Genomic DNA, 72,089 nt, shown 5'->3' with positions numbered 1-72,089 from the left:
ACGGCGTCACGCTTGAATGCGAAGTGTTGGCTCATGAGAACGGAGGCCTCAAGTTGTTTTCCATTGGGGAAAACAATAGAATTCATGGCATTTTTGTATACTTCAAGAGAAATATTACGAGCTCCATTACTGCATACACGTGCCATCATCTGAAAATTTTTGAGAAAAAAACATCAACGAAACGGACTTTCTAAAGCAAATCTTATAATTTGGTCCAGTATGGTGTTTTGCTGCTTGGGCCTAGATATAAGTGAAACATTGCAGAATATAAGGAATAATAATCAGGAATATAAATAGAAAGGATGATTTGCACTGATCTCTGACGACAAACAATAATGAATAAGAGTAAAATCGGGCTCTTAGTGGTATGGTATCAACCTTTCTGAAACTCATTATCTTAATTCATACTTTAAAAGACATTACGTCCCAAAAGCAAAAAAATGAAACCGAGAGACGGTAAAATCGTGTACATCTCAAGATATTCAGATTGAAGTGCACGAATGTACATTAGCAATCTTTTTATAACTTTTCCTATCTCAAAACCTCAGCCAGACTGGTGGGTTCCACCAGCTTTCCCTCCCTGAAGACCGCCATGTAGGTCTTGATGAAGTCCACCAGCTCTTCCCCGGTGGCGGGCTGTCCCCGCCGCGCCGCTGAACGCTTCACCACGAGGCGCTCAGGCGCCAGCAGGCGAGGCACCAGCAGCTTTATGTGCTCCACGAATTGTGGGCTCAGTTCTGTTCATAAATTATCAAAAATTTTATAAAAACTTCTTACATATCACTTAAGTGAGATGTCAGCTTTAACGCTCATACGGGTGGTTGCGTGTTAAAATTTTTTAAATGTCAAATTTTGTTAGCGGTTGCCACATAAAATTAAGATTAAATTGATCTTAACTTTATGTAATTTATTTAATAATTTCCGAATAATTGATTTTAAGTGCAGGAAGACCCGTTCGCACCAACGCTTAACATGGAACTCACATTCAATTTCAGTTCTATGCATGAGATACGTTATTTGTAAAAACACTTGAAGTGTGCAAGGCTCATGACTGTAACTCAAGCTTCTCGAATGTTCCACAATATCCAAGTGACAGATCCATGATATCTGATAGCAACATTAGGTCCTGCAGAGGGCGCTTACGATTTGGTCGACCATCAAAATTGGAGTCTTCGGCCGCGCCGAGGCCGATGTGCGGCATGAGGTAGCACTCCAGCTTCTCAAAACTCTGACGGAGGCCTTGTCTCATCAACCTCTGGTGGGTTGACGCATTCATCAGCTTCTCCGCCTTTTCCTTTGCGGGAAATTTGAAGGACATCAACCATAACAGCAGTCTGCTATATTATATTTTCATTCCGGGCATATTAGGGGGAGCACCATCAAAATATAAATTGAAAAATCAAATTCATAAATAATTATCGAGAGAGCCGAGGATTCTAATGTTATAGTGTTAGAGGAAAAAATACGCCAATACTTATATTTTATCACGAATGTACAACTGCTGTAACTGATTTGAAGACCCATTGGAGGCAGCACATTTCACCAGTTTTTTATGAATGTTTAAACAGGGAGGCTATTTCAGATGTTCACAAGTTCGATATCGGAGAAACGGATGATTTCGCATGTACACATGATAGAAGATGCCTTTCAATCATACTAAACATACTAGAACTTCACGCTTATATCTTGACTATAATGTTCTCTCACCCTGCCAATAATGAAGATTTTTCAACAGCCTAAACTGACTTCCTCATCCTTTTGTCAACGGATAGGATAAGGTAACCGACGTCAATGTCAATCGCATCAAAAATCCTGGAAACGCGAGTTACCTTTTGTAGATATAGGGCTGAATTTCGACATACCATTAATTATTCGCATCTAAATATGTAAATCCATTATACATATATTTATTCTACGTGGAAATCTGTAATTGCAACATATATTCTGAACAACTTACCCCTAGTTGGCCTAGCACTTTCTCCAGTACAACTTGACCGCCCTCGTGGCCGCATGGATGCTGCTGAGGAAAACTCCAGTCACGCACCAGGAGTAATAGGTTCTGAAAGGTTCAAAAGTTTTAAACAATGTCTGTAAGTAAATTCGAGAACGCGTTCTAACTACCTTCAAGAGAAGGTTTCTAATAACTTCAAAAGACGCGATTATTAATCTATAATTTGAAACGAGAGGATCTCACTGTACTCACTGCAGAGGAGACGGGAGAGGTATGTCATCCATTACACATGGAAGATAATAACCGGAATGGCGCCAAACTTCGAGAGCGAGACCTTCGGGATTGAGACATATCACAACGAGAGAAGGGGGAGACTGTGCAAGGTCCCCCCCCCTACGTAACAGATCCGCAGTCAGATTTCAATCCCTGCGGGAAGGATCACTTTCCGTGGCGGGGCCGAGGCTGTTTAACGCCCTACCAAGGGATCTAAGAGATGGGGAATTCACCCTGCAGACCTTCAAGAGACGACTGGACGTGTTCCTGAGCACAATCCCAGATCGACCTCCCCTACAAACCTACCAGCGGCGAGAAGCAAGCAACAGCATCGTGCATCAGGTGGCCCAAATGAGGGCGGATGAGCGATAATCAGAGGCGGCGATCCATCGTGACCTGGGACTGCTACGTCCCAAACAAATACTAAGGATACCAAGGATCCAATTGTTCAATGAGTTTATTTCTTCAGAATAATCTATAATATCTAAATTTGTAATTTGCAATCCGACGTTGGAATCAAACTCCACTGAATGAGTTTCAGTCAGAATTTACCTAATGCGCAGCGAGAAATTAGTTATGAAAGAGAGAATTCAGCAGTAAAACAAATGATGGAGTCAGAAATTAATCGAATTAAATTGGAATCGTTCATTGTATTTCTGCTCAGAAATAGATCTATTGGCCCGTTAACGGTAAGGATCTTAGCAGATGCTGTGTATTATTGGTAATATATTATATATTCTGTTGGCCGAAGTGCTGCATTTTCGTGGACGACATCAACAGGGCCCGGGGAAGCTCGAAGGCATGGAGGTTGTCTATACCTATATAACCACATGATTACTTGCCATCCGACCAGTTCAAATGACAGGTCATGCATACAGAACTTCTTGAAAATTTTATGCTTCTATTTTTGCTAATATTTACTGTAATACTTGAAATGAACATATCTGTACCTGGAATGCGCGCGACTCTTTGATCTCCTTCTGTGCCGAGGCTCCGTAGGTGCTGAACGTCTGCAGGTTAGTGAGGTCGTCCTCGCGGATGTTGTTCATGAGGTTGTACACCGTCACGGAGGAGGTCAACAGCGTCAGGGCGAAGATATACGTCGAATCCTGGAGAAAAATAAATTTTAGAAGAGACCATAGCCATTACAATAAGAAAAGACAGTGTATAAGCGATCTTTAGCTGTGCTTGCGAATAAGTTAGTCCAATGAAGGCTCATGATACTTCTTTTCACGAAAAAAATCTTGAAATCAACTCCGTTCGTTTACGAAAGAGCGGTAGACAATAGAAGAAAGAACTTGCAATGAGTGAGAAAATGGTCAGATGAACTTTCCAATAAACTCTTCAAAAAAATTATACAAGGGTTCTATTGCAAAAAAAATCTTATCTGTGTTGTATAAAATTTACGTTTGATATGATTTGGCTTCTGGTGCCTGGATGACACATTTCCCTGTAAAAATTAATAGCTTTTGTTGGAATGAGCTCGTCGAAGAAAGTCTTGTTTAAAGAAACTTGGTAACGATCAGTAAAGCGTTTAATTGAAACATTTGCTTCAGAAAGAAATGACCCTATCGAAATTCGAAGACCTGTCAGCCGCTGGCACACGGACGCCGCAAGTTCTTATCTTAGGGTAAATTAGAAGCTCTATGTCCGCTTTAGGTTCCGGTTGCCGTAGCGAAATAAGCGCCGAAATGGAATCTTGTGAAATTACTCGTTGAGCTTGGGGCGATCGTGGGGCGCGCGTATTTGGTACCTGATACGTTCGGGACAGACACGGCCGAATATGAAAAATGCTTAAAAAAATTCCCCCTCCCTTCTCCCCCTTATGGGGGGGGGAAGGGAGGGGGTATTTCAATCTCTGTACGTTATATATATATGCAGTCTATTTTGCACTACTCGCTCAGTTTTAAGATCAGAGCAGTCTATCAGAGGCTCAATTTCATGCAAAGACGTTTACAGCTAGTAACTTTTATGACATGGCGTGGTTAGAAATGAGGGCAATAATCGCAAATAAAAAATTCAATCGATACATCAAAAGGTATCCCTGATTCGAGGTAATGCAAGTCAAGCCAATTTCTCCTATTAAATCCATGTATCCTACTGAATGAACAACGTTGTTTTTAAAATAATCGTTGAATTATTTGCCGTTTCATTTCATGTAACTTTCGTCACATTAAATTTCTATAGAGCAAACAGTTCTGCAAGGGCCTCGAATTTCTGCGTTTATTTACGAAAGATCACACAATAGAACGGAGTAGCACATGTTAATCTTAAATTTTCCAGTCAAATACGTCATAATTTAAGGAAATTGTTTAAAGCTCTCTGAAAGCATCAAATTGTTTAAAGCTCTCTGAATGAGACAAAACTATAATAGGCTAGTACCTTTTCGATAAGCAATGAGCACTCTTCACTACGTACTGATCGATTGAAGGTTTGATTCAAACTGGCGCCTTCCTATTCAATTGCTGCAACGGTATGCTCTGTCCGGATGGGGGGTGCGGGAGGTAGACCCCCACATACCGGCATACCCCCGTATGGCGGGAACTTCGATTGTTCGTGCGTTTACCTTGTTCAGCATCTGACCAGCCCCATCGTGCGATAGCGTCATCAGCGTTTGACCAGGGGCATCATGACGAAGCTTGACCAGCTGCTCTTTTTAATCTTATTACGCAGATTTGGCCTACCGGGCAATTGACTTCCAAAAGAGGCTGGTAAATAGAAGCAAAACACCCTACGTGGCCGACTTGCTCCTGATTCACCCCTAAGCCGAATATAGTTCCTCTAAAACGACCTTAATCGGCACGAAAATTTTGACAGGGGAGGCCTCAACCTAGCTGATAAAGAGGCCTTTTAAATCGATTTATGGGTGGATGGTGAAGGTAGAACAGACCAATTCCAGCCGTTCGTGTCACTTGCCCGATCAACAGAGGCAAAAAAAGACGACGCTATAGAACTGATTTGCTGTATTGTATATTTAAATTATTTTGAATTAAATCAAATGATCGCTTTTTATTCAGAAATACCTCTAAATATAAGTGCAGTTTTCTATCACGAATTGAAAAGAGAGCACTTTGAAAAGATCTCCATCGTTCTTCATATTAGGGACACTCAATTTACTCGTGATCTCAAAGACCATAATGTTGCGGACTAAAAATTAACCCTCTCGAGGACAAAAAGTTCATGTCCGCAGTGTTTTTTCATCGCCGTGGGAAATAGAGTTTATCAATGGTAAATTGTTGTTGATATGTTAAATACAGTTGTTTCTCCAAATAAATCTTCTTAGATAATTCATAAAAAATAGTTCAAACTAACGAAAAAAGATAGTTATATATAAGGAAGACAGAAAATCACTGTTGATTGTAGATACGAGCCCACTGGACATACCCGCGGCGAAGTCTGGGTGTCGAACGTGCCCTGAGTATCCATGAGAATAACTGCCACCTGCAAACAACAGATAATTAGATATCTCTTCACCTTCTCCATTTAGAGTACATATACTAACGAAGAAAAATTAATTAATGTGAACAGTTTTCAACGAGTCAATTGGACAAAGACAGACTACGAGAATTTCGTAAAACACACTCGCTGCCCAATGATATTGGAGTGCGTCAAAACATTTCACGTTAAAGGCATACCGTATTCAGCTTTCGAATAGATGCTGATTGCTCGTTGATAGTAAGTCCGTTATTTAGATTTGTGGAACAAGTCTGAGGACAAAATGTAGTTGTTTCTAGGATAACACGGGAAAAAGTTTTAAAAGTTTACCGTGTGTAACTGATAGAATCAGAAGCCGATGGTAATTCTTAAGAGTACACATTCCATCCTATAAGATTGAACTCACTTCTTTGCCGCTTGGTTTAGCGTAGATAGTAAAAGGTTCGCTCCAAATGTAAATGCCGGCGGTCTGCCCCTCCATGCCTGTGCTCCAGACGAAACCTTCCAGCGGCTGCGACGGATCACCCAGCCAGTTCGGTAAGCCCTGAGCAACGTAGGATCAGCGTAAGTCAAGCTGAATGAAACTTAATTTAAAGGAAATTTATTGGAGAATGTTTTGCGGCTGCAATTCGCTGACACGGGGTTTCACATAACTTAAAACCTTTGCTTCAACGTCTGTCCTACATATTGCCCAATAATTAGACGAATTCAATTATTGACCGGGGGTAACTGAATATTTCATCACACAAGTTTTGGAATGTTTCATCTGAAGGGGGTCTTATCACTTTGGTCTTACAGTGGGTGCACCTGACCTAAGCATCTGACAAAATGGAAAAACTTTATTTAATTAAAACTTATTATCTAAAATAACATGAACCAACACTAATCTAATTTAAATTTACATGGGAAATACAAATATCATATCAACACAACAATATCATTAAATGTTGACTTGATAATTGCAATTTTGTGAAAACCAAGGTTCAAAAAAGTATCCAACACATCGTAATAAAATAATTTGATTTGCCAATAATTTCTCATTCATTATTTTTGGAGGACTATTCTAGAGTCATAAAACGTTGGAATATTCTAGAATGCAGCAAAAAAGTCATAGACATCTTTCTAACTGCAGTCATTCATTACCTGGCATCGTCATTAGAAGGTGGCCTAAATTTTAAGCTCTTCAACAATGCCTAAAACTGCGTAATTGTCCGAATAAACTAGAAAATCAATCATTCAGCCTCTCAGAGATGATTTGGGATATAGAAAAATTTAATCTGTGCTAAGTATCCCAATTTCGACAGTTGGTGATACTGTTCTGAGATGTAAATCATTCCATGTGTCGACTAGTCTGTCACGTTCAGGGCGTCCTACAAAAATTTTCACGTTTCAGGGCGTCCCAGATAAAAGTTTTTTGTAGCTGTAAAAAACTGTTGTCGATTACTCTATATGAAGCTTTTGAAAGTACTGTGAATTATATTTTGAAAGTATTATATATGGGGATAATTTTGACTTCAAGTTTAGACTATTAGTTTTTAAACTAAAATGCTGACACTATATAAATTGAAATGATACCTAGTGGGACAACGGGCCCATGCGTGTCGCGGGCAAAGCGCCCATGGTAGGCTCAATATCACTCTGTGAAGTCTTGTGTTATACATCATTAGATTTGTCTCAATGAGCTCTTCAAAACTATGGCGAGCTTTTTGAATTACAAATTACACTTCATATTGTATGCTTTTTTTATTTGCTGCCTCAGGGCAGCAAGTTCTATATAGTTTCTAACTGTGCGTATTTATGACCCCTTATCTCTGCTTCACCCTTACAACAATATACGCAACTATAAAAGGAAGACCATACAGCCAACTATTCTCAGACTAAACTTGAGAATGTTTTGGAGGAAATTAGGAATGACAAATTACAAAAAGTTCAAATTGCCAAGTAAACGTTGCGTCGGCAAAGAGACAGCGAGATGACGCAAACTGGAATTCTTTGTTTAGGAAAATACGATATGTAACTGCATCCTTGTCTGAAATCAGGAGCAAGTACGAATTTCCTACACATAATATCTGGATTATGGACAAAACTGGAACGAAGTTTTTCTTTCGGTCATGTATACATATTTTTTCTAGTCAAGGATACATTTTTTATGTCAAGGATGAATTTTCATGGCATGGATATATTTTTCAAGTCAAGGATATATATTTTTCAAGTCGTGGATATATATTTTTATGTCAAGGAAATATTTTTTCACGTCAGTGATGATTTTTTAAGCCAAGAATATATTTTTTTAAGTCAAGGATATGATTTTTTAAGTTGTTAATAAATGAATGAATGTAATATTTTTTATTACATTTTTCGTCTTTTAAACTGTAAAGTGTTGTTTCATAATCTTTAAAACAAAAAAAAAAAATATTCAATTAGGGTAGAGGGACCAGAGGTGGGTGCCTTGCCCCAATTGCCCATGGGACATTGCCCCAGGGGTGGGGCAATGGGCCCATTTCAATCAATGGGCCCATGGGTGGGGCAATGGGCCCATTGATGTAGTGTTTCACTAAAAATTGAATAACTCTATTGGCTTCTAATTCACATTATACATTCCTCATTACTTGTAAGTTTAAACAAAGCAAAGAACTACCTAGTAGCAATTAAAACTTCATAAAAAATTTAGTTTAAAAAAGGGGTGGGTTGGCCCCATGTTACCCTACAATAAAAGACAGTTCTTCGAGGCAGGGGATCGGTCACCAAGTGAAACCGCTCTCTTGAAGGCAACTCACGTAAAGAACCGCCGAAACTTTGCGCAAGAACACGTGAGTAAGCATTCAAGCTTTTGGGATAAAATTTTATGGTCAGATGAGACTAAAATTGAGTTGTTTAGTCGGAATTATGTCAGTCGTGTTTGGAGACAGAAAAATTCTAAGTTTCACCCGAAGAATACCGTCCCAACAGTGAAGTTTGGAGGTGGCGGCATAATGCTTTGGGGTTGTACTCGTATCTCTTCTGCAGGCTCTGGGGAATTGGAAATCATTGAAGGAAGGATGAATTCCGAAATGCATAGGGGCATTCATGATAGATGTCTCGTGAAGTCAGCCGAAAAATTTAACCTACCTCGAGGTTGGATATTACAACAAGACAATGACCCGAAGCACACGGCTAGGCAACTTTTGCAAGGTTTCAGGAGAGGGACATTGAGTTATTGGAATGGCCAAGCCAGTCACCTGACCTCAATCCGATTGAAAATCTGTGGCGGGAATTGAAATTGAGGGTGCAGAAGAGAGAAATCATCCAAGATATCTCATCCAATTGAAATAAATTTGCAAGGAAGATTGGGCTCCTATTAGCACGTGTGTTATTGATGTGAACAAGTATTCTAATCGCTTAGAAGCAGTTCTGGCTGCTTAAGGTCACATACGAAGTATTGAGTAAATTTGTTTACTATGTGTAGGATACTTTTTAAATCTGACTTTTACAAAATTGAAATTATCGTGTCAACATTTAATGATATCATTGTTTTGATATGATATTTGTATTTCAAGTGTAAATTTACACTTGAATAGTGTTTGTTTTGGTTATTTTTTATTAAGCCTTAATTAAATAAAGTTCTTCTTTTGTGTCGGATCATTTTTTTGCCCAATGTAAGTCTCGCAAGTCTCATGAATAAAATGAAAGACTTGAGGTTTTCACAAGTCTCACTTCATTGACGCAGTACTTCACTAAGAAGTTCAGAAGGAAGCTCTTGCCGGTCCTGAACGCCCCCGCCACCGCCACCACACAGACGGGTTTGTCGCCGACTTCAGGACTCAGCAGGACACCCCGTAGGGCTTCCTCGTCCAGCTCGAACTCTTGAGTCTCTTTGTTCAGAACAACGATAAGTACAGGATGGCCGGACATGATTACGCCAGTAATAATGAATTTAATGAATAAAGAGTTTCTTAACTCCAGGAATGTTTAGCAAAATTAATGACATGTAGAGACCGCGCCGCAGCTGATAAGCACACCTGCCACAGTCTCCAAAGAGTTTGCCTGCAACACTGAAGGCGAAGGCTGCTCTATCTTTGCGTCAAGTTGACTGTTATCTAGACTATCTTGTGGGTCTAGATATCTATCGCCCTAAATATTACATGTTTCATTCATGCTAATTGTCAGTGAAATTAATGGACATCACGTTGATGAAGGCCAGTGGTCCATTATGCTCATAAAATGGAACCATTAAAAAAAGGGAGTCGTCAACCCCTGTGCCCTAAAAAATATCAGAAGGTATAAGCTCGTCAGAAGGTTTCGCATTTCTTCCTCATGTCTAGCGGAACCTGATAAGATAAGGAAAATCTGAACCATGCTGAAACGTAACGCCGACTTGAGTGTTAAACTTCATAAATGGGCAGTGTGTCGATACGTGAAGCATCCTCCGCGTATCCTGTCGATATTTAAGTATCCTTCTCATAAGGGGACAAGACTTATTAGCGCATATCTGATGCAGATAACAATTTGTTTTAGTGATCAAACTCATAGGCCTAAATCTCATAGAAGTTTCAATAAATACAAAACTCATTACTTGAATGCATTACTCAAAAACATAAAACTCGTATATGTCCGAGGTTGCGCTCATGACTTTGAACTCATTATATTAAGCTCTACCTGAGGATCGGGTTACGTTGACTAAGGTAGTGAGGGATAAGTAAGACCCATCAGTCCAGATAACACATCTTGTATACGGGGTGGTTATACAGAGTTGCGATACAGAGGTACATTATCGTCAGTATTAAATATGCAACGATTTAACCCTCTACCGCCTGACAAGAGTAACCGGAGCAATATTGTATAAGCTACGGCTCGACCGTAAGGTCGGAGAACTCTACCGCAGCGCTACATATCGCGGAGTGCTCATCAGCTACTGGGGGTTTTGCTTAAGGTTGCTAGCCCTTTTATTACCTTCGCTTCCGCCCACTACTGCGGTCTTGATCGCGTGATCTATCACGTGTCTATCAGATGTTGACTCGTCCTCAATCTCTATCAGGTCAAGTGAATTGATACCGGACACCTCCCATCCTCCGGAAAGATCGTCCCGATCGTATGGACACAAAATAAAAAAAACGTCTTGTTCAAAACCTCCGGTCCGATCGTATCTCATAGCTTAAGTATACAAGAATGAAGGTTATAACAGTAATATAAGAATACAGTTCCTTCACTTAAAAGTAGGAAAAACCGGAGTATGGTACTTTTAAAAGAAAAGAACAAGTCCATCTCCAACACACTTGTGGAAGAAATCTCCAATGGGAATACACCTCGTGGTTTTCATAACACCTCGTGGTATTCAATGCCACGTTCGTCCGTTCATTGGGTTCATGTCCTTGTGACACATAAGGTGATTTCTGCCGACTCAGAGTCTAAGGCAAGCTCTCGGTGACACTGTGGACTCATAGCTAGCTAGGTCTGCTTTTATAAACAAAACAATGAGGTTGGAGGTTAGTTATGATTTTAGATTCTTCTCTCTGACCTATATTGATCATTCATTCCCTCTCATTTTTGGAGAAAATTGTTCCTACAATTTCCATTGTAAAAATTAAACACTGAATACCTCAGGTTACAGGAATTCTTATAGAATCTATATCTTCGAATAGAATAGAAAATCCTGAATGCATCATAAATCTCAAATTAAGATTATAACACAAAATAATAAGGATCAAAGTGTTCACAGAGTATCGGAAGAGATATAAATAATCGAATCTTTGCTTTCAGAGAAACATCTTAAATTGACAATGAATATAATTTGAACCACATACTTCAATTGATTCATCCGCTAACACCGAGTTACATTAATTAGATACATTAACTTTGAATGTAACATTTTTAAAACACATTTTGTAACGGCGAGCTGTCATTAAATCACAGAGAAAATTGTTCGTACAAAATTCTACGTTTCTCGAAATCATAAATGTATGATGAATGAACGCATCATAAAAATCAATATAAACATCGGTCTGTTTCAATAATTTTATTATATTGCTAATGCAAATGCTAGCAAAGTGACAGACATTTAAACTTGAAAATCAGTTGGCGATTGCCAATCTAATCGGTATGCTTGTTGATTATAAGTTAATATCGATTAATAATCATTTTAGATTGAGATGCAACTCAAATTTCGCAGTGCAATAACATCAATCTTTGCTTAGCGCGTAACTGTCGCAAAATTCGCTATGAAAACAATTACAGACAATTGCAGTAAAATGAAACTGTTCAAAATAACTGTCATTCGCAGTGCTTAATTCAAACACAATGTAATATTTGAACAATAAAATCTCATTAACATTAAACATCGTTCGAATAAAGGGCAAAATGAAGATACATACATGAGCAATATTAACAGTAAAGTTATTAACTTTTAACTTCGGTTCGTCCATTAGAATGATCTCAGTGACATGGGATTGAAAATAATCTCATCATTATTGATTATATCACGATATCTCTTGCATTTGGCAAGTCTCTTCAAGAATGAACTATAAGAACCATGTTATTGCTATGTGTTTTAATTAGATCGCTTGTCTTATTAAAGATCTCATTAATTGCCATCGCTGAGCGTGAAGCCATCTCGCTCTTGACGCATCATCGTGAAGACGCAGCGATTTCGAACAGACGTTTTCGCAAGGTCAGCAGATGCTGCTTGCATCGTCATTGAATTCTTTGCTTTTATAGCAAAAGAAAGTGTCGGTGAATGGGGTCGAATTCTTTACATGGATTACGGGATCAATGGTCGGCGTTAATGCAAGCATTATCAAAATATAAAAAATTCGCACAACATGATCAAGCGTTAGACAAGTTAGTTAATAACTTAGCGCAATCAACATAATCACAGAAATTTTATATTCAACTCAAACAATTCACCTTTTTATAGTAAAATGCACGTAATTGTATTTGAGAAACACATTTATTAATAGTGCAATGAGTAATAATAGCAACGAAATAAAATAAGCAACGTAATTGCAAATAACTTACATCCTCATAAGAATATTATTGGTTCAATACATGCAGGGTATTGACATCGTTGCAAGTAAAGAATGAGGGTTGCTAAAAAAAATTCTCGACCATCCAGAGGGAGAAAAAAAAATTACTGACTGTCTTCAATAAATCGAGTCAGCATTCAGTATGGCACGTTGAACTCTTCGAGATGCAAATGAACTGCCAGTCTTTGACGGCTGTATCTACTCATGACTGTATAATAAACAATTATTACAGTTTAATCTACTTTTAAAGATTAAATCTACCGTTTGAAATCTTCTAGGTTATCTCAGTTTATCAATTCATTACTTTTACAGTTAATGCAACTGAATAGATGACATGCATTATCCTATTGAAAACATGGTAGAAAAATATAGAGCAGAACATGACATATTGCATTCAAATATCAAAAGACATTTATGAATCAACGTTGCACATTTGAACATATTGTTGCAAAAAAACATAGGCGGAAATTAATTAAACAAGAATATTTCACTGCCTAAATTAATGTTCGTTACATTTAATGTGTCGTCCATTTTATCGGTAAATTTACTCGACAATACTGCTCACAATTATATGCTGCTCTAAGTTATAATGAAGGTTTACTTCATCATTATTGTGCATTCAAGAGAATTATATTTTATATTTATATATTTATATATAGGGCAATTAGGCGAGTCTTGGATACTCGAACTTTGAATTTTTTAAATACAACAATATTTTGGCCCAATTCATCTCATATTGAATGTTGGAGGTTTAACGGTTGAAGGGCAGAAATTCTTTATAATCGTGACGAAATGACATTTTGGTCAAATCTCAAACGAGTATGGTAACAGGAAATCGTTATGCACGGTGAATCGTTATTTTGACGCCAAATGTAAATTACATTTACTCGATTGCGCGTCACATCACTTACGCGTTTGGTTACTCATTGTAGCGTCGATGAGTATATATATAGATATGGGCATAATGGCTGAATATTTATATACGGGTTCATATAATCATTAAAAATTACCCTGTTTGAACTTTTACGAGACGTTACTATAGTTCACATCAATAAAACGTCTAGTTCATAATTATAGCTCTGGTAACATCAATGCACGCTTTATCAATGCATATAATCATCATGTATTCCTTCTTATACGCACGCATTTTAAAATAGAAACATTCGTCAATGTACATATTCATCAATGCTGAAACCCGTGGGCACGCGTTAAGGTCAATACACTCTGAGCGAATGCCATTGAACCAGTCGTTCAGAGACGCTTGTGCTTTTTTTCACAGCCTTCACGTGTGTGTTCACGTGTTGCGCGATGTAATTTTAAAACACTATTCTTTGGGATATAGTTGTACATGCGTTATATAATTAGATATGTCTACAACATCTTTAATACTCAAAGCGAAATTCAATTTAAATAATACGGGTATATATTGGTCAGAATTATTTTTAAAATCTACCTCCTGATTCGCTTATCATTATGCTACAATGGATTCTTTTAATCAGCATTATTTATTTATGCTACGGGTTCGGATTTAATCAGAGTCTTGAAACTCGTTTAAGTTCACAGCACATTGTAAAATTTAAAGATTCGTTTAAGTTACCTCACGCAAGAGTTATAACATCATATGACATGGTAAAATATTACAGAATGTCGCAAATATGCTACATCCACCATAATCAATTCGATAACTGCCATTGCGGCAACTGGTAAAATTATAGAATTATTCTACTTACGAATCTCTGGCTTTTCAAGCCATCCAAACCTCGCAAATCAACTCGGGATACCTTCTGTGGCTCGAGGATTTTTCAGTCGCTACATTCGACTTTTGCTGATATATTGAGTGGAATTAATTCATTTAAAAATAGCGTAAGGACGACATTTCATTAAAAATTCACTTGTTACATAACAACAAAATGAACATTTGCAACGTTCATTAAAAGCTTTGGTAATGAGCAATCACGAGTGCAATTAAATGAACCCTTAGTTCAGAAGCTAACGTCATTGACGTAAGTTTAAGTTGCTTCTACTTAATGCGATCTCGGAACTCAATTCAGAAACTCGCCTAGACGATAATTCAAAGTCAACCCGTTCGTTAATTCTTAACCAACGTTTGTGAGCCATGTTGACCTCAAAAAACATCAAAGCTCATCTCTAATACCACAAAATCCCCTCAAGTTGAACTTCTCTAACACATCCTGGAGTCCTTCTGCGATTGTTTGACCTTTCCCATCTTTCAATTTTAGTGCCGTCAACTTAATTTCTTTAATTAGATTCATTCTTGAGGACCACTGCCTGATATTCAAAGCCCTCACTGCGTTTACCTTCAAGGTGTATGCTCAACTTCTCCAGATGAAGCGTGCTTCACTGGAGAGGGTGCTTAAGTGTTTCTATACGTTAGAGGAGTGGTTGGTGTGAACGTTGGTGTGAACATAATTACGAAATAATTATGTTCACACCAAACTAAGATAATTAGGACTCAACTACCTGCTTTAAACACCCCGCTTCCAAAAGATTTTATAGCAGACGGTAGAGTGCAGAGCAGCTGAAGGATTAAAACTCAAAAGAAGCTTCGCGAATAATAATTACTTCCAACCCCACTCTCCCCCCTGCTCGAACCTCTGATGCTCACGTTGCCCCCAACCCTACGACGTATACCACTGCCTTGAACCTTCTGGATTTGGAGATCGGTATGCCATCTTCTATTCCAACCTTACTCTCCTCCCAAGAAGCCTTTGTATCCTCAGACAGGCTGCGAGTTAGGAAATGTGTTTGCTGGAAATACCTTCAAAAGCAATATGAATACGGGAAGAATGGTGACGGATGCACATTCTCACACCCTGGAATGTGTTAAAAAATTCTTTGATTATGGAAGCGGTCATCCAAGAGGGTGCAAAAAGGTAAGGATTACCCCTTCTATCATCGTACGCTGTGCTGGAGTATCATGAACAGAGTGGATCGCACCAAAGAAAACAGTCGTTTCCACTACATCAAATCATGAACAAAAGTGGAGAAAACGTCAATAGAGCGAATACCAATGTTATGCCTCCACAGCAACTGGCAATGCCCACCGCACAGCACGCTCCTTGCGCTCAGGGAAGACAGAAAAACGCTGAGAGAAACACCGTTGGAAGGAAACGAGCGGGGTCAAGGGAGAAGGACAGACGACTCAGCAACTCCAGTGAGTACCCGATGTGTATGGGGCAGAGAAGCACGCATTAGGCAAGAGGTTACCCTCAGAGCTCTTTGACACACGAAGGACCAAATGCAACACCAAATGTATCAGTTGGAACTAATGCAACTCCAGATGAAGGAACTGCTGGGCAAAGGGACGCCTGGCAGATCGGTGTCGCAGCAGGTAAGAACGCCAAGAAGGGAAGAGTCTGGCATTCTGCTGGCCAACATCGAGGGGCTCTTCCCACAAAGAGCGCGTCACAAGATTGGCGTGCTGAGAGAGATGGACAACAAGGGTGGGATCTTTATGATTGCACTAACGGACGGAATCGCACCTAAGAAAAGATATCCTTGATGCATAAATTGCAATGGAAGGATTCCAACATTATCGTTCGGACTGAACGGAAGGGATTAAAAAGGGAGGAGTAATTGTCTACCTCAGGAGCTCCCTCGCAGGAAGCATGGTGGAATCGAGATCGGAATCTGGAAACTCTGATAGACTTCTTGAACACGTACTACTCCGCATTAAAAAAAATTGACCTCTGCGTAGCCATAGTCTATAGGCCTACTGCTTGCGCATCAGAAAATTTCAACGAAACTCTGAAGGAAATAGAAACCAGGGTGGCTGGACTGGATGAACCAGCCCCCAGCCAGATAATGGGGAGAAACAATCTCTCACATATCCGTTGGACAAGTCTAGGCAGCTTGGAGGTTGGCGACCGCGGCAGAAGTCAAGAAGCCAAACTAGTGAAGTTTGCTGCAGAACACTTACTCAGTCAGCATGTACGGTTGCCAACAAGGATTCGATCTCTTTTAAGCGCATTTTCTCATGTATGGAAAAAGGCGCTACTGTGCTCGCCATGTCCGTCCGTCCGTCTGTCCGTCAGTCAGTCTGTCTGTCTTTCCGTCCGTGACTTCACGTTTTCTTTGACGAGAAAATGCTCTCTCTCACTCACTGCAGTAAGTACTGAGTTAAATTTTTTATTAATAATGAAAGAATGATTGTTGACGGTCGGGTTGAAGAAACCTCACTGCCATGCAGATCACCGCCTGGAAATGGTGCATACGACAATTGGAACTGATACCCAGCCCAGGATATACCCCAAAAGGGACTGGCAGGACTCAACTTCCACCATCGAAGAACATATTGGGAGGCAATTTGGAATGAACTTGACGAAACTGATTGTAGATAAGAGTTTCAAGAGATGAATGCAAAGGAAATTTACATAAAACTATGTGAGTAAGTAGCACATGTATGCGTGCGTCATACCCCGGGAAAAACGGGCCCCAAAGTCCGCAGCATTCCGGGAGATCGATGAATCCTCATGAGAAAACGCACACGATTGAATAAACAAATATCTGAATCCACTAATGATCTGAGGAGACAGAGACTATTAGATTTGCGCAAGGAAACTGAACTCAGGTTACAGGACTCGCACAGTGCGGAAGACCGAGCTGCCGATGAACGAGTAGTTGAGATTAGGAGGCTTGTCCAGTATATGGAAGAGGCTGAACTGTATAATAATAGACAACATGGTTTCCGGCGAAATCGTTCCTGTGTGTCACAGTTACTGGAACACCATGACCGCCTTATGGCCCTACTGGAGGAGGGAGCTGGCGTATTGTAGTAAACCTGGACTTTGCTATAAAGCCTCTGACAAAGTTGAACATGGGGTGCTCTTCAGAAAGCTGCGACTGTTGGAGGTAGGAGGAAACCTGTTAGGGTGGATCCACAACTTCCTCACAAATAGAGTACAAGCTGTCGCAATTGGAAACTAGAAATCGAGAGAAACGAGGGTGAAAAGCGGAGTGCCGCAATAGGCTCGGTGCTTGGACCGATCCTTTTCCTCATCCACATCGTCGATATTAACTCGGAACTTACCCACGCATTTACATCATTTGCGGACGATACATGAGTGCTGATGGAGATCACAGAGGACCTAGCCTGCGAGAGATTACACGATGACTTGTCTACAATCTATGATTGGAATGTGAATAATGTGCAATTCAACGGCACCAAGTTCGAAGTAATGAGATACAGAGTTGACACAGAGACCGGGATGCCACATTGCTGTTTGGCATCGGATGGCACAGAAATTGAAGAGAAGCAACTTGTTAGATATCTCGGACTGTTGATGTGTAATGAAGCCACGCTCGATGACCACATCGAGGAAACAGTTGAGCGAGGGAGACGAAGGATGGGGTAGATCTGGCGAACACTTTGTCCCGAGCTCATTATATTAAGCTCTACCTGACGATCGGGTTTCGTGACTTAGGTAGTGAGGGATAAGTAAAACAAATCGGTTTATATATCATATTTTATATACGGGGTGGTTATGCAGGAGTACAATACAGAGATATAAGCTACGGCGTCGACCGTAAGGTCGACGCCTAATATCGCGCTACACGCGGTGGACACGCTACATCGCGGAGCGCTTTTCAACTACTTAGGGGGGGTCTTACTTAAGGTTGATAGTCCTTTTATAGGCTTCGCTTCCGCCCACTACTAAGGTCTTGATCGCGTGATCTATCACGTGTCTTCCAGATGTTGACTCGTCATCAATCTCTATCAGGTCAAGTGAATATTACGTTTCAATTACATACATTATAATGATTATAATGAGGCGCCAGACTGACACCGGACAATTTCGAAGAAGAGAAGCAGCGCCAATAATTACACTATTCAGAGCCCTCGTGCTCCCCAATCTTGAATACTGCCGTCAGCTTTAGGCGCCGATCAGGGCGGGTGCAATTCGGAAACTGGCGTCAGTGCAGCGGAGCTTCACGTACAGGATTATCGGCATGAGGGAGCTGGACCTGAACTTATGAGAAAGGCTGAAACACCTGGGACTGTGCTCACTGGAGAGAAGAGAGAGGTATATCATACTATACACTTGGAAGATGATGACCTGAATAATGATATTGCTTCTCACCAATCTTTGGTGAGAAGCAATCTTGGCAATCTTTGGTGAAAGATAATCATGGCAATCTTTGGTGAGAGGCAGTCTTTGGTTTTGAAATTCTCTCTCACCAAAGATTGCCATGATTGTCTCTCACCGAAGATTGCCATGATTGTCTCTCACCAAAGATTGCTATGATTGTTTCTCTCCAAAGATTGCCATGATTGTCTCTCACCAAAGATTGCCATGATTGTCTCTCAACAAAGATTGCCATGATTGTGTCTCACCAAAGATTGCCATGTCAACAAAGATTGTCATGATTGTGTCTCACCAAAGATTGTCATGATTGTCTCTCACCAAAGATTGCCATGATTGTGTCTCACCAAAGATTGCCATGTTTTTGTCTCACCAAAAATACAAAAAATAAAACAGAGAAAAGAAAACATGTCAAGACAACGTAATGATTATGCAAAATGAGCTTACTAAAACTTTGCGCAAGCACGATTTTAGGACATGTCACTGAAAGTTCTATCAAACGCTTATGGCTATATCGATCTATCTGATTTTCGGTGGAAAGATGGAGACCTTCCAAATCCAAATTTTTTTAACTCAATTACTTTTTGAGTTACAGCCATTCAAAGTTGAATATCGTTTTTTTGGGACACCCTTTATAATAGATGAGTATATCTGACGTACGATGGCAACTCCTTGCTATAGATCTTGCAAGGGCTGAAAAAGAACAAATAAAATTTTCCTCAATTTACAAAGAAATGGGAACATGGAATGTGACCTGCACATTACCATCACAGGCAAATATCGCTATGGTGTAGTTTCTCCAATTGACCCAGATGTAGAAATAGAAGAAATCCATAGGCAACTAAGGAATGAATGCAACTTTAAAGTTGTTAACATCGAGCGTCTGAAGCGCCATTATTGAACCAAACAAACTCCATCCATCAAGCTCACTGAGACGCACAATAGAGTCGGATATCCTCTCAAAGAAAATAAAAATTGGCTTCATATCCTACAGAAAGCGTCCATGTAAGTTTCCACCACTCCAATGCTACAAGTTTCAGAGATTTTGACATGCTGCTGATGGTTGTAAGAAGCGATGCCTACTGTGTGCGGGACCACACAGTTTCCGAGACTGCGGCAACAGTGTGCAGTGTGCATTCTAGGGCGATGAATTTTTTATCTTTTTCTCAAAAATTACTTCCTTTATCACCAATGGATGAACTTTGCCTATTAATTACTAAACTGACGATCATTCCATTAAAATATTTGAAAAGGTCACGCACAAACCACTTTGAAATGTTATTTTTGAGGCATTATAGCATTTTATGTAATTTAAATAACAATATATAATATATTTTTGTATATATACTGTATATATTTGCATATCTTCTGTATATAACATAAGTTATGAAACCGACTCTTGCAATAACTTATGTAGCAAAGAAATGCATAGAATTTTCCAGAACACCGTACAGCGATGCACGCCGTCAGGCGTCAGCCATGACAATTAATGGCGTCACAGTCACACAATTGTGGGGGTAGGGGTGGACTGAGGGTCGGATTAAGGGTGGGGGTAAAGTTAGTACCGGGGTCGAGGGTAGGAGCGGGGGTAGAGGTGGGGGCTCAGAGCAAGGGTAAGGGTGGGAGTGGGGTTTTCCCTATGGCAGAGTTAGGGCTGGGGGAGAGGATAGGGGAGGGGGGACGAGAGGGGGAGGAGGTAAATCTAGGAGGGAGGGAAATGGAGGAGGCCGTACTGGGTATGCCTGTATGCCGAACATTCATGGCTTACTGAAGCCATGTATATGTATATTTATCAATCAGGATAAATATACTCACAGTATATTTATCTAGCAGATATTCTCATCATCAGATAAATATACTCACAGTATATTTATCTCCGCACTCTTTCAGAACGCAGTGTTTGCAGTCATATGAAACTGGTCAAGTCTTATAAGGTAGTAAAGTGGAAGCACTGGGGACTGAAGGTGGATAAATGAACGACATTTAATGCATTGAACAGCTAAAGGTGCTTTACAAGGCTTACGGCAGATTACACACTAACTTCCCTTGGTGGGCTCAATCCCAACCCATTTTGCCCTAACTAGGCGTGTTTTTCCTAATTCGTTTACCTAGTTGCACTAATTAGGTTTTTTTCAAAATTCACTATTTCAATGGATGATTAGTTCGAAAGGCTTCACTATTTATCAAGTAGTCTAGCCACACTATCCCTTCCTGTTAGGGATCCTCGGTAAGAAATTTGGCCGCGGCAGCAGGCTCGGTCTGGCGACCGGATACATGTAATAAAATTTAGTTCAGGCCTGAACTCGGGTGCACACTTCCTGCACCCTTGACTCCTTCCTGAGTCACAAATGCATCCACTTTAGTTTCTTTAAATACCTAATTATTTGTGCCTATCGCACTTTGCTATAACTGATTCACTTCTTTGCCGAAAAAACTATTTTGATTTTCAACTTGAATGTGTGATTGCTGAGTTGATTTAATCTAGCAAATCTGAATCCGATTCTTTTCAATTGCGAAATACAGAAAAATTAAACTGGCCTGAACACTTCCAACTGGCTTCAACACTTCAAGTGGCTTAATGAGTTCCCTGATCTACCACGATCACTTCACTGGATCTATAACATGTGAGCTCGGATTTGAGAATAGCACAACCAGCTCAAAACTCAAAAGCCGACGTAAATTTAGGCCCGTGGTAGTAAATTTCACGCGAGCGACACACATCCTACAAACACCACGTTCAAGAAGGAACTAACAGATTCACATAGTTTGAATCCGCATATGTTCGCCGACAACATCCAAATTTATGGCTACTGTGCTCAGCTGACGCCGCAGCGTTACAGGATCGAATTTCTGTCTGCATGGACGCCGTTTCTGACTGGATGCGCTCCAACCGCCAGCTCAATAATTGTCAGGTGACAATGTTGATACCATTCGTCCCTGGATATTTCCTCATTAATATCTTCCTTGTTGTTGAAAGATCTCCTTTACATGCGATATGTTCATAAACATTTCCTTGTATTAGCCTTTCCTGTTTATCAAGTCACGCCCTTGGTGACGTCAAATAGCAAAGCTATATGAGCTCTGCCTAGACCAGGAAACCTCAGTCTTGGGCCAGGAACAGTCGTGTGTAAGCCCTTATTCCTGTCCTTATCAATCAGGACAGTAACCCTAAATTAACGTCAGAGTAGAATATACACTCTAGACTTATCCATACTTCAACTGGACGCCGAAGACATCCGTGTTCAAGCTCCAACTAATAAACTTAGATTATCCTAAACTGTAAGCCGATATATTCTCACTAAGTATAAGTATCTAATCTGTACGTACTTAACTCGTGCCTCATTTATCCTCATTTGTTCACGGTACCCGAACCTACCTCAGGTAGTTAATAATAAATCATATACGCCTAAAACGTGCGTAGAAAAGTACGGCGTACATACGAGCCCTCAACATCGTACATTTGGCGCCCGAACACATTGTGCATCAAAAACCGACTTTATTTGGTTTGCGACTGCTCGGCGCCAGCATCAGCTTCCGGCCAACCCTGTTCGCGTGGGCAACGAGTTCGCCATGCATGTGTCCACAGTTCGCAACCTGGGAATTCTGCTGGACTCAGAACTTTCTATGAACAATCACATCAAAGTCACCACCGCTTGCTTCGGTGCTTTGCGACGAATACCACGAGGGCCGGACCTCGAGGCCCTCGTGGTGGCGCTCGTTCTGACCAGATTGGATTATGATAATGCCACACATTATGGACTTTCGACCACGGCACTTAATAAACTGCAATCCATAATGAACGCTGCTGCTCGACTCGTGTGCAAAAAACGAAATTTCGACCAAGTGACGCCGATAATGCGCGATTTTCTCAGGCTGCGCATTCAGCAGTGCACGCAGTTCAAGGTCTCTGTTTTGACGTTCCAATGCCTTCACGGTCTGGTGGCTCCTTATCTCACGGAATGTCTGCAGGGCGTGTCGAATCTGCCTTCTAGAAGGCGATTGCGCTCGTCATCAACAGCGGACCTCGTCGTACCATCTACACGTTTGTCTACCGTCGGCAACAGATCGTTCCCGGTCGCCGCCGCCACAACCTGGAACAGTCTGCCGGCTTGCGTAACTTCGGCTCCATTGCAGGTATTTCGTCAATGCCTAAAGACGGAACTGTTTCGCGGAGCCTATGCATCGAGTGCTTTGTCATTTTATCCGTTTCCATCCTTTCTTGTGTCTATTTATTTTTCGCTTGCTAATCTTATGTGTGACGTACCCTCTATCGAAGTTCGTTTGAACCAGACGCCAAGATAAATGCTTCTTAGAATAATAATAATAATAATAATAATAATAATAATAATAATTATAATAATAATAAATGAATTGTCAAAGCTTGTTGAAGATTGTTCACACTGGCTTTAATAAGAGCTTAGTGAGAGGTTATCAACTTCTTAAAATCAACTGTTAAGTAGATAAATGTGAAGTTATACTTATGGTAATAGAATTTAGTTCTATAATCAAATGTAAAGTAATGCCGGTTTCACGTCATACTTCCGGGCACTTGCCAGGCATATGCTAGTCACGGTTCATTCCAATATTAGTTAATGCATTTCTATAAATGCATTCACACTATAGGGTTTATGTTTAAATGCATCAAAAAATAATTGACTGGACCGTGACTGGCACGTGCCCAGCACGTGAGAGCCAAGCCTAAATCCCTGCAATTTAAGAACCCTGTGACCCCAAATCAAGTTGATACCAATAGAATTAATGTATTTTAGTTAAAAATTAACCAGTTCAAACTTAAAGTTCCCATATTACGTACAGTGGCGGAAATGGCTATGCGATCAACCAGTTTTTTCTAAATATTTATTATTGTATACAAAAAATACGGAATCCTAATTATACGAGTTTAAACTACGTTTAAAAACGGTTCCAAAGCTATACGAAAAATATAATTTTTTTTATATATGAGAGAAGAAATGATGAAAAGTAGAAAAACCTAGGTGGAAATGGTTATATGACCATGATAGGTTTTTCCGTTGTTGGATCCCGTACAGTTGTTTTAATAGATAATCATACCTCATTTCGCCGTAATTACCTCAATGAATCTTCTCCCCATGCTATTTACCAAATCAGTATTTTGAGAAATTTTATTCCAGGAACCAAGGATAGCCGTGCTTGGGTCGCTCACAGATTAGGACTGGCGCCCATTTTGGTAAGCAGCGCTCGTCGTGATGCCCCAGAGATTTTCAATGAAGTTTAGGTCAGGGCTAAGCGCTGGCCACGGCAACAAGGTACGTAATATTCTGCTCCAGGAAACACTTGTTTGATGACTTCGAAGTGTGAATCGAAGCTTTTTCTTGCTGGAAAACATATGATCTCTCATGTTTCTCATCGGCAAAGGGGAGAAAATGGTGAAATAGCATGTGCTTGTATGCCTCAGAATCTTGCCTTGTAAAATAGCTGGAGTTGATTTTTCCTTTTGGCTAAACGCACCCCATACCATAACCGAACCAACACCAGATTGCCGCTTGGAAAATAATTCAGGCTCACGGTCCTGGTGGTGCCAATAGCATTGTCATCCATCTAGACCATCTAGACTGAACTTTTTCCATCACTGAATATAATCCCTCACCTATAAGCACATTTTTTCAGCAAATTCTAGCCGGTTGATAATAAGCTTTTGTTTGAGCATAGGGGCATTTTTCCGCTTCATGGACTTGAATTTCTTTGAGTCATGCATTGCGTGACGGATGCGTCGTGCTGTCACATCAACTCCAGTGGCCAATTTTATGCAAGTAGAGGCAGCGCCAGCTTTAGAAGCCTAGAAGCGGTTAATTTTGAGGTTAGTCTAGGGTGTTTTTTGGATCCGTAGTCGTCCGGATTAGCAAAAATTGACTGTACAACGGTTTTTTAGCGTTTAATTTCCTTTTCGATATCCCATTGCATGGCTTCTATCGCATTTCGCAAAGGCCGAAATCTGCGCCTTCTCGGCCTCTGTGAGTCTTGTCCCATTTGGCATCTCTTTTACTTCGAAAAAAATGTAAATGAGGACCTGAACTATACCAGAAGTACCCTAAATGGCAAAAATGAGGATATTCTTTATGTTGCTGTACTTTTTAACGTGAAAATGTTACTGAAAGATACTAAAATGCAGAAAAACTATCATGGTCTTATAACCATTTCCACCTAGGTTTTTCTAATTTTCGTCATTTCTTCTAATATATTTGAAAAAAATATTTTTTTTTTGCAAAGCGGTGGAACCGTTTCTAAACGCAGTTTAAACTCGTATAATTAGAATCCTGTATTTTTCGGCAAGAAAAGGTATTTAGAAAAAACTGGGTGGTCGTATAGCCATTTCCGCAACTGTAGAACAGAGGATGTTCGTTTCAAAAATCGGCAGACTTTATATTTGTTTTCCAAATGAAATGGACTTAACCTTATTTTTAAATCAATATTTGGTTTCGGGTCCAAACCACCTTGCTTTTTTTATAATGTTATGCAAATTTTCTCTCACTGATGGTTAAATTTTAGGTCAAAGCAATATCATGCCGCAATAGGTATCCTTTATGCGCACCTCACCTCAGAAGCACTATGTGGAGCCATAAGTATCCTGGATTCGCGCTCCAACAGCCCCGTTATATAGTGGTGCCTAAAGTATCCTGGATGCGCCCCTAAATATTGCGGCGCCATAAGTAAGCTGGATACGCACCCCTACAACTCTTATATATTTTTGGTGCCATAAGTAACCTGGATAAGCGCCCCAACAGGCCTTTTTTGTGGTGTCATATATGTATACTGGAAATTTAAAAGCGAAGAAAACACCACAAAAATTTAGCATATCTCTTTTGAAAACGTTTCGGAGACCAGCTCCATCGTCAGTTCGTTAAATCTAGAACACAGATAAATGCAGAAAATTAGTTTGGAGTTAATAAAAAAACACAGAAGTTAAAAACCTAAATTTACAGACAAAGGGCAGAATAATAAAGTGAGTACCTATCTATTCACAATTTCTAAAAATTTCACTATTCAGCCCAGTGACACGCTTTTATTGAAAAACTTGGCCAAAAATAAAGACTTGATCATATGTAAACCTGACAAGGGCAGAGGCGTTGTTTTGGTTGATCGTAGTCGATATAACAGTAGCCTTACTGCACTCATCACCGATCCTTCTAAATTTGTCGAAATTACCGATCGAATCTCTAAAACTGTTTTGAAAATCGAAGATAAAATCAATAGCTTTCTGCGAAAACTCAAGGACTCGTCTTCCTTCTCATCTGATACGTACTCTAAACTTTACGCCTCCGGTTCATGCCCTGGGATTTTATATGGCTTACCTAAAATTCATAAGTCTGATTTTGCCACAAAGTTTCAATTCCGACCAATTTTTGCCGCATATAATACCCCTAGTTTTAAACTAGCTAAATTTCTAGTTCCTGTCTTAAACTGCCTTACAACTAACCAGTATACAGTAGACAATTCTTATACTTTTGTTGACCTCTTGAAAAATTGTACTGATGTTCAGGGCTTAACAATGGCCTCTTTTGACGTAGAAAATTTATTTACAAATATACCGCTTTTTGAAACTATAGAGATCTGTCTAAGTACTCTGTTTAAGGATATTCATGATACTGTTATTGGTTTGAACCGCAATTATTTTAAATCCCTGCTGGAGTTATCAGTTCTAAATTCGATTTTCATATTTGCTGGTAAATTTTACAAACAGATTGACGGTTTGGGCATGGGTCTTCCCCTCGGCCCAACCTTTGCGAATATTTTTATGTGTTTTCATGAGGTTTCATGGCTGACCAATTGTCCTCCTGATTTTAATCCAATTTTTTTATAACAGATACGTCGATGACACCTTTCTTATTTTCAAGCATCCTTCTCATGTAAAACTTTTCTTTGATTACCTAAACTTGCAACATAATTCTATTAAATTTACCATGGAACTTGAATCGAACAATAGTTTGTCCTTTCAAACATCTATTTACAGAAAACCAACTTTCACCGGCCTAAGCACCAGCTTTTTAAGTTTTTGTTCTTTTAGATTCAAGTTAAACGGGCTTCAAACACTATTACACCGCGGCTTCCGTATATGCTCGACTTTCCATTCCATGCATTCTGAATTTGAATTTTCGCGCAATATCTTTTCGCTTAATGGATTTCCTTCCGGCTTGGTGTTTACCCAGATTAAGAAATTCATGTCCATGCGATAGAGTGAAGTTGTTCCAGAGCCTGATAGTAGAAGCGTTGTTTACTGTTCTCTTCCATACTTCGGCCATGCGTCCGAAGTTATGTCAAGAGAATTAAAAGTTTTGTTTATGAAATACTTCCCGGACATTATTCTTCGTATCTTACTGGTGAATGATTTCAAAATAGGTTCGTTTTTTAGGTACAAAGATATCCTTCCTTCTCATATGCGATCGTCACTAGTTTATAAATTTAGTTGTTTACGATGTGCATCTGCGTACATTGGGATGACGGCAAGCAACTTTTACACTAGGGTCGCTGAGCATAGAGGAAGGAGTTATAGGACTGGGCACTTACTATCGCGCCCTCCTCATTCGGCTGTGCGCACTCACGCCGAACAGTGTAACGTTCCAGTGTCCGACACAGACTTTACGGTTTTAGCTTATAGTTCTGCTTCTTCCGATTTGCGTATTTTGGAATCATTGTATATTTTTAAAGAGAAGCCTAGTTTAAATGCTGCCTATAGTTCTTATCCATTAGAAATTGTGAATAGATAGGTACTTACATTATTATTCTGCCCTTTGTCTGTAAATTTAGGTTTTTAAACTTCTGTGTTTTTTTATTAACTCCAAACTAATTTTCTGCATTTATCTGTGTTCTAGATTTATCGAACTGACGATGGAGCTGGTCTCCGAAACGTTTTCAAAAGAGATATGCTAAATTTTTGTGGTGTTTTCTTCGCTTTTAAATTTCTAGTGAATCTGCGATTAAAGCAATCTAGTGACTTTTTTATGTGTATACTGGATATGACAGGTATCCCCCATATGACAATATCTCCCATAGCTCCTATATATTTTTGGTGCCAGGCTTACAACACACACACAAACTTTGAAAAATATTTATATATTTTTGTATAAATGATAGTGATAAGAAATGTAAGGTTAATAAGTCCCATTGAGGACGCACTGCGCAATATTTATTGACATGTCATTTGGTAACACATTAAAATCAACACAAGCATTCAAATCATGAAAACTATTTGCATTCCTGCAATATTATATTTTCATCGCAGATTTGCCTGTCGTGACTTTTGGTAACAGTTGTAGTAGGTGACTTAACGGAAGTGAACTAATGGCAGAAATGCTCGATTTTAAATTTAGTAATTAGAGGAGGTCGAAGATCTATATCACTCATCACACAAAACGAACAAAATTATTGGTTCAGCGCATGACGACGATCGTGAAATTCGACAAAATATCAGTAACCACATATGATTGTAAAATGGTATTAGTGTTTAGGACAGACTTGGGAAAGCATAATAAGTATAATTATAGTTATTATCGCATAAATTTGTTGAATTTATTGCAATCGAACAACTTACAGGCTGAAAATAAAGCTAGAATTTAATTACCTACCGATTAACGATACGCGTTGGGGTTTAAAAAAGAATTGTAAAGAAAGAATGATGCTGATAAGAACGGATGAGCAAGAATGCCTCAGTCAATTATTGTTTTAAACGAACTGCAAATTCTTATATTCTCAGTTGTTCCGAAAATTCGATGGTCTTAATGAAAAAGAAATAAATTTTCAAAGGTGAAGTTCAAAAAGGATCACTACTACAATAACTAATTTTTAAATCTTAGCGTATGCAAATGGCATAATACTATCAAAAACACTCAGTTGTTCGCTCGATTGTAAGATTCACTTCAAATGGTCATTCTGTCAGGTAAGGCATTTGTGATGCACAATTCATTCCTGCACAATGAACAGATTCATTCCTGAATTTTGGTCAGAGGATGTCATTGCTGATTTGAAAATATCAATTGGCTCCATTGATGAACGATGAATTAGATTCGTATTATGTGGTCAGAACTTAATCACTTAGTGACGGATCCAAATTACTTTGTTTGACCTTCTGCCAAATCAGCCGAAAAAACTTTCGAGAAATTTATGCTGGTCTAACAGACAGGAATAAGAACAAACAAAATTGTTATATATTATTTGTACAAAATGCTACGCTGATCTTAGAATTTTTTGCATTTTTGTTTAAGATTTTGAGATGATTCAATGTCACACAAACCGAAATAACTTAGCATGCAGACAAAGCAAAAAAGTGAGTAAAATCTTGATAGGCCTTGATAGACGAAGAAATTTTTCACCTCAGCTCGTGCAATCGATGGGTTGCATCAAAGCATGGGATATGTTTGTTTGAGATATAAAAAAATTCAGCAATGCACCATCATTGGTGGTGTATGGTCGTTTAATACGTTTATATTAAGTTACGCTTAGGCAAGTTTGTTTCATTACGGCAACATTATCATTGATTCCTTGAAACATCAGAACTTCGATACAAAATATACGAAGTAAATTTATATTAGGTAAGGTAATTTACATCAACTTCACATATAGGATTGTGTTCAAATATGAAGAAGCTTCGAAGGGGAGTTTTACTAATGAATTTCTTGGGCAAGTTTTACTAATATCAATTTGCTTGTCAGTTGATTGGACTAAAATCACTTAATGCAATTAAGTGAGTTCCAGTACGGCGTTCCGTCAGCGTATGCAATGGCTTAAGTATTTTAAAGTTTTTTATCTTCATGCAATTTAGAAACGTTACAAAGACGCAGTAATATGAAATTATCGGTTGTGTTAAAAAATAGTGGAATAACACCGATGGAATTTATTGTTTGAAATTTTCTTAGATTGGAATTGTGAAATAGTCGGGATTGATGGGCAGAATTATATAAGTTTTAAAATGACAATTTTTAGATTGTAAGAGGAACTCAGTCGCGTAAGGAGTGACCTCTCTCATGCATTCACTCACCTTTTCAAGTTGCTCTTTGACTTCATGAACAACCGGAAACAGTTCACTGCTGGCTGCGTATTGGTTTTCTCTGAGGTAGGCTGCGACGGCGTCACGTTTGTATGCCAAGTGTTGCTTCGAAAGAAGGGTGGTCTCGTATGATTTTTCATCGGGGTTGACAATAGAATTCATGGCATTTTTGTAGACTTCAAGAGCAATATTACGAGCTCCATTACTGCATACGCGTGCCGTCATCTGAAAAATTTTTAGCAAAAAACATCAACAAACCGAAATTTTCTTACGTTAATCTTGCAGTTAGGTTGAGTTTAATGTTTTGCTTCGTGGGCCTATCTATAAGTGAAACATTGTAGAACATAACGAATAATAATCAGGAACATAACTAGAAAGGATAATTTGCAATGATCTCTGACGACAAATAATAATGAATATGAGTAAAATCGGGCTTTTAGTGGTATGGTATCAACTCCTCTGAAACTATAATTATCTTAATTCATACTTTAAAATACGTTAAGTCACAAAAACAAATAAAAAATGAAACAGAGAGACTGCAAAATCGTGTACATTTCAGGGTATTTCAGATTGAAGTGCATGAATGTACATTAGCAATCTTATTGTAACTTTTCCTATCTCAAAACCTCAGCCAGACTGGTGGGTTCCACCAGCTTTCCCTCCCTGAAGACCGCCATGTAGGTCTTGATGAAGTCCACCAGCTCTTCCCCGGTGGCGGGCTGTCCCCGCCGCGCCGCTGAACGCTTCACCACGAGGCGCTCAGGCGCCAGCAGACGAGGCACCAGCAGCTTTATGTGCTCAACGAATTGTGGGCTCAGTTCTGTTCAGAAATTATCAAAAATTTTATAAAAACTTCTTACATATCACTTAAGTGAGATGTCAGTTTTAACGCTCACATGGGTGGTTGCGTGTTACAATTTTTTAAATGTCAAATTCGGGCAGCGGTTGCCACATGAAATTAAGAAATTTATGTAATTTATTTGATAATTTCCGAATAATTGATTTTAAGTGCAGGAAGACCCGTTCGCACCAACGCTTAACATGGAACTCACATTCAATTTCAGTTCTATGCATGAGATACGTTATTTGTAAAAACACTTGAAGTGTCCAAGGCTCATGACTGCAACTCAAGCTTCTCGAATGTTACACAATATCCAAGTAACAGATCCATGATATCTAATAGCAACATTAGGTCCTGCAGAGGGCGCTTACGATTTGGTCGACCATCAAAATTGGAGTCTTCGGCCGCGCCGAGGCCGATGTGCGGCATGAGGTAGCACTCCAGCTTTTCAAAACTCTGACGGAGGCCTTGTCTCATCAACCTCTGGTGGGTCGACGCCTGCATCGGCTTCTCCGCCTTTTCCTTTGCGGGAAATTTGAAGAACATCAACCGTACACAGCAGTCTGCTATATTATATTTTATTTCAGGGCATGTTAGGGAGGGATTACCATCAAAATAAGAATTGAAAAGCCACAGTCATAAAGTGTTATCGATATAGCCGATGATTCAATGCGATACGAGTATATGTTAGAGGCAGAACTACGCCAATGCCTATATTTTATCACGAATGTACAGCTGCTGCAACTGATTTGAAGACCCATTGGAGGTAGCACACATCATCAGTCTTATATGAATTTTTTAATAGGAAGGCTGTGTCAAGTGTTCAACTTGTTCGATATCGGAGAAACGGATGATTTCGCATGTACACATAATAGAAGAAGACTAATGCTCTCTCACCCTGCCAATAACGAAGATTTTTCAACTGCCTTAACTGACATCCTCATCCTTTTGTCTATGGATAGAATAAGTTAACACAATCGCATCAAAAGTCCTGGAAACGCGGGTTACCTCTTGTAGACTGAATTTGAAGGGCTGAATTTGTACATACCATTAATTATTCGCATGTAAATATGTAAATCAATTATTCATATATTTATTCTTCGTGGAAATCTGAACAACTTCAGGTAAGTTGTTCAGAACAACTTGCAACCTATATTGAGAACAACTCACCCCTAGCTGGCCTAGCACTTTCTCCAGTACAACTTGACCGCCTTCGTGGCCACATGGATGCTGCCGAGGAAAACTCCAGTCGCGCACCAGGAATAATAGGTTCTGAAATGTTCAAAAGTTTTAAACAATTTCTGTACGTAAATTCGCGCATGCGTTCTAACTACCTTCAATGAAAGGTGTCTAATAACTTCAAAAGACGCTATTTTTAATAATCTATAATTTGAAACGGGAAGATCCAATTGTTCAATGAGTTTTTATTGCTTCAGAATAATATATAATATGTAAGTTTGTAATTTGCAATCCAACGTTGGAAGCAAACTCCACTGAATGAGTTTCAGTCAGAATGTACCCAATGAGTCAGTGAGAAATTATAAAACAAAGGATTCATCAGTGAAACAAATGATGGAGTCAGAAATTAATAAAATTAACTTGGAATCGTTCATGGTATTTCTGCTCAGAAATAGATCTATTGGTCTGTTAACAGTAAGGATCCTGGTAGATGCCGTGTACTATTGGTAGTAAAGTATATATTCTGTTGGCCGAAGAGCTGCATTTTCGTCGGTAACATCAACAGTGCCCAGGGAAGCTCGAAGGCATGGAGGTTGTCTATACTATGTATAACCACATAATTACTTGCTATCAGAACAGTTCAAATGACAGGTCATGCATGCAATACTTCTTGAAAAATTCACGCTTCTATTGTTTCTAATTATTATTGTAATACTTGAAATGTGCATATCTGTACCTGGAATGCGCGCGACTCTTTGATCTCCTTCTGCGCCGAGGCTCCGTAGGTGCTGAACGTCTGCAGGTTAGTGAGGTCGTCCTCGCGGATGTTGTTCATGAGGTTGTACACTGTCACGGAGGAGGTCAACAGCGTCAGGGCGAAGATATACGTCGAATCCTGGAGAAAAATAAATTTTAGAAGAGGCCATAGCCATTACAATAAGAAAAGACAGTGTAAGCGATCTTTATCTGCGCTTTCGAATAAGTTAGTCCAATGAAGGCTCATGATACTTCTTTTCACGAAAAAAAAAACTTGAAATCAACTTCCGTGTTTTACTTAAGTGCAGTAGACTATAGACGAAAGAGCTTGCAATGCGTAAGAAAATGGTTAGATGAACTTTCCATAAACTCTTTAAGACAATTATTAAGGGTTCTATTGCAAAAAATTCTGTTCTGCGTTGTATACAAACTAACTTTTGATATGATTTGTCTTTTGGCTCCTGGATGACATATTTCCCTGTAAAAGTTAATAGCTTTTGTTGGAATGAGCTCGTCGAAGAAAGTCTTGTTTAAAGAGACTCGGTAACGATCAGTAAAGCGTTTAATTAAAATATTTGCTTCAGAATGAAATGTTCCTTCAACCTAACTGATACATAGGCTTTTTAAATCGATTTCTGGGTGGGCCGCGAGTGCGGAACACACCAATTCCAGCTGATCGCGTCACTTGCCCGATCAACAGAGGCAAAGAAGGACGACGATATAGAACTAATTTGCTGTATTGTAACAGAGGCAAAGAAGGACGACGCTATAGAACTAATTTGCTGTATTGTATATTTAAATTATTCAGAATTAAACTTAATGGTCGCCTTTTAATCAGAATGTGCCTATAAATGTAAGTGCAGTCTTTAATGACGAATTGAAAAGGGAACACTTCAAAAAAGATCTCCATTGTTCTTCATATTAGGGTGTCACTAAATTTCCTCGTGAGCCCAAAGACCATTATGTTGCGGACTAAAAATTAACCCTCGCGAGGACAAAAAGTTCATATCCGTAGTATTTTATCATCCCCGTGGGAAATAGAGTTTATCAAAAATAAATTGTTGTCGATATGTTAAATACACAGTTGTTTCTCCAAATAACCTTAGATAACTCATAAAAAATAGTTTAAACTAACGAAAGAAGATAGTTATATATAAGGAAGACAGAAAATCACTGTTGATTGTAGATACGGGCCCAATGGACATACCCGCAGCGAAGTCTGGGTGTCGAACGTGCCCTGAGTATCCATGAGAATAACTGCCACCTGCAAACAACAGATAATTAGTTGTCTCTTCACCTTCTCTATTTAGAGTACGTATGTACTCTAACGAAGAAAATTTAAATAATGTGAACATTTTTCAACGAGTCAGTTGGACAAAGAGAGACTACGAGTATTTCGTAAAACACACTAGCTCGCTGCTCAATGATCCTGGAGTGCGCCAAAACATTTCACGTTAAAAGCATACCGTATTCAGCTTCCGAATAGATGCTGATTGCTCGTTGATGGATAGTCCGATATTTAGATTTGTGAAACAAGTCTTTCGACAAAATGTAGTTGTTTCTAGGATAACACAGGAAAACGTTTTAAAAGTTTACCTTTATGATATGATAGTTATGATAGAACGTTATGATAGAAACAGCGGTCGATGGTAATTCTTAAGAGTACACATTCCATCCTATAAGATTGAACTCACTTTTTTGCCGCTTGATTTAGCGTAGATAGTAAAAGGTTTGCTCCAGATGTAAATGCCGGCGGTCTGCCCCTCCATGCCACTGCTCCAGACAAAACCGTCCAGCGGTTGCGACGGATCACCCAGCCAGTTCGGTGAGCCCTGAGCAACGTAGGATCAGCGTAAGTCAAGCTGAGTGAAACTTAATTGGAAGGAAATTTATAAGAGATTTTTTGCGGGCTGCAATTTGCTGACACGAGGTTTCACATAACTAAAACATTTGCTTCAACGTTTGTCTTAAGTATCGCCCAATAATTAGATGAATGCAATTATTGAAAGGGTGCATCTGAAATGTTTCATCACACAAGTTCTGTTTCGCCTATAAAGTTTTATGACTAAATTAACTATTGGAGCCTCACCTCATTGACGCAGTACTTCACAAGGAAGTTCAGAAGGAAGCTCTTGCCGGTCCTGAACGCCCCCGCCACCGCCACCACACAGACGGGTTTGTCGCCGACTTCAGGACGCAGCAGGACGCCCCGCAGGGCTTCCTCGTCCAGCTCGAACTCTCGAGTCTCTTTGTTCTGAACAACGATAGGTACAGGATGGCCGGACATGATTACGCCGGTGATAATGAATTTAATGAATACAGTTTCTTAACTCCAGGAATGTTTAGCAAAATTAATGACATGTAGAGACCGCACCTCTGTTGATAAGCAATTGAGCTGCCACAGTCTCCAAAGGGTTAGCGTGCAATACTGAAGGCGAAGGCTGCTCTATCTTCACGTCAAGTTGACTGTTATCTAGACTATCTTGTGGGTCTAGATATATATCGCCCTAATTATTACAAGTTTTATGTGGGCGCATGCCGGAGGCCAGCTTTGCTAAACTTCACACTTAGTTCATATTTTTTTCCTTGAGTATGAACACTAGAGGGCATAACAGCATATGAAGTCAAGTGATCAAAGCCATAGCGCCGGATGTCCACAGACACAAAATAAGCTTGCTCGAGGTAAGCATGGTCATACTACATCTGGCCAGACCTCTTCCGGCTTAACCTCTTCAGGCCTAACCTACACAAATTGCAACATTTCTCCACCCAAAACAAACCTGAGCGGACCTAAGCTAACCTCATAGGTTAAAGGAGGTTAGAAAGACGGTCCAAATGTGCCTGTTAGAGTCAGTCATTGGATGCAAGAAGCTTGTGAGCGAGGACAGCGTGAATAGGTTAGGCCATAAGAGGATAAGCCAGAGTAGGTACAGCCGCAGGAGGAGCTGCCTGCTTATGAGCGAGCATGCTTAACCATTGGCTAAAGACCAAAGGCGCTAGTATTTTTCAGCAGTGTATCGCTTGTCTGGATTACAGAGTTCAAGCGTAGTTTTCGGCTTCTAGCTCTGAGGCTGAGTAAAATTAATGCATTGTGAAGATGGACGTTGGCTCAAACGCTTATTTAAGAGTAAGATTTGCGGCCTACGGCAGAGCCCCCGTTATATGACGATTGTCAGTGAAATTAAAATCGTACACACACAAAAGACATGTTCGTTCATGGACATCATTTTGATGAAGTCCAGTGGTCTATTATGTTCATAAAATGAAAACATTGAAAAATACATAGATTCGTCAACCCCTGTGTCCTAAAAAATGTCAGAATGTTTATGCCTAATAGAAGGTTTCGCATTTCCTCCTCTTGTCTAGCGGAACCTGATAAGATAAGGAAGAAATTGAATATACCGTGCTGAAACGTAACACAAACTTGTTGTTAGAATTAGAAACAAAGGTTTTCCAAGAAGTAATTTTTATTTAGCGAACGAATTCCCAGATCCTGTTGTCCCAGATTCAAGTGAAGCTTGTTGACAATCAGTCCGAAAACAAGGTCAAACAGCTTAGTCGACTTGGTACAGGTTTGTCGTAACAGACGTGAATACTAGACCCAACTTAACTGTAAAGTAAATTAATAAAGTCTTAAGATTCCAGCTAACGAAAGTCATTTCATATGGCTGTCAGATATTTCAATACTGGACATTCAACAAATAATGAAGCAATAAACCACACACCTCTGAAACAGGTAAGTAGCGAAATTATAGTTAAGTTGTCGCGGTCTCGAGCCAAAAAAGGATGCAGACCGACACCACCAGAGTTCTGGTTATTCTATGGGAAGAAAGATACCATATAGTGAGAAACGCATGTAAACAAGCGAGTAACAATTATATTGAGCAATGTTCAATTTATATCGCACTGTCTCGCAAGTTTATAGCAACCTCTTGAACACACCTTAAAATCTTTGCGACTAAGCGGTTTGACAATTTTAAGAGACAAATAAGAGGCCATATACAGGGAAAATTGTGATAGTAGAAGGAAATGCAGACTCAGAAGCATTCATGAATTTAACTTTAAGAAGAACCCGGTTCTTCAATCTAGGTAGGACTATATATACATTTAGATATGAATTTAACTTCAAGTTCATTATAAGCCTAAGGCCAAGGTGGTTATACCACAGTAGAGGGCAAATGCCCAAGTTTATGTCGGTGTCTGCCTCCTAAATAAAGTAAGAGCGAACATGCATTTTAACTTGAATAAACATAATGAAAACTGAGAGTGAACATTCTAACAAAAAAAAAAGAATTAAGAAGGCATGGCGTTAATTAAAGACTGCCAAAGCGCGTCCATGAAGATAGGTGCTTTCACCATCAAGTTACAATGCCAACCTCTCTAGTTACAAATTCATACCCAACAATAGGTATGAAGAAAAAGAATCAAAGATGTTACAATTTAAGAACGACGGAAATTTCCAACATTGTGTGTTAAACTTCATAAATGGGCAGTGTGTCGATACATAATTTGAAGTATACTTCTCACAAAGGGACAAGACTTATTAGCTCATATCTGATGCAGATAACAACTTGATTTTAGTGATCAAACTCACATGCCTAAATCTCATAGAAGATTCAAAAAAATTTGAAATGCATGACTAGAATACATTTTATGAAGCTATTCAACATTTTATCAGCATCATGTAGCGAACTCGTATAGAATCATGAGTCAGGCTCTACAGTGTCTTGTGCTGTTTTGTAGTACTCGTGAACTTTCATGATCAAATTTTTGCATCACGATGTGCATGTAACAACACGATGCATATCAGCGCAGATAGCATCACGATACGCTTGTAACATCACGATGCACATGTTGAACATCGCGAAGTCTCCAGTCATTTGCCTTTTTCGTGACAGAGATAATGGGCGAATATCAGGGTGAGCTTGTTTCTTCGATAATGCCGTATGTTAGCATGTCATTAACAACATCGTCAAGCTTACTTCGATGAGAATGTGCCTTTTTGTACTGCTTGATGTATTGTATATAACATCGTTTTTATGTACTTCTTTTAAGTTGATATCATGATTAATTAAATGCGTCAGTGTCAAGGAAATTCACCAGGCATGGCAACAGCTACCAATTCCCATTGGTCCGCTAAGCCACGTCATCGGCTACATAGCTAATTAGCAGCGGCAGGTATCGACTATTATTCAATGTCTCTTTTGAACTCGTGGAAGGTGGATCGCGCGCAGCTAACCTTCCACTTTCGGTAAGTCCTAGTTTAGGTTCCCAGTAGTTAACCTGCCACAAGCGTCGTTGCCAATATATCCAGTTAGATGAGCACTTACGTTAGTATGATCAATACTTAGTTCACGTGTGTTTGCCTTGGCTCCTCTTAATTCTCATGCCTCCCAATTAAACTCGGAATATGTTCCAGACCGGCGATTGCCAATCCTATGCATTCTACGACAGATAGACCCACTGACTAGCCACCAGAGGGCTACTCAGCCACGAGTAACACGTACTGGCTCCTCCTACCTGGCGCTCTAGCGCCAGGTAGGAGGCCTTGCCTTACCTGCATCCTGGGGCCTTGCCTGCATCCTGGGGCCTTGCCTGCATCCTGGGGCCTTGCCTGCATCCTGGGGCCTTGTCTGCATCCTGGGGCCTTGCCTGCATCCTGGGGCCTTGCCTGCGTCCTGGAGCCTTGTCTGCATCCTGGGGCCTTGCCTGCATCCTGGAGCCTTGCCTGCATCCTGAGGCCTTGTCTGCATCCTGGGGCGTTGTCTGCCTCCTGGAGCCTTGCCTGTATTCTAGGACCTTGTCTGCATCCTGGGGCCTTGCCTACATCCTGGGGCCTTGCCTGCATCCTGGGGCCTTTCCTGCATCCTTGGGCCTTACATGCATCCTGGGCCTTACCTGCGTCCTGGGCTTTACCTGCACCCTGGGCCTTACCTGCATCCCGGAGCCCTACCTGCATCTGGGCCTTCCCTTAGTTGTCCAATTTAGTTCCGTAACATTAAATGTATGTCTAGGAGTCCATCGAGTTTGTCGCATACCTTGGCAAGGTTCGCTTGCTTTCGGGCGGCGGTTGACCCATTGGCTGGACTAACTCTGAAACCCTAACTGTGACCTTCCAAGCTTCACTTGGATCACAAGTCCTGGTCCTGATTCCTTTACAGTTAGTCCCAGGGTTTCTCCCTTGAGTGCAATTGCGTCACGATGACAGCAGAGCATTGATAATAGTCTAAGGGACATATTAGTTTTCGCTGTTGTATTTGCGTTTTCGTAAATACACAGAATTCAGAAATATCTGAACGTTCATGAGGTAGATTATTTATGCAGTTAATTGTAAACGTTCATGAGGTAGATTGTTTATGCAGTTAATGGTGAACTTTCATGAGGTAGATTATTTATGCAGTTAATGGTGAACGTTCATGAAGTAGATTATTTATGCAGTTAATTGTTAACGTTCATGAGGTAGATTATTTATGCAGTTAATGGTGAACGTTCATGAAGTAGATTATTTATGCANAACATTTTATTTGTATATAGTCAGTTTTAGTAAATATACACGTTTCATTTTGTACATAGTCAGCTTTATTAATTACACATTTTATGTACTCAGTTTATACGATATAATCATTTAATTCATACCTCGATAGCTGTGGTCACGAAGGTATGTTATTCCTCTACCGCAGATGCTCACTCGAAGCTGATACTGACCTGAGACTAGTATGTTAGTCTAACTAGTGGTTTGGGCGGCCGGCACACAGTCGATCCGACCTGAACTAGGACTGCGTGCACTAATTAGATCTAACGTACTAGTCACAAGTCAGATTCAGTTTCGAGTGAGCGTCTGCGGTAAAGAAACGACGTACTTCCGCGACCACAGCTCGGGATGAGGATTGGGAAACTATGGGCAGTGAAGACTGTAAAAATTATAGCGAGAACTATGAAGTGCATACAATCATCAGCTGAACTATCAGTTGATTTCTATAGATAGTTCCTGGAAACACAGAGTCGCGACGAAAGAAGTAAAGTTAACTTGGGTGCAACGTGAGAAAATGTTTAATCTGTGACAGAGTTTGCCAGAGCTTCACCTTCATTACCGTAAAACCCGTTTGATTTTGCCTTCGACGTATCGAATTAATTTCTAACTACAAAGCGACATTTCGCAATTCATTGTTTTAGATTTTTATATCGAAGACGGCTTATGCTGAGATTATATGATTTCTAAGAAAAGTCTACAAAGCCAAAGTTTATTGTTAGTCTTATCTTTCACAGCAAAAGCTTCGGCAAGCTTTATTGAATTCAATATCTGAGCTGCTGTCGACAGTTTTTTTAATGAAAACTTTTTTTTTTATAATATTGCAACTATTTAAATATTATCTTAGATGATTTATGCACATGGAAAATACGAATTAAATTTTACTTATTTCTTGATTATTTATTACACACATACAGTGACTTTCAGAAAGTACGGTATGGATGCATATTATACCATTACTTACTCCAATATATATTATAGCTGGAATAGAGTCTACACAGTCAATACTAATAATTCATTGTTTAAATGAATGAAGAAACTATAATATTTAATAAATATCTAATTTCGATGAACACCACACAGAAAAATAGCTCCATTACTTATGAGCCTAAATCTATTGTAGTGGGTATAATGGCATCCCTTACGTTCAATGATCAGTAAAACCGTTTTATTAAAAAGTTACATTCCACGACAATCACGTTGACACTTTTCTATACATAAGAAACGTAATTAAGGATCACTTTAATGAACGACAACGATCAAACTACACTGAGACAAGTTTCACTTTATTGTGAAAAAAACGTTCTCTCAAAGATTCATGTAATTCTGCTTTTCATAAATAAAATATTCACAATACATATATAATCCATATTAACCTAATATTTTAATAATAAAACATTCTTGAATCTAAATCTCTACAGTCTACACTATTAACTCGTAAGTTTATTACCACTAAGTAGTTAACCATTTTATGCTTAATTCATAAACATTTCACTAATATATCGCTTTCAACAAAGAAAAGCGTCACTATTAATTCAAAAACAAATTACCATTAGCTGGCAAATATATAACCAATTCTGAAATGGCTAATAGTGACATGGAGAGAGGCAAGAAGAATATTTTATGAACCCGGAATATTTTATTATACTGCACCAAATGTGCGACATATCTTAGCATGTCGGTAAGGTTTGAAACGTACCTGATTGTCGTCGAATAAACTCGTAAACGAATTACCTCTAATAAAATAATTTAGAATGCATTTATGACATGTCTTATAAATTCATATAACGCTAAAAGAATAGAATACGACAGTCTTGATTTTATTTCATGATGTACTTAAAAGAATAGATTTAGGAATTGTTTCACAATTTTTCCTCACGAAGCTTCTACATTTATGCAGCTAAGGCAATTTTTTCACTATTTCGCAAGGAAATATTGATTAATAGTTTGATGATAGTGCAGGTAAAATTGAGCACTAAATTAAGATTTTTTTACAAGTCATGAAAATAGTCATGCTTTTAATCTCAATTTTACGTTCAATTCAACTTTTAAAACTTTTTGGGATGGCTATAAATTTAGGTTATAGGTCTGAACTTGATGAAATATCTAATGTTCCGGACTCGTCAAAACTCGTCTTATTCAAGAAAAACTATACACATTTACAATCATAAGTAAGTGATTAAGTAGTAGTACAAATGTAGAAGAAAATGAGCTTCTGAATGAGCTTAAAATGTGTAACTATACTCATTTTAATTTCTATATAGTCTGTTTAACAAATATTCACATTTCATTTTGTATATGGCCAGTTTTAGTTACTGTACATATTTCACTTTTATATAGTCAGTTTTAGTAAATATTCAAATTTTATTTTTATGTAGTCACCTTTCGTAACTACACACATTTTACTTTTTGTATAGTCAATTTTAGTAGCTAAATATACACATTTTATTTTGTATATAGTCAGTTTTAGCAAATATAAACATTTTATTTTGCAACTAGTTAGTTTTAGTAAATTTAAACAATTTATTTATATATAGTCAGTTTTAGTAAATATATACGTTTCATTTTGTATATAGTCAGCTTTAGTAATTACACATTTTATGTACTCAGTTTATACGATATAATCATTTAATTAATACCTCGATAGATAGATGTGATCACGGAGGTATGTTATTCCTCTACCGCAGATGCTCACTCGAAGCTGTAGCTGACCTGAGACTAGTATGTTAGATCTAACTAGTGGTTTGGGCGGCGCACACAGTCCGACCTGAACTAGGACTGCTTGCACTAATTAGATCTAACGTAATACTAGTCCCAGGTCAGCTTCAGTTTCGAGTGAGCGTCTGCGGTAGAGGAATGACGTACTTCCGCGACCACAGCTCGGGATGAGGATTGGGAAACTATGGGCAGTGAAGACTGTAAAAATTATAGCGAGAACTATGGAGTGCATACAATCATCAGCTGAACGATCAGTTGATTTCTANCATATAAGAAACATGTTTCTCATATTCCGAATGATGTTCCTTGTGAGTATTTGCCTCAAATGCTTGAGCGACGCTAAAGCCAGACATTTTTTGAGGCCGTACGCAACCTCATAAATGATAAACCAATTTTTAAATGTGGAAAAATTATTAAAGTGGATGGATACCTTGATCCACCTTGAACCTCCTCATACGAACTGATCTGCCAATACTGATTTGCCAGCCGATATGATGAGACTGATAATAGTGACTTTCTTGAATGCTATTTCAGGAATTGAAAATCATTACATTCTAAAACGTTATTCATTTATGAAATATTGTTCAATCGTATTTTAGTGATATTATTACTAAATATAATCTAATATAATTATTTTATCTTGACCTGTAAACAAGATAATCCCTAGATTTGAAGCAAAAAACAATTACCATGGAGTTCAAATTGATGCAACAACATTAGGCCGAAATTTCATTTGCCAGAAGTTTTTCGCTAATAGGTCTCTCAACGCTAATTTGGTCTCTCAGCGCTAATTAAGATCATCAGCGCTAATTAGGACTCTCAACGCTAATTACGTCTCTCAACGCTAATTTAAAATTTAGGGCAGGGAATAGAGCCGGCCTTCGCCACCCATAGGGTCGACGTAGAGACGCGACAGAGCCGCGATAGAGCAGAAATGCCCGCATTAGAGACGATCTTGCCACCCGCGGAGCAGCGCTAATTAACCTCTGAGCACCTGCCCCGGCGAGCTCTTACCTGCGGCCTCGCTGCTCTCATGCACCGCGCACCTCCGGCCTGAATGTGCTAATTACTTGTTCCATTCCTGCTCTGCCTGCTCTAACCTGCTCAGCACTAGCGCTGAGTTGGCTTTGGTAGCGCACGGCCGTCCCTGATTTTTCATACAAAAAAGTAGCCCATATGCTATATATAACCTCTGGCTATATATATACTTGACCTAACCTCAGTAAAACGGTCTCTAGCAACCTAAGGAAGGGTTTTAGACATACCTAACCCTAACTCTAACCCTAACCTAACGAGGTTGGCGTTTTTTTGGTGTCCGGTAATGTAGTTCATTTATTTTCGTGTCTGGTTTTTAAGTACAAACTAATTGCAGAGTTAATTACCGGACTCGATTTTGTCCGGTTTTGTACCCCCTGTCCGGTAATGTTACCAATTTTGTCCGGTAATTGTTGCAAATTTGCAAATAACTATTTTAGTTATTATTTGCTATTTGCAGATAAATTCTTTAAAAGTCCGACGAAAATATTTTCTCAATATTTTTCTCATTTTGTCTCTCATAGTTGAGGTCTACTTATGATGTCAGTTACAGGTCTCTCTCATCTTTTTAAGGTGGAAAACCTGCACAATTGGCGACTAACTTAATAATTACTTCCCCACTGTAATTGTAAACGTTCATGAAGTAGATTATTTATGCAGTTAATGTTGAACGTTCATGAAGTAGATTATTTATGCAGTTAATGTTGAACGTTCATGAAGTAGATTATTTATGCAGTTAATGTTGAAAGTTCATGAAGTAGATTATTTATGCAGTTAATTGTTAACGTTCATGAGGTAGATTATTTATGCAGTTAATGGTGAACGTTCATGAAGTAGATTATTTATGCAAATAATTGTGAACCTTTAAGAGATATATTATTCATGCTGTTGAAGGCGAACCTTCGAGAGGTCGCACCACTGAGCGCCTTGTGTGTCTCGAACGAACGTCTGTCGCTGTAGTGCACGAAAGGCATCCGGCACGACGCCACTCTGCAACGTCTTAAGTTGAAAATACCTTATTATTGATAGCCTAGAACCATGCTGGAAAAAATTGATTAATTGACAATTGATTCGGACACGATATTTCATTGAGCGCCAAGCTCATAGTAGAAAAAATTGATAGATTTGGGCACATGCAGAGAGTTAACAGGAATGCGGAAGAAAATTCTATCTCTAGGCGAATGCCGAATGGTTTGTTATAATTCTTTAGTTGATTATTTGTGTAACTTAAAGGTCAGCAAAGGTCCAGGCTTATTTTATCGGGCACCAAAGAGTAAAAGATTAAATTTAAAAACTTTCGGCAGTTGGCAGTTAAATTCTATAATGCACCGTAAAACCCGTTTGATTTTGCCTTCGACGTATCGAATTAATTTCTAACTACAAAGCGACATTTCGCAATTCATTGTTTTAGATTTTTATATCAGAGACGGCTTATGCTGAGATTATATGATTTCTAAGAAAAGTCTACAAAGCCAAAATTTATAGTTAGTCTTATCTTTGACAGCAAAAGCTTCGGCAAGCTTTATTGAATTCAATATCTGAGCTGCTGTCGACAGTTTTTTATTTATGAAAACTTAATTATTATAATATTACAACTATTCAAATATTACCTCAGATGATTTATGCAAACAGAAAATGCGAATTTAATTTGATTTATTTCTTAAATATTTATTATACACATATAGTGACTTCTTCAGAGAGTACGGTATGGATGGATATTATAGCGCTATTTTCACCAATTAAGCTGGAATAGAGTCTGTACAGTCAATACCAATATTTCATTGTTTTAATGAATGAAGAACCTATAATAATTAAAAAATATCTAATTTGGAAGAACACCACGTAGAAAAATAGCTCCATTTCTTATGAGCTTAAATCTATTGTAGTGGGTATAATGGTAGCCCTTACGTTCAATGACCAGTAAAACCGTTAAAGCTAAAAAAAAGCTTATTACACGATTAAAAAGCTAAATTCCACGACAATCACGTTGACACTTTTCTATACATAAAAAACGTAATACAGGTTCTCTTTAACGAACGGACAACGATCAATTTACCGTTTACTGAGACAAGTTTCACTTTAGTGCGGTACAAACGTTCTCTAAAATATTTTTGTAATTCTACTTTTCATAAATAAAATATTCACAATACATATATAATCCGTATTAACCTAATATTTGAATAATAAAACTTTCTTCAATCTAAACCTCTACAGTCTACACTATTAACTCGTAAGTTTATTACCACTAAGTAGTTAACATTTTATGCTTAATTCATAAACATTTTATTTCCATATCGCTATTAACGCATAAAAATGTCACTATTAATTACAACACTGCTCTTCAACTTCCCTTTTTGTTGTTATTACAACACTTTTCTTTAACTTCACTTCTTGTTTGCGTGTCTGTCTGCTACAAATTTTATAATCGATATTCAACACACTTCTACCTGTCCAATTGATCTGAAATTTTGCACACTTGCGTATAAAGTCGGAGACAATGCATGAATCAATTGACAGAATAAATAATTTTGAAAATTTAATTTTTATATATATGAAAAAATGTAAAAAAATGTTTAACATTTGAAAATAAAATTAGAAATTAATGGTACATGTGTATCATCGGAGACACTGGATTCTTTGGAAGTGTTGTCTTCAAAAATAAGATTTTAAACTCATATTATTTGTTTGTTTGTTTGTTTGTCTGTCTGCTACAAATCTTATAATCGACATTTAACACATTTCTACCCCTCCAATCAATCTTAAATTTTCAATCTGAACTTGCGTAAAGTTGGAGACAATGCATGAATCAATTGACAGAATAAATAATTTTGAAAATTTAATTTTTTTATATACTAAAAAAATTAAAAATTTTGTTTTATTAATATTCGAAAATAAAATTAGTAGAAATTCATTGTACATGTGTAACATGTGTAACATTGGAGACACTGGATTCTTTGAAAGTGTTGTCTTTAAAAAGTAATTTTTAAAAATATATTATTCAAAAACAAATTACCATTAGCTAGCAAATACGTAACCAATTATAAAATGGCTAATAGTGACATGGAGAGAGGCCAGAAGAATATTTTATGAACCCGGAAAGGCATTACACCGCATTAAATGTTCGACATATCTTAGCATGTCGGTGAGGCTTGAGACGTACCGACTATCGTCGAACAAACTCGTAAACAAATTACCTCTAATAAAATAATTTAGGATGCATTTATGACATGTCTTATAAATTCATATAACGCTAAAACGAACAGAATACGATCAGGTCAGCTTCAGTTTCGAGTGAGCGTCTGCGGTAGAGGAATGACGTACTTCCGCGACCACAGCTCGGGATGAGGATTGGGAAACTATGGGCAGTGAAGACTGTAAAAATTATAGCGAGAACTATGGAGTGCATACAATCATCAGCTGAACGATCAGTTGACTTCTGTAGATAGTTCCTGGTAACACAGAGTCGCGACGAAAGAAGTAAGGTTAACTTGGGTGCAACATGAGAAAATGTTTAAGCTGTGACAGAGTTTGCCGGAGCTTCACCTTCATATGTCATCAACATGAATATGTCGGGTAGTTATTCAGTTGTAGAAGGCTTGGAATAAATAAATTTTGGTACATAGTTTCTAAAATACCTAAAATTGATTACTCTAAATAATGCCAATTTGGCGGAAATGATCATATAAGATATTTGTGTTAATAATATGTATTTCAGCAGATTCTCTTGTAAATACGAGTTTTGCCCTCACTGAAGAGAATTCGTTCGCTTTCCGATTTCTCGCGGAGGATCTGTATTAATGACTTGAAGGTATTGTTAATGCAATAAAGAAAGATTTTGGAAAGGTAGTACATATTTGACTTTATTTACAGTAAGATCTTCGTATGTGAGAAATTCAATAATTCCTCTAACCTTCATAAAATACAGAGACTTTCACGGTTAAACTTCACCAGCCAGCCCATCCAGAATCATGATGTTGATGTGATACATTGTTTTAGAAATATGACGTGTCCAAGGTTTTTTGCTTCGTTTTCTTGTAATCTCGAAGAGCAATGTCCATTATATCCATAATATTCTTATCCATCATATCCTTGTCCATTATATCCATAATATTCTTGTCCCTTATATCCTTGTCCATTATATCCTTGTCCATTATATCCTTGTCCATTATATCATTGTCCATTATATCCTTGTCCATTATATCCATATCCATAACGACAATATTATTGTTTCTTGCTTCATAGCTATTCTTCATCGAACGTAGTCGGACCACGCAAATGGTCATTCAAAACGCTCTTAGAATATCTAAATTGTAAGCGCTACTGCGATGTCGGCCGCTTTTACTTCAGCGCCAACCGAACGACCAAACTCTACCGAGCAGGGAAGTGACCTTGGAGGTTTTCATCATTTTATAGCTGATAAAAAACTGAAGATGAGTAAACACAAAATATACCCAGCGGATGGCACGCACTGAAGCTAACTGATCGTGATAGATAATTGAGTTACGTTCTGAAAACAAAGAAAAACGCATTAAGATATGACAATGAATTAGTCGACCTGAGTTAATACTTTCAAAATAACCACGAACAATTAATAAAAATCACACAAATCTATAAACCTCGCAACACAGATTTACAGGAACACTATCACAAAAATTACACCACCGGTGAATCGCAAGGTGCTTCACGACTGACAGATTAGAAAGTGACGCGTAACGAAATATCCCACAACAACAGGATTTTTTCACGATTAAAAAATGAATTTTAGTATAACTGAAAGGATGAAACAGTAATAAAAATGAGTACATATCCAACAACAATAATGAGAAATAAGTAAATAATAGCAGTTTTGATGAATCACTCTTTAAAATCACCACCAAAAAATGCCTAGGAAAATGCGATACAAAAAATAACGCCGCATGAAGGGCGGCTACAATATGAACTTCTAAAAGCAATAAACTGCAGATAAAAAGTTTTAGAATGTGAGAATGATAATAATCTGCATATAAGAAACATATGCAGTTTCTTATATTCCGAATGATGTTCCTTGTGAGTATTTGCCTCAAATGCTTGAGCGACGCTAAAGCCAGACATTTTTTGAGGCCGTACGCAACCTCTTAAATGATAAACCAATTTTTAAATGTGGAAAAATTATTAAAGTGGATGGATACCTTGATCCACCTTGAGCCTCCTCATACGAACTGATCTGCCAATACTGATTTGCTAGCCGATATTATGAGACTGATAATAGTGACTTTCTTGAATGCTATTCCAGGAATTGAAAATCATTACATTCTAAAACGTTGTTCATTTATGAAAACTGTTCAATCGTATTTAAGTAATATTATCACTAAATATTATCACTATAAGCTACGTAATATAATTATTTTTTCTTAACCTGCAAACAAGATAATCCCTAGATTGAAGCAAAAAAAAGAATTACCATGGAGTTCAAATTGATGCATCAACATTAGGCTGAAATTTCAAAAGTTCATTTGCGAAAAGCTTTTTATCTAATTAGGTCTCTAAGCGCTAATTAGGAATCTCAACGCTATTTAGGACTCTCAGCGCTAATTAGGTCTCTCATTGCTAATTAGGTCTCTCAACGCTAATTAGGTCTCTCAACCCTGAATAAGTCTTTCAACGCCAATTAAGACTCTCCACGCTAATTATGACTCTCAACGCTTATTAGACTAACAACGCTAATCAGGTCTCTCAACGCGAATTAAACTCTCAACGCTAATTTGGTCTCTCAACGCTAATTAGGTCTCCCAGCGCTAATTAGGAATCTCAACGCTAATTAGGTAGGTCTCTCAGCGCTAATTAGGAATCTCAACGCTAATTAGGTCTCTCAGCGCTAATTATGAATCTCAACGCTAATTAGGTCTCTCAACGCTAATTAGGTCCCTCAGCGCTAATTAGGAATCTCAGCACTAATTAGGTCCCTCAGCGCTAATTAGGTCACTCAGCGCTACTTATGTCTCTCAACACTTTCTGCCAGCGAATTATTTTCTTATCTCCTATTTTTTACGTTCTTATCTTATTTTTGGAGTATTACTGACTTATTCTCCAATTGCATGATTCTATCGTTTAAAATGTGTACATAAAATATGTATATTTACTAAAACTGCCAAACAAAAAGTAAAATGTGTGTAGTTACTAAAACTGACAATATAAATAGTAAAATGTGTTTATGTACTAAAACTGACACGAAATTTATTTTCATCTACTAGATTTTTACTACTACTTAATTACTTGCTCAAGATTTTTAGTATATATCTTTTTTCTTGAATGAGACGAGTTTTGACTCTGGATCATAAAATTTTTCATCAAGTTCAGACACTCTAACCTAAACTTATAGCCATCCCAAAAAGTTTCAAAAGTTGAATAGGAAGCAAAATTTTGTTTGAAAGCTGTTCCTATTTTCATGACTTGCAAAAAATTCGTAATTTAACGCTCAATTTCACCTGCAATATCATCACAACTATTAATCAATATTTCCTTTCAAAATAGTTAACAGGAATGAGTTAACAGGAATGCGGAAGAAAATTCTACCGCCATGCGAATGCCAGATGGTTTGTTATACATCTTTAGTTGATTATTTAACATAGTGATAACATAGTGATGTCGGCGCTGAAGTGTAGGCCTGATGTGGCCTGTCGCCGATTCTTTTCCTTTTCGTGCCTTGTTCACAGAAGATCTAATATCTACAAAAGTCACGGTATAATATCCATCCTTACCGTACTCTCACAAAAGTCACGGTATAATATCCATCCCTACCGTACCCTCACAAAAGTCACGGTACAATATCCATCCTTACCGTACCCTCACAAAAGTCACGGTATTAAATCCATCCTTACCGTTCTCTCAGACAAATCAAGGTATAAAGATCCATCAATACAGCTTTCTAAAAAGTCACTATATGTGAATAATATATATTAAAGCAATAAGTCAAATTAAATTCGTATTTTCTGTTTGCATAAATCATCTGACGTAATATTTGAATAGTTGTAATAATATAATAATTAAGTTTTCATAAATAAAAAACTGTCGACAGCAGCTCAGATAATGTATTCAATAAAGCTTGCCGAAGCTTTTGCTGTCAAAGATAAGACTAACTATAAATTTTGGCTTTGTAGACTTTTCTTAGAAATCATATAATCCCAGCATAAGCCGTCTCCGATATAAAAAATCTAAAACTAAGAATTGTGAAATATCGCTTTATAGTTATAAATTAATTCGACGCGTCGAAAGCAAAATCAAACTGGGATTTTTTACGGTGCATTATGGAATTTAACTGCCAACTGTCGAAGATTTTTAAATTTTACCTTTTACTGTATGCTGCCTCATAAAATAGACCTGGACCTTTGCTGACCTTTAGGTTACATAAATAACCAACGAACGAAGCATAGCAAACCATCAGTCAGTAGCCTGCATGGCAGTATAATTTTTTATATAATTCTAATTGTGCTCCTCAACCAATTGGTGAATACTATCGGATGCACGTAATTCACAATCACACACTCACGATTCATTGGAGCTCAAAATTTCACTTGTTGATTATCCTATCGTCACACTTCTTGCCATCACAAATTAGGTAACGTGGGTTTCCACACTCGTCCCATATGCTACGGGTGAAAACAAAACCATCCTCCTGGCCAGTAAGTACTTGGAAGGCTGTACTTAAGACTTTAATTTCGTCTTTATAACCATTATAAGGCATGTTGATTTGAGCCCACCGGATGTGACGTTCAAGGGAACAAATCTCTATCGATTACCTCACAATACAGAATATCAATTTCTCACACCTATAAACTGGAAAAGTTAATTTTTCTAAGTAGCCCTACCGTTCTTTCTCGGACTAAATATGTTGGCAAGAATTGCCTTATGTGTATTATTATATTTTTTGCATTTCCTCATTTCCACTGCCGCTCACAAGAGATAAGGAAGAAAGCGATAGCCTCGCGCTCACTGGGCCATTACACATTTTAAGCGATGGATTGGAAAACATTGAGCTTATTAATTGCAACGATGGTCGACGAATGTCGTTAGTGACAGAATGCCATAGAGAAGAAAACCTTCATGATAACATATTTGGCTGCTCTCAGTCTACCGTATATTTGGATTATGTAGGAGGAGACCATTTAGACCATGTGACAAATACAAACTTAATGCGGTATTAATGAATTGTGTTTTAAGTCTTCAAAGTATGCCAGCTTCACTTACGAAATCGTGATAACAATTGAAGAATATCCTATTCTCGTTATGATGTTAACTCTACGGGAACTCTGGCGTTTATGGAGTGTTTCTGAGTATGAATTAAGTATTAAGTATTATTAATAATCAACCAAACTTTCACAGAAAGGTTAGATGTAGACGATTAAATTCAAATTTGTAAGTCTTATAGCACCAACTCTGTACAGATTGGTATTTAACACATGGCAGTAGACAGAAAAGCCACGAAAACATTTTCGCTAAAACATTTCGCAAAGTTTTTTCGCTTCCGACTGAGCATGGTAAGCTTTCTAAAGATATTATTAATAAAATTATACTTTTAAAACAATTTAAGCTGCCTCAAATTTGGTACGAGATTGTAAAACAGTAGTTAGCAAATTTCGCACTACCGGCAATTAGACCGCTATATATGATCGAGCGTGCATGACCAGCTCTGACGTGATAACATTTTGGTAGCCGTCAGTTAGAAGCAGCTGTTCCCGACCGGCAAACTGGTTCCCCTCGTATAGGATTTTGACTCAACGCCAGGGTGAGTTATTGCGTGTGATAGTGTTGGAATTTATTGGCAGATACTGAGAAGTTGGTGAACGTATAATTGGATTGGCGTTCTTAGGTATTTAGTCTATGTTTTCTATTTTTTTTAGATCACGTCCTTTAATCATAAGAACCTATAGCTCTCTCTTTGCACATCCGATTTGTCATAGCTCTCTCGTGTCCAATTTGCAAGTATTTGTTACGGAACTTCCGATTTGTGAAATTTCTAATTTCACATTATCGTAATCATTTTGATACGTTATGATTTGCTCTTTGATAATCTCCTGTTAATCTTTAATATATCAACTTTAGACTACCATTGGCACTTCAAAACCCGTCCAGCCCTATAGCCTTGCTCATTAAACCAATAGAAAAGCGTCTTGCGGTTTCCGGTCATTAATGGTGGGCGTGAAGAGAAGACCATCCGAACTTTTGAAGTGATGCGACTGGGAATTTGAATATCTAAGGCTAGTTCCTCACAGAGATTATCATTCAATATCCTGTACTAAATTTGGCGGCATGCAAGCATGTATAAGCTGCCTAAATTAAAAAAAACAAATAGAAATACAAATTATTACTATTTTCTTTGCAGAAACGTAATAAAAAATTCATCCAAGGTCTAATTTAGATAAGATATTTTGGTTATAACCTCAGAGTTTTCTTCGTCCATTGGGAGCCGCCTCACTCGAATTGCTCGTCGCTGATTGGCTGGCTTCTACCAGGAGATTGTCACACGTGTTCTCCGGCTGCCTGAAGAACTGATATAAGAAGCTCCGCATCACCTCTCGGGCTATCAGTACCAAGAAAGCTATGGTAGGGTTCACTTGTTAGTTTGCCAGTCAGCTGATAGATGCCATTGGCACGTTAGAAAATAGGACGAAATCATCAGTGACTGTTAAAGAAGCGTTTGTTTCAAAGTCAGACGGAGAGGCTTCACTATTTCCACCTGGAGGTGATTAAATGAGGTATTTCAATTGCCGCAATGTTTGTTTTATCTCTGCAAACTCCTTTTTGTAGTGCATGAAACTTCGTCAGCTTGAGTGCCGGTGATTTATTGAGGATTTACAGACTTTCGAAAATTGTTGAGCATAACAAACTTCTAAAAACACAATAATAATTCGACAACATATATAAAGATTAATTCAAACGGTTAAATTAGGTGAAAAGATTTTAATTTTTGATACAAGAATTGATTTTAATTTTGAAGAGTGAAAAGATTTTAATTTTTGATACTTGCAATTTTTGGTGCCAAAGTTTCATGGACTTAGTACTAAATTCCGTCTTACTTCGTAAAGTCGTGTTTTTTTCTTTGATGAGTTGCGTTTTGAATCTAAAGAGGTATCTGTTCGATGCTAATAATTATAAGGGCAGATTATAATTCATAAGTTTCACATAACTCCATTCAGAATTTGATTTAACTTTCTGATATGCATCTAAGAATGCAACATTCATGTGGTCTAAGAATGACTTCTCTAACTACGCCTGCATTATACTTTTCTTTTCTCCCCCTACTCCTGCATTAACTTTGTTTCTTCACCTATTCCTGCATTGCTGCATTTTCTCTACCTGTCACTGCATTACTGCTTCTTATTTCACCTACACCTACAGTGCTCTTTTTTTCTTCACTTTCGCCTACACTAATGTTTTTACTTCGCCAATTGCTACATTTACGATCGATTCACCAGGTATTACATCATTCGTTTTTTCAGGACCTATTTATTGTATTTTCGTTCTTTCGCCCACCTACTCCTGCATTACTGTTCTTCTCTCTACCTCCCTTTAAACATTCTTGTTTTTCTCTCATTATTCGGCGTTCTATTAAGTACTCAGCGAATTTGTGAAAGGTACCGTTAACTCAACTCCGACGAAAGGGAGATAGATCTCTTTTCAGTGACTGAATTCTCAACCAAAGTTTCGTCTGCGATTGAGTAAAAAAATTTCTAATATGAATCAAAATAGGAGAACGAAGATGCCAAATCCTCAGTTCCGTAAAACAATTTTTCTTAACCTCGACGCATAGGCGCCAGTCATCCTTCCATCGCTGTCATGAGCATTAAGGGGAGCATCTGGGGTAAAATCGAAAATTTTCACTTTTTTTTGTTTTTGGGCTCGTTTTAAAGCTTACTTTCTGACGCATTGAACGGTACTAGAACCATCTCTGTACGTTGATTTATGCGTTCGCGACAGATCCCGTAAGGGGAGGAGGTGTCCGGGCCCCTTCAGTAAAGCTAAGGCGGAAATTACCCGGCCGGGCACGCATAAAGGGGATCGTCTGACGTAAAGCGGCCAATTATGACATTCTCCGGTTCTTATACTCATCTTAAAGCTTACTTTCTGCCGCATCGAACGGTACTAGAACCATCTCTGTATGTTGATTATTGCGTTCATAACAAACCCCTTGAGGGGGGGAAAGGGGTGGGGCCTTCAGTAATTCTAAAGGGGGAAATTAACTATACAATGTTCTATCCACTCGGCTAGAGTGCAGTAACATCACAGACAGCACGCGGGATGGTGTTCATTTAGTGGCTCTATGCACCGATGACTGACTTTGAAGTGAGTTGACGCTTTCTTTCGGTATCTAGGCTACGTTACGTGCCTTTACGTGCCGCGCGGCGGTTTTTTTGCCTCTACTGAAAAGTTGCCAAAGCTGGAAACCTCTCTCACGGCAATCCTATCTCCTCCTACAGTTTTGAAGCTACATCAATGAGCCATATACCATTCGATTCGCAAAGAAAAGATCTAGAATGGAAAGTGTAGAGGGCGTTTTTGCAATTTCGTTACAGTTTGGATTTTATTCCGCAAAAAGAGGGGGTGTGGGGGGATAAAATCGGAAAATTTCCGCACAAAAATAAGAATTTCAAAAAACGCCCTCTAAAATTTTTAGATATGGTCTTTACGCTTCGAGTGATCTGTGTCTCGATGTTGTACCTTGAAAATCCTAGGAGGAAATAGATTTCTACGGTGCCCCCTTTTTTGACAGTTTTCTAAAAAATTCCCGTTTTCTTTCATTTTTTTCGAAAAATTTACATGAACAAAAAAGTCTTAGATTTCTATTTTACATACGTGTACCAAGTTTCAGAGTGATCCGTCTGTAAATAGCCGAGATAAATTTTACCCCAGACGCTCCCCTTAAGATGATAGGAATTGTCCTCAATAACACTGAAGACGCTGTCAGGCATTCCAGTCAGCGCCGTAAATAATCAAACTGCACCTAACACAACTTGAGAAACGGGGGTATGCTCCTCAACAAAGAAACTGCAAAAATTCTGAGATTGATAACAATTTTGTTCTGCATCGCGCCTGAACTCTAGTTTCCGTTGCTTTCTGATTAATTCTTACGGCAATAAGAAAAAGTTGAATATATGTATGAAATTTAATTATTAGTCACGCTAATTTCCCTCGTATTCGTTCCTCAATAGTAGGACGCATTCTACACTTTGGACAACGCTGAAACGTCTCTGCTTTATATTCGAATTACTTAATTTCCAACACCGATAACATTATTGCAGTTGGCCTTTATGGATTCCTTGCCTCTCTCCAACATCATCTGTAGATGTTGTGCCTCCACATCCATGTAATGCATTATATTTTTATTACAGTATTTAACAAATCCAAATTTCTGACCTTGACCTGAAGTTCTCACTGAGTGCTTATTAAGAGTGCGGGGATAAAACATATTTCCCGTATTTATTTTCACGAATACTGTGCCTTATTTTTCCAGTTTCATGAGACACATAATTGATTTATTTTCAGATGAATGTATTGGTGATTGATCTTGGCAAAATTTATTGGCCGGGCACAGACTGAGCAACCAGATTTCATTGCTGGAAATCAATCAGGAAAATTGATTCCCTGGAACATTATCGTTTGTATAGCAGCAGTTCAGAGTGGTGTCTTGCTCAAAAGAAGGTCCAAGCAGCGCCTTCAGTAATTTGAGGCCTGTAAGTACAAATCGTATGTTATATAAACTTATTGATATGCATAACATTTCGTTATGAGGTTACCGTTTAGGATTCTATCCCTAGAGATTTTATTTATTTATATTTAAACTTTATCATATTTGCCTTCAGATGTGGGCACCCACATGTATAATCCACGGACCGGTCGAGCGACGACGCTATATACAAGCCATCGCCGTCTATGTGACCATACTCGTAACTGAAGAAGTAGCTCGTCCACAAACTAACACGTAAAAGAATGAACTCGTCCAAAAACTAGCATGTAAAAGAAAGAACTCGTCCGCAAACTAACACGTGAAAGAAAGAACTCGTCCGCGAACTAACATGTAAAACAAAGAACTCGTCCGCAAACTAACACGTAAAAAAACTCGTCCGCAAACTAACATGTAATAGAAAGAACTCGTCCGCAAACTAACACGCAAAAGAAAAACTTGTCCGCAAACGAACACGTTGAAGTATTGAGCGGCAAGTCAGCCTAAATTACTCGTTACAAGTTTCTACAGTTCAATCCGACACCGTAAACCAATAATGATAAAAAAGAGCGAAATAGGATTTGTCTCCTCTTGATTTCTTTTCTAGAGCTTTCATCGCGACAGAATAAAGATGCAGAAGTGAGAAGTATCATGTGCATGGCATCGCTTGAAAACCGCTGCTCATCACATTTTTAATTGCAGTTGCACTTAGCAAATTCAAGAAGCTAATCATGGACAAATACAAAGCATATCTTTCCTTCCACTTTGATAAACCAAGTGCATTAGTCGAGCTAAGGAGACTCAGCAGAAAATCGGATTTCTTCCCGCGACACCTAGCAAAGCTTGTTAACTTCATCCGTAGGTTCAATTTGTCCTTTGAGGATTTAAAAGATATCCCCAGCTGTTGCCAAGAAGTTCATAGAGGTTCACACAATCTCGGGCAGGGATTGTTCCACCATCTGAAGGAAAGCAATGGCATTGTGAAAACAGATAATCAGAAGCAGCTGCGTCTTTTGTGTTTAGCACTAAAACACCTAACCAAAAACAGCGCCAGCAATGCAATGAGTCCCTTGGAAAGTTCCTCAATTATTGTTCTTGTCAGAAGTTGGAAAAATGTAACCATCAACAATGAACTTGTAATGATGCTAGCTTGTTGGCTGGAAAAATCCCGTCATCTGCTCACAACTGACAACATAACCGAGTTGAAAAATTTAGTACATGATATGAGAAATCTTACGTCAGAAACGGAATCATTTTTTCTTGCCAAATTGGAGTGCAATGAAGACATTCACATATCAAGAGAAATTGAAAGCAAAACCAAGCTAAAAAAATCCACAATGATGTCGAAAGGGAAGAAAAACAAGCAAATTGTGACCATGACCCAACAAACAGTCATTGGCAAAAATGAGGCAAAGAATTCAAATGAAATCGATTACAAGCTCTTGGATCTCAGTGAACGCATCAATAGCTTTAACCGAAGAGTCAAAGTCACAACTGTTAAAAGCCCGATGGTAACTGAAGATAGTCAAAGTGGCAATGACAGATCCATGTTTAGAGCCACCTGGGCAGAAACAGTTAACCTTTATACCCTGGTGTCTCAGGGAAAGGTACTCAAGGATGATGACAAAGATTACTACTTGCCGGACAAATTTCTTGGCCATCACTATATCTGGACTGACAATAGCAACAGGAATACATTTTATTCGTTCTTTGTTAACAGGATGTGTGCTTCCTTACTATTAAAAGTGTCAAGGAAACAGCAGTTGAACGCCAAAGCAATTTCGAAATTGTTGCAGTGTGTCACTAATTTTGAAGGTCTACTTTCACTTTTGAACGTCCCAAAAGACATCTGTGCATTCTTTGTGGATGAGGTGCTGAATAATTACTGGAAGTTAAAAAAGATGACTGAGCCAGACATCCTTGTCATCTTTGTGAAAAAAATCATGGAGGAAACAACTGAAGAGTATGAGAAAGGAAGTTTGTTTTACAAAAGAACTGGAGTCAGAAAAAAGTCTTACGACAGAAATGAAATCAAGAATATTATTTTTGAGGAAATAAATCTCGTCAGGCAAGATGCCGTCAATGCACTTTACAACTGTGTTCACAGAGACAAGAGAACAGTTTTGACGGGAAAAGTTGTGAAGAAAATATGCAACTATGATCGTAAGACAGAAAAAACATTTCCAGACGGTCAAAAATTCGCAAACTTGATGTCTGAGCTCTTTGAAGTTGCTGTAACTATGGATGAGCTTAATTACGCCAAGATGTTTAAGGAACATCTCAGAAAATTACAGCCGAATTCACTGGAAAATGTTGATAACATTCTTAAAATCATGCTCAGGCAAGCCTGGGACGAACAGAGGAGCAAAGAGTTGTTCAAGACAGATGTCCTCGAAAGGCTAATGGGATTAGTAGGAGTATCTTCTATGTATTCGAAAGACCAAAAGTTGGATGTCCTGAAGATTATCAGCACCTACCTGCAACATGAGCACAACCCCGCCATGAGTGATGAAAACTTGGAAAATTTGCTAAAATCCTGTTTCGTGTCGAACGAAATTTCTCTGAAAAATGCAGGGTTAACAGTGCTATTGTTGTCAATGGACAAAAAACAATTGATTACGGAAGGTATTTTGAATGATCTCCGAGAAGAATTGAAGAGTCTTCTGAATGAAGAATGCACCAGCTTCATGGTGTTCATTTTGAGTAGGGTTTTTTGCAGTCAGGGAAATTCATGGCTCAGTTTTTACAATGACCCTTGCCTCATTGAATTAGTTTCAAGCAAGTTGTTGAGCAACCATGTGGTTGAAATCAGTGAATATGACGATGAACTGGTAAAATTTTCGGGAACAGGGGCAGGATTGGCAGGGCACAGTCCCAGCAACCAGATTTCGTTCTTGGCTGCAAATATAATTTTCACATCGGTAGAAAATAAGGTGATTGTGAGTTCTCAGACCCTTGATAATCTACTCCTAGTTTTGGAGTCTTCCTGTAGAAATGAAACCCAACAGACACAAATCGTTGCTGCCAAAATCTTATACAGACTCACAGAATACACCAAATTTCAAGATAGGATTTTAAATCAGTTACTGGATTTTATAAGCTCTCCAACATATGATGTGAGTGTGTATGTCCGAGCTGCGTACATGAAAGCATGTGCAAAAGTGGCTTCTGATCCAACTCCTGTGCCTCTTAATCCAGCCCACTTGGAGAAACTGAGCGACCTTTATGTACCTGAAAGTCTGAAGCTGGATGAAGTTGACTATGAAAGTGAAATCAACACCAACCTCTTTGAAGTGCTGTTGTGCGAATCCGAGAAGCATGAATTCAATGATGATATCTTCATGCTTTTTGAAACGGTTCTTGAATTAAACCAAAAGTATGCCTCTCAAATACTTGCCATACTCAATTCGTACTCGTGTAAGTTCATCGTACCAGAAGCCGTTGTGAGAACAGTGGAGAAACTTCTTTCTGTTCCTAAATTCTCCAAAAATGCCCATTTGGTTGTGCATCGAGTCATTCTCAATGGTAATTCAACAGTTTCATGCAAGACTTTAATCGTTCTCGTAGATTGCTTGTACAACTCATCAAACGCCCAAGACAGAAATAAATCCTTTGAGTTGCTCCAACGAGCCAGCCAAAACCAAGAAATTCCTGATGACATTTTTTGGAAACTTGAGCTGGCTAGAGCAGGATATGCATTAGACACTGGTGCAGCTGACAGGCCCATTTTGATCAACTTCATCGATAGTTACATTGATAGAGGAATGCTGCTGCCAGTTGACACAATACTTGCTCTCGAGAAAGAACTCAGTGACACAGGAGTGTTGAAAATTTTCGCCAATGCATCAAGAAACCATCAAATTATTTCGGAGCAAATACTGGACCGTCTGACCGAATTGTTTGCGATAAATCCACTAACTGCTGATGACATCAATAGGAACATCCTTTTTGTCGACATTTTTGAAAATGCAGTAAAAAACAACCAGACTTTGTCTTCTGACCTTCTGGAAAAACTTGAACTAGCATTGGCACATGACACTTTGGAGCCATTCATCCTCAAGGTGTTTATTTATCAGGCCCAAAAGGGTGAAAAGCTCACACCGAACCTGAACATGATACTTCTCAGCAAGCTGTCAACTGGGCAGCTCCCAGCTCTGAAACTGGAAATGCTCAGTTGCTTGGGGTCTCTCATTGATGCCAACAAGACCGACATTGGTCGCTATTTGCCTCAAGTGAACCAAATTCTGACAGAACAAATCGCTTCTGACAACAACGTCGCTCAAAACATGAGCATCACTGCTCTTCGTAAACTGATCATCTTTTGCAAGCGTGTAGATGAAGGCCTGCTTCAGAAACTGGTGGACATTGCAACAAGATCCACCTGCGACGAATATGTGAGGAGCGAAATCGCACTGACTTTTGGCTTTATTGAGGACAAGTACAACCCTGTCATCCCCATGAAGCAGTTCAGGGAAAAACTCAGTCTTGCCAACTTGCACTTCACTTCACCAAAAAATGTGCTCGAACAGTTGAAATGCTATACAAATGTCAGTGGAGGTTTGCTCGAACAAAATTATCTTCAGCTTAAACACATAATCGACAATGAAAGCATGCAGCTGCAAGGGGAGGCTTTGTGTGTTTTACGTCAAGTTTCGAATAAAGCAAAAATTTCCGATAAACTGCTGGATAGCTTGGCCATTTTATTCGAGAGCACCGTATCCGACACATTGAGGAAATCGTGCCTGGAACTGTTCAAAGAGGTCGGAAAAAGTGGGAAGTGCTTGAGCGGCAGAGCTGGGCAATTGCGGGACACAGAAATGAACCATGACAAAAATGTGAAGGTATTTCTTCAAAGTTCCTTGTACAAAGAACTAACGAGGGAGTTTGAGCTGAGAAATGAAACTGTGTTAAAATTGCAAAAGTTGCTCCCAGCAAGCCATTATGTTTGCACGACGGAAAATCTGGCAGATTTTCTCCGTTTGGTGGTCAGTGAAGAACCCAACTATGTTAAGAATGAAGCATTTGTTCTTCTCGTTGAGCAGTGCTTGCTTAAAAAAATTCTCCTGGAAATAACACTGCCATGTTATTGCACCATCATCCGAGAGCGGAAGTGTTACAAAGTGGTGGAGTGTTTGCAGGCATTAGTACTTCACTTCAGTGAGAATGAAAGAGATTTGTCTCATCTTCATACCCGTCTGTTTGAGGCCATGTACCATGCGCAACAGTTTAAGCAACTTCCAGATATCTGTCATGAAATTGCTTTTGATAATCTTGTCTCCAAAAGTTCAAAAATCAGAAGTTACGCATTCGGAGTTCTGAAGTATTCAGCCAAAGAAGAGTGGAAAAAAGTTTTGATTGACTGGTGCAACGTCAGGCTGCACAGTTTGGGTGCGTCTCTGAATGTGAAAATTGGGCAATTAGAAAACTTTTTGAATTTAATGGAGATCATCATGTCCTTAAGGATATTTGATGTCACAGCTCTGTTGGATGGCACGAAGGAAAAGTGGGAAAGAAATTTGTTGACTTCAAGCATTTTCCTATATTTTGGTGCCTGTCAGTCGGACATAACGGGTTTTGAGTCAAGATGGTCCAGGATGGAAATGAAACTTGGTGATGAAAAGTCTTGTAAAGTTTTATCTCTCATCCAAAAGTGCGAGTTTCATAGTTTCACACAAATTCTTGAACTTATGTCAATAATTTCTGAGCAGCCATTTGATGACGTTCTCCACCAATTGGATATTCATGGCCCAGAACCTTACGAAGCCTTGAAACAACATTGGTGCCTGAGCAAGATCCAATCCCACTGCACACTAAAAAATGGTATCAGTGATAAGTATGCCAAAATGTTAGCTAGAAAACTGTGTTCCCAATTCGATATACTTTGCATACAGAACATTTTTTCCTGCCTGCCATCTATTGACAATCTGGTTGGCTTTGAAAAATTCATCGAATTTTGTTCAAAAGCAGAAATTCTCCTCAGTGACATCGAGTTTCATATATTTGATCACGTCGAGGATTTACTGCAATTTGTGCAGGTCCAATATCTAATGAAATGTGCCTCATGTCAGCCAAGAAATGAAATTGAGGAAAAAAAATTCCAAGACACAATTCAGGCTCTCCGTGATGCTGGGTGGGATTTCCCTCAATTGCACCAACTGGTGTCGGCATTCAACCCTAGTTGGCCAGTCAATCAATTTCCTAATCTGATAAACTTGTTGAACACCATTCATTGTTACAGGTTGTTCTCCCCTCTCTGCATTGAAAAGTGTCAGAAAATCATGACGGAAAGCACAACTTTTAAAGAGATCATTCAGAAACTCCATCAATTGGCAGTTGATAATCACTTTCAGTTGGAGGGTAAAGTGAAAAACCTCAATGAGCTGCTAGATGAGTTGCAAGATAAAAATAAATCGGAATCAGAACTTGTACGTAAACTCATGGAACAAAATTACCTTAATATCGAGCAATTCATTTTCCAGGAGCACTCAGACAAATTGACCTGGAATGAAAAACAGATTGTTAGTTGGGCTGAACAGGTCAAGCTAAAATTTGGCAAGACATTCACTGACTGTGAGGCAATTGCAGTCATCTACCGAGCCAACTACCTCGTAAATGGTCACAATCTCACCTACCCCCAGATATTATGCAGTTTAATAGCCTTGAAAACAGTTGGAAGTGTCAGAGGTAAGTTACTAGAAGTAGCTACTGGTGAAGGGAAATCCACAATCATTTCCATCCTAGCCATAATACATTCTCTAAGAGGCGAAAATGTAGACATCATCACCAGCTCACCAATTTTAGCTGAAAGGGATGCAAAGCAGCAAGCAAAGTTGTACGAAATGTTTGACCTCAAATGCTCTGATAACAGTGACAAAACTATCTACTTGAAAGGCAAGAAAAATTGCTATTCTGCTGCCATAGTATATGGTGAGATGTCACAGTTTCAGTTTGACATACTAAGAGACAATTACAGCAAGTTGAACACATTAGGTGGTAGGAAGTTCGGTGTGGCTATTGTGGACGAGGTGGATAGCATGTTGATAGATGACAGTTCGAAAATTGCTCGCCTTTCTTCAACTGTCCCAGGGATTGACCATTTTCAAGCGCTTTATGTCTTTATTTGGCAGCACCTGGTTTCGATCAAAAGCAAGTTAATAATGGTCAACAACAAGTTGTACTATGTTAAGGGTACCCTAGGGTTTCATGATGGCACCGTCACTTTGGAGTTTGCTGATGAAAATGGCGATATCATGAAAATCACTGACTTGGAAGTCCACTTGGCACAAACTGGGGGCCGAAGTCCACTTGCTGAGGTTGTTGAAGACGCGGAGGAGTTCCTTAGAAACTCTCTAATGCTTTATCTTAAGGACGTGATGAAGCAAAATACGATTTATATTCCAAGCCATTTCGAAAATTTCGTCGAGAAGCAAAAGTCTGAATGGATTATAAATGCTGTAGAGGCCTTACGGTACCAGGAAAATGTCCAATATATAGTTCAGGACGGGCAAATTAAACCTGTTGACTACCACAACACTGGCATAGTTGAAAGTTTCACAAGCTGGGGTGATGGGCTTCAGCAATTTCTTCAACTAAAGCACAATTTGAAAATGACCAGTGAAACGCTGATCACCAATTACCTTTCCAATGTGGAACTCATTAATAAATATGAACATGTGTGTGGTCTTACCGGAACTCTAGGGTCTGAGGCTGCTAGGAACCTGCTGAAAAGCGTCTACTCAGTAGACCTTCTCAACATCCCAGAGAAACGTAAGAAACTATTCCTGCAGCTTGAATCTATTGTTGCGGAAAATGAGGATAGGTGGATGGAAGAAATAGCGACAAACATTGTGCTGGAGACTCAAAAAAACAGAGGAATTTTAGTTATCTGTGAAACAATCGAAAGTGCCGTTCAAGTCAGTGATCTGGTAAAAAATAAACTGCGCCCGCACTCGCTCAAGCTGTACACAATTAATGATGTGAATCAAGAGAAAAATGTCGAAAAAATTTGGCCTGGACAAGTCATCATCGCCACAAACTTAGCTGGACGCGGCACTGACATCAGAACAGAAGAAATCGAGGCCACTGGTGGGTTGCACGTCATTCTGACGTTCATGCCATTTCAGTTCCTTGGCCAAGAAATCGTACAGGAATGTCAAAATCAACGTGAATCAAGCTGACCTCGAAAGTGTCATCAGTGCACTCTATAACAAAGACCAAGAGTTTAAAGGTCTGACAGGGGAAATGGCCTTATTGAAACTTGAAGAGGAGCGATCATGTCCCCGCGTCCTTGGGCTGACAGAGTCACGTGAAACAAGTCTAGTGATTCGTTCAAATTATGACTATAAGTTTGAGGAAAAGTTTGATGGAAAGCAAATCAATCAATTGGTCAAGATTGTCGAAGAAAAACTGGAAAACGCCGACCTTCGTTTTGACATGGTGACCAAAACATCATCATCAGGCATTCTAAATGTTGAATTCCAAGATTTGAATCAAAAAGAAGCAGAAGCGAAGCTACAATTCATCTATTCAAATTCAGTTCACGTTGGCCTAGCCCTCAACAATTCAGATTTGTTGCGTCTAATGAACCTCGACTCATCACTGGCGAGCGGCACGTTGTTGGTCGGGCAGAGTCAAGTGCATGAAAAACTCAATAGGGAGTTATTTATGTTGCGAGCGCGTGAACTCAGAGAAGACCGTTCATTCTGCTATGTCAGATTTGACGACCTGACGTTTGATCAAGCAAATAAAGTCGTGAAGAACTGCAGTGAAAATGCAGCAATTTCTCTTTCCTTTTGTGAGATTGCTGATGTATTCAATGCTGCACTCAAAGGACAAGCTGACCTCAGTGTCGCTGAATTAGACCAAGCCGCCGCAAAAAAAGTGATTCAGGAGCTGAGAAAGAGAAATGTTGAATTTTCCTTAGAATTCGAAAATTTATCAAACAAAGAAGTATCATTCATCCTGAATGGTGCAAACATAGAACAAGAAGACATGAATATAACCAAAGTTAAGAATGTGCGCGATTTGTTTACGAAAGGCTCCGCGCCGGACTATGAAATAAACCAGTTTGCCGCCAGAGGTCTCGAGCATATCGTTGAGCTGAATGAAAAGTTGTTTATTCCTTGGCGAAGTGTGGCTGCAGTGGCGGCACTTTGCTTTTGCCAAATTGTAATTGGAAGTGTGATGATGGCCACTGGAATTGGGAGCATATTTAGCGGCGGTATTCTGGCGGAAGGAGTGGCTGACATGATCACGGCATTCTGTGCATATAAAACGAGACAGTTCAATTGGAGGAACTACGCCATACAGAAGGCAGCAAATTTAGCGGTGTCAGCTTGTACCATGGGATTAATTTATGGTAAAGTGGGCCTGAATGTTTCTCGAAGTGCCCGAGTAGTGCTTGAAGAAGCAGGCGTACAGGTCGGGCGTGTCATGACCTACCGGACAGTGATGACTACGGTAGGAATCCTCGGCAAGAATATGAAAAGTCTGGCAGTTAAGCTTAAAAAAGATGGCATTCAAGACCTGTCTGACTTTTCTTTTGCTCTTCTTAAGTCTGAAATTTGTGAGTCGGTGCAGTCAAAAGTGAGATCGGCATTTAATTGTCATCCCGAACTCGTGAAGATTTTGCGACAGTTGAATGCAATCGATCGGGTTATCGGCTCCCATCGACTTCAGTCCAAGGTTGAAAACATTGTGAAACAAACTTCCAGCATTGTAATCAGAGACTTTATGAAGAATGAGCGTGACTTCATTGTATTGCCATTAATCAATTGTGTTCTATCGGATTTGAACATGAAAGGAGGCAATGCCAGCATTATCACAAAGGTCATTGCGACACTGAATGGGCTGCACCAGATAGAAATACTGGCTGACAGGATAATCGAAGCTCTCCTGACAAAGCTTCGGGTGTTTGACACACATTCCTCAACAATCAGCCACATTCTGACAAGAGACCTGAAGATAAGGAAGGACTTTGCAATTGCAATTGCCAGAAAATTAAAGGAGCTTGAAATATTTGATACAAATGACAACTTTTTGGTAACACGTAATGATATAAATGGCGATTTCTGGAAGCTGAAGGAAAAAATCGGCAAATTGATGCATGTTTGGAAGACAACGCCACACCTACTTTTGGATGAATTGTCTGGACCGCTTGCTGAATACTCCACTCTGGAGGCAGATCTGGAAAAAAGCATAATATTCACAAATAATTTGTTTGAGATATTCGTTAAAAGTGACTTGGAATGCGTTAGCACAGTCGTCAAGTCAGTGTCAGACCAGATAGCCCAACAGTTGGTGGAAGTGATGGATCCTCTGCTTATGCAGTCATTGCCACCAGCTTATGCGATGGCTGAGAATGGTCTAGCGAACTCCATTTCCAATCACGGTATGGACAAATCTTGCATGGACGGAAATCTAAATTCGGACAGTCGAAAGGCTTATGAAATCAAATGCCAAAACCTTTTGAGAAAACCTGGTTTGACAGAAGAAGAAAAGACCTTCATCGCTAATTATTTCAAATTCAGAACCATGACCCAACATTTGGACTGCAACGCCAGGGATCACTTAACTACTCATATCCAGGATGGAATGTATTATCATACTATCAGAGATGATGCCCCTAGAACATTAGACCCGAGTGTCCATCAAATGGCAAATGATATCAGAGGAGGAAAGCCAATAAATCTTGCTCTAATGTCATCCCTGGCTAAAGCAAACGGCATCAAGTTGAAATTCGTTCATGATCGACAGTATACTAAGACCCAAGAGGACGTTGAAACTGATGTTGAAGTGATGTATGTGAAGGAGGACCGTGAGAGGAGGGTTAGCTATGCTCTTTGCATGAACAGTAATGGCAAGTTTAAGAAGGTAACAGGAGGAGCCTATCGTTGTGTTCTTAAGGCCTTCAGCAAAATTCTGGCACGGAAGGGCATAGTGAAATCTGTCGGAGAACTTAGAGCTGAATTAGCGGATCATATAGAGCGAAACTCTGAAAGCTTTTCGGATGCGCTTGCGGCTGAAGCTTGTGTCGTAAAAAACTACTCCGACTCAACCAAACGTTCAATCTCGGTTGGACTGTTTCACGATAAGACAGGCAAATTGAATATTGTAAAGTGTGATGATATGGCCATTATCGATAACATCAGAATTGACGCAAATCACGATGCTGCAGCTGCAGGTTCTTTTAAGGTAAGCTTGTTGGGGAAAGTTTCAAGTCTTTCAGGGGCCTGACGATTCGTAATCGTTTTTTAATTGTGCATGCAGTTTCCAGTACTATGGCTTCACAGGGTATTTTGAGGGTTTACAATATTTGAGAAAATTATTACTTCTGCGCGAATCAAATAAGCTAGACCGAATCAAGGTAATTGCATTGAACAATTGTTTGACTTTTTACGTTAAAATAGGCATGAGCTAGTAGAAGCTTTGCAGTACTTGCGTATAAAATTTTGAAATTATAATTTTCACACTATTTCGAAAGGAGCCAATTTTTCAGCCATGGCTTTGGGTTGCGATTCACCCTCTGTCGTTTCCAAAGGTGCTTACTGCATATTATTATACTCTTGCTCAACAATGACTAATATAGTTTTTTTCTTCGAACTCATTGCATGTTATAATGATGTGATACATATTCTTAAGCATATGAGTGAACGATATGTAATTTTGTTCATGGTGTTCAAGCTCAGGAAGAGGGGCTATTTTAAGTAGCAGAGCCGACATAGTAAGGTAATGGTGGATTTTCACGATCATTAGATAGCTGTTACAATTTTATAAATTTACGCTTTTTACTAAATTATGTATCCCTGATTATTCTTTGGCTCGCAGAGAGCGGTAGAGAGAGTGTGGCTATCCCGACGAGGCTCAGTGGAGTGCAGCGATTCTTTGCATCCAGCGGAGCATCGCGGTTCAACGTCCTCAGCGCAAGACTTGGCTGCAACAATAACGGAAAATAAACATTCACAAAGTGGTCTATTGGAACGAATGGTGCGTAGTGGCTCGTTGGAACGAGTGGTGCGTAGTGGCTCATTGGAACGAGTGGTGCGTAGTGGATCATTGGAACGAGTGGTGCGTAGTGGCTCATTGGAACGAATGGTTACACGGTAACGCACAACCCTCAGTGAGACACGGTAACGCACAACCCTCAGTGAAACACGGTAATACATCGCCCCCAGTGAGACACGGTGACACACAGCCCTCAGTGAGACACGGTGACACAAGGTTTGAGTTAACAAAAAAATTTTGGTAGACCAAAACATCTAACCCAAAATAGATACTACACCCCAAAAATTATAGCTTACGAAATCTCACACATCCTATGCCATTGATTCATAATGTAGATTATGCAGGAATTATTACTGGGGCACTAATTTATTACAGCGTATTCAAATTATTAAGGAAACCTTTAATATGACTCGCACATTAGCTTACGGGCCTTGATTCACCTATCCTAATAAGGCATTGTAATTCGAAATGTATATAGTGATAAAAAAAGAGTGCAATAAGTAAGTATTCATAACGTGTTACGCATTTAGTGTAAAAAATATTGCTACGAAGAAGTCAATGTAATTGTGAGGTCGAATATATATCTGGTGGCAGCCGTAATTAGTTTCGTATTCTGTCTGTAAAACGATGAGAAAATTTAAGTCTAGGTTCAATTAATAGAAGCCACAGTTTTGAAGTTTAGGCAATTAAATGGAGTTTTGTTTCCCGACAAAGTTGTGTCTGAGAAGAAAGACGGCAACTTAAATGCTGGAGAATTTGTACGAATAACAGATAATTGAAACAACATAATCCGATAATGAAGGGAAACAGTAAAGGTATGAAAAAATATAATTAAAAAATGCTTTAACTTTTCCATTTCCAACGACTGCTCTTGTAGATAAAATTTAGGAGGCGTGTTTCCCACACGCATTGCCGCGCGACAGCATTCTGTCGCTACAGTCGCTTATCCTCACGGCAGAAAATAAGACCCTTCACTATTCTTATTAGCAACTTCCTCCGATGTTGCCTTGAAACGATGAAACATAAAGCAGGACTGCAGGAACAACTAACAATTGGAAAGTTGCTCCTGCTCATTTATACGAAATAAACTTTCTCGCGTGAAACACCTCATACTGAGAAAAAATATAAAATCCATTTGAAATCTGTGCTGTAACATAATCAACCTTATCGTACTTTATATAATACAGAGGAAACGAGGGGTTGTTCCCTTTAATATTTTAGTTAAAACAAATAATGGCTGTTCTAAATCTTTCATGAGTTAGATTGTACATATGCCAGTATTTCAACTTAGAGGTCTTGGATTAAATGTTATGTTATTGTTAGCTATTAAGTTTTTGGTAAATAAATGTGTTGTCAATTTATAATTAATCAGTGTTAGAAATGTGAGAATGTTTCAGGAAAGCCTGAAGTTTTGGTTGAGGCGTCTGATATTATCACCCATGATGAAGAACGTTACAGCAGGGGTGCGAACCCAATCTCATGCATGGACCGGTTGAGAGTCACCCCAACGTACAGTTGAAAGTTTTAGAATTTCAATTAAGGAAACAAGGCCGACGTCAGTAATTGCTTGGTGTACGTGTATTATTATTAAGCGTGTATTCTTATGTATTAATTTGTCGATAATAAACTTTCGGTTTTAGGTTAATGCCTGGATCAAGTTTTACTGTAATATCCTGTCTGAATAAAATTGCGTTAGGTTTGTTATTTTAAGTAAAGATGTATTTATCATGAATTGATCTATTAAGTGAGAGCAAGTGGTTTGTAAATAGGATTTGTAAGTATGATAAACTTTATTATGCTTTGCGTAAATCGGTATTATAGCTAAATTTTGAAATGTAATGTGTACAGATTTTTTAATTTACAATGCGAGAGTTTTCAAGTGAAGTGGATTCCACTTGGTGGGGGATGATAAGTGGAGGTCTTGGATTCAACGCTATTTTATTATTAGGTATTAGATTTTTTGTAAATGAATGTGTTGTCAATTTAGAATTTATCAGTGTTAGAATTGTAAGAATGTTTTAGAGAGTATTTGAAGCGTGGTCAGAGATTGCGGGTAGATAAAGGAAGCAATAGGAACGTGGTCTTTAAAGCAGCGTCTTGTGTCTCGTGAAGCTTGTCCTAGTGAGTAGACTGAGTAGTCGCTGGCTATTTGTCAAGCGATGAATGTAAACAAGTGCGACAGTTCACATGTTTGAAGAAAACTCTTATTGGAATATAATGTCTCGTGCAATAAAATATTTGACTGCAACTGTTGTTTAATGAACACTGAACCCGCCACTGTTTCCACGACATCGTCGACCAGAAAAACTTTAAAATGTATAGTATTCTAACCTTCCATCCCAAATTAAAATTAGACTAAACTTCCATTCAAACTAACAGTCACATGAAAAAGTAGCGAAAACCACTTTTCAGATGCAGCTATATGAGTCCACTCACTCACACAAAATATAGACGAGAAATACGGATAAATACTGTGCTTTATATAGGCCTATACAGAAATATTTCATCGTATAATAATGGCATGAAACTTCACTTATGTCCAAAGCCCCGTAATGACACCCAACCATGAAGCTTCACGCAAATATATTTATATGACTTACGTAGTTACAAAAAGTATGGAATATTCGACAGTTCTATTTGGTGTGTTCGTGATGTTATCATACCGCGAATATAACAACTCACGCCCCATGGACGAGGAAGGATGTGCAACAAACAACATCACATTTAGGGATGAGGTGATGATGCTGCAATATTTGGAGTGGACGGCATGGAGAAGAGATGGTGTGAAGAAATATATGAAAAATAACTTTCATTGTGGTTTTTCATTGTTGATTTTGTACATGGAGTTATTTGCACGGAAGTACGAAGAAATGATGGAAACTTTTGTTGCAATGCCTCAAATTAGAAGGTGAAAAATTAAAATTTGATTAAGATAGTGCCTGGAGTATCAACAACAGCATGACTTGCATACAGTACAGCAAATTGCGGTCCATCGCTCTCAACTTATCAGCTTTATTATCTCAGCACTTAATTATTGCTCCTGGCGCAAATTAATGTACTCTGATCTTTTGTGCATTGAGTTTTGACCATATATTTATCATTGAGTTTTGACCATTATATATAAAAAACGAGAAGCAAATCATATGTTCAGTGGGAATTTTCTACTTGAGTCACATTTCGTTCAAAGAATACATTCGTCAATCACCGGTGGACGTCGACACGAACGCAGTTTGAAATTGTGTTCTCATGGTAAACTCATTCAATGAAAGCCTTTCTCAGTATATATATATTTTTTTATTGTACAATATTTCAGGTATAATGTTCCGTAACCAATCATACGAGTTATTCTGTTATACCAGCCGTGTCATCATAAATTTGCGCCGTCATTGCCTGCGGCCTTTTCCAAACATGTATTTGATCAAATTAAACTGGTTCTCACATATCAAGTCAATGCAATATATTATATTTAAACTCCTGAAGGCAGCAGTTCTTCACTCACCTGGAGATCTGTATTTTGCGTAGATATTTCATGGAACGTGCCTACGCTCCAATCAATTCACTGTTAATTTGAACCTTAACTCATATCATCACTCGTAATCCTGCTTGTTGTCATGGAAAGCAATCTTTTGAATGAACATCTATGCTAAAATTACGGAAACTAGTTGGCACATATCGGCCCGAATTAACAACCAAAGAACTCTCATGCAACACGCATGTTCAATCTGAGCAAAAGCAGGAATTTCTGCATGAGTTTGACGTCCTGGCATCTAATTCGATCTAAATATGCATAACGACGCATTACACAGTGCCGATTTCATACACACATCAACCAGCCCCAAGATATTTCAGAATTAAATGCAAATTTTTTATGTATTCGAATTTTTTTCCTATAATATTAAATAAATGTTACTGGCAGTAGAAGGGATGGTGATCGTACTTGCACTTACGTCGACAGCCTCTATTCAACCCGAAATTCTAACCAATATAACTCCCTATTTTGCTCATGATGTGGCACCAATTTTACTTATTTCATAGCTAATCCGAGTGTTTACTATCTGCACACAAAGCTGCTGAGAGACACAACGACGAATCTTAAGAGGTAACTGATTAGGATTCGATGCTTTCTCCGTCGCCCACCAAAGATTTCTGGCAGCAACGTTGGTCCTTGATTTAGAATTGCTAAAATTTCCTTGTGAGCAGAGTAAGAAAAATGTCTTACGTACTCGAGAAATGAAGTTATTACAAACGAAAATTAAAAATGTAACCAATAAAAACCTTTGAGAATCGTTAGGAATTCTCAATAAATATAATTTGTATAAATTAGATCAAGCTGCTCCGCCTTTTATCATATCATTTGAAATAATACAGCGTATGGTGAAGTAACAATTTTTTTAGCAAATAATTGAGTCATTATTATCTCTTTTATAAGTTGTTTTCTCGATGAAAGTTACAATGCTCTTAGTGTATGATGTTCCATTTATTGCTCCAGCATAAGAGGCTCATTATCAACGTTTTTGGCAGGAGCGGGTAAATTTTTATCACTTTATAACTAA

The 72,089-nt window shown here is 38.7% G+C and overlaps 4 protein-coding genes across 4 annotated transcripts in view; 1 reads left to right on the top strand and 3 right to left on the bottom strand.

Annotated features, from left to right (window-relative positions):
* The window catches only part of LOC108673660 (atlastin-1-like), a 13,495-nt gene extending 3,818 nt beyond the window's left edge, over positions 1-9,677 (bottom strand). The window contains exons 1-8 of the mRNA XM_047882002.1: positions 9,353-9,677; positions 6,066-6,203; positions 5,609-5,665; positions 3,175-3,333; positions 1,958-2,059; positions 1,144-1,294; positions 544-737; positions 1-149 (exon numbers count right to left, since the gene is read on the bottom strand). The exon at positions 1-149 is cut by the window's left edge and continues 85 nt beyond it. Of these exons, the coding sequence (XP_047737958.1) occupies positions 1-149; positions 544-737; positions 1,144-1,294; positions 1,958-2,059; positions 3,175-3,333; positions 5,609-5,665; positions 6,066-6,203; positions 9,353-9,550 (1,148 nt within the window). The 5' untranslated portion in view covers positions 9,551-9,677. The remainder of the gene's footprint in view (positions 150-543; positions 738-1,143; positions 1,295-1,957; positions 2,060-3,174; positions 3,334-5,608; positions 5,666-6,065; positions 6,204-9,352) is intronic.
* A 19,406-nt stretch (positions 9,678-29,083) lies between these two features.
* On the bottom strand, positions 29,084-34,962 carry LOC108673659 (atlastin-1-like). Its single transcript, XM_018161518.2, has 8 exons — positions 34,644-34,962; positions 34,249-34,386; positions 33,762-33,818; positions 32,535-32,693; positions 31,790-31,891; positions 30,991-31,141; positions 30,405-30,598; positions 29,084-30,003 (listed from the first exon to the last, which is right to left on the bottom strand). Exons 1-8 carry the CDS (start codon positions 34,839-34,841, stop codon positions 29,644-29,646), a joined length of 1,359 nt encoding a protein of 452 aa, XP_018017007.2. The 5' UTR covers positions 34,842-34,962; the 3' UTR covers positions 29,084-29,643.
* A 3,074-nt stretch (positions 34,963-38,036) lies between these two features.
* On the bottom strand, positions 38,037-38,513 carry LOC108673658. The gene has a single exon (XM_018161517.1). The coding sequence runs from the start codon at positions 38,511-38,513 to the stop codon at positions 38,037-38,039; it is 477 nt and encodes a 158-aa protein (XP_018017006.1).
* An 18,921-nt stretch (positions 38,514-57,434) lies between these two features.
* LOC108673657 lies at positions 57,435-67,638 on the top strand. The gene is made up of 6 exons (XM_047882005.1): positions 57,435-57,510; positions 58,696-58,889; positions 59,610-60,374; positions 62,721-62,965; positions 63,657-66,726; positions 67,360-67,638. Exons 1-6 carry the CDS (start codon positions 57,435-57,437, stop codon positions 67,636-67,638), a joined length of 4,629 nt encoding a protein of 1,542 aa, XP_047737961.1.
* Positions 67,639-72,089: the final 4,451 nt, after the last annotated feature.

The sequence above is a fragment of the Hyalella azteca genome, unplaced genomic scaffold (genome assembly GCF_000764305.2).
Source record: "Hyalella azteca isolate HAZT.00-mixed unplaced genomic scaffold, Hazt_2.0.2 contig9392, whole genome shotgun sequence".
Classification (NCBI taxonomy): Eukaryota; Metazoa; Arthropoda; class Malacostraca; order Amphipoda; family Hyalellidae; genus Hyalella; species Hyalella azteca.
This window is presented reverse-complemented; position numbering and strand designations above follow the sequence as displayed.

Bases quoted from the DNA above. Each gene is read 5' to 3' on its own strand.
- LOC108673657 (XM_047882005.1), top strand. From the start codon at position 57,435: ATGACTGAGCCAGACATCCTTGTCATCTTTGTGAAAAAAATCATGGAG. The intron at 60,375-62,720 runs GTATTTCTTCAA...TACTATGTTAAG, and splicing joins ACCATGACAAAAATGTGAAG to GGTACCCTAGGGTTTCATGA. The intron at 62,966-63,656 runs GTCTGAATGGAT...ATGCCATTTCAG, and splicing joins AATTTCGTCGAGAAGCAAAA to TTCCTTGGCCAAGAAATCGT.
- LOC108673659 (XM_018161518.2), bottom strand. From the start codon at position 34,841: ATGTCCGGCCATCCTGTACCTATCGTTGTTCAGAACAAAGAGACTCGA. The intron at 34,387-34,643 runs GTGAGGCTCCAA...TACGTTGCTCAG, and splicing joins TGAAGTACTGCGTCAATGAG to GGCTCACCGAACTGGCTGGG. The intron at 31,142-31,789 runs GTGAGTTGTTCT...TTTCCCGCAAAG, and splicing joins AAGTGCTAGGCCAGCTAGGG to GAAAAGGCGGAGAAGCCGAT.
- LOC108673658 (XM_018161517.1), bottom strand. From the start codon at position 38,513: ATGCAGGTAGGGCTCCGGGATGCAGGTAAGGCCCAGGGTGCAGGTAAA.